The 72,089-nt window shown below is 44.0% G+C and overlaps 1 protein-coding gene and 2 long non-coding RNA genes across 3 annotated transcripts; all 3 read left to right on the top strand.

Moving 5' to 3' along the window:
• Nucleotides 1–24,000: 24,000 nt before the first annotated feature.
• On the top strand, nt 24,001–39,295 carry LOC120988977 (leukotriene B4 receptor 2-like). The gene is made up of 3 exons (XM_040416801.1): nt 24,001–24,201; nt 24,291–24,341; nt 37,326–39,295. Exon 3 carries the CDS (start codon nt 37,342–37,344, stop codon nt 38,422–38,424), a length of 1,083 nt encoding a protein of 360 aa, XP_040272735.1. The 5' UTR covers nt 24,001–24,201; nt 24,291–24,341; nt 37,326–37,341; the 3' UTR covers nt 38,425–39,295.
• Nucleotides 39,296–44,164: 4,869 nt separating this feature from the next.
• LOC120988978 lies at nt 44,165–44,826 on the top strand. The gene is made up of 4 exons (XR_005776209.1): nt 44,165–44,277; nt 44,359–44,474; nt 44,556–44,671; nt 44,753–44,826. It is a non-coding gene; the product is annotated as an uncharacterized LOC120988978 (long non-coding RNA).
• A 3,926-nt stretch (nt 44,827–48,752) lies between these two features.
• Nucleotides 48,753–54,414, top strand: LOC120988979. Its single transcript, XR_005776210.1, has 3 exons — nt 48,753–48,816; nt 53,853–53,960; nt 54,049–54,414. It is a non-coding gene; the product is annotated as an uncharacterized LOC120988979 (long non-coding RNA).
• Nucleotides 54,415–72,089: the final 17,675 nt, after the last annotated feature.

Genomic DNA, 72,089 nt, shown 5'->3' with positions numbered 1-72,089 from the left:
CAGTATAGAAGTTGGATGAGGGCTGTATCCCCTTCATGTCTCCTAATCTGTGATGTGACATTGATAACCAGATGTCTGATGGAGATTTAATTCGTGGAAATAATAATGTGGGGATGACTGAGATAGGGGCTAGTGGGGAAATCTTATCTTGAGTAGAAGTTGACCCCAAGAATTTATGGCAGATATGAAGCATTGCTTTGGTAAGCTCACTTACAATTTTGACTTCTTCTCCTGCTCTCTCGGGTGTCCACAGCCTATGAAATAGCTCCCTACCCAACAAGGCTAATTCAAGGTCTATATGCATACAGTGTGTTTCTTTTCTGGCAAGTTTAAGCCATCTTTCCAAGCTAATGGCCTGTATGTAAGTCAATAGGTCAGGGAGGGAAATACCCCCACATTTTTTCCTTCGGGAAAGGAGGCGAAAGGACATTCTGGGGCGCTTCTTGTCCCATAAGTACCTGCTCATGATAGATTGTAGTTTATTGATAAAACTAATAGGTATCGAGATGGGTAAGGCTCTCAAAGTGTAGAGTATCAACGGCAGGATGTAGGTGGTGAGCACATTTTTCCTGCCTAGCCAGGTCAGGAATGGAGAACTGCTTCTGGAAAGGATTGAGGTAACTTTGGAGAGCAGTGGGGGAAAATTAAGACTGAACAGCAGCTTGGGATTCGTCGGAATCATCACTCCCAGATATTTTATCGCTTGCGCTGGCCACTTGAAGGGTGTGAGGGCTTTGACTTTAGTGCGCAGGGCAGTAGAAAGGGAGATTCCAAGGGCCTCCGACTTATCAAAGTTTATCTTAAAATTTGAGATGACCCCAAAAGACTCAAAAACCTGCATAACCTCCGGCAACGCCTCTACAGGATTAGATAGTAGGAGCAGCAAATCATCCGCAAAAGCGGCCATCTTGTGGACGAAATTTCCTAGCTTCACCCCTTGGATCACAGAGGATTGGCGGAATTTAAGCAGAAGTGTCTCTAGGGTGAGGACAAATAAGGTGGGAGATAATGGACATCCCTGACGGGTACCATTTCTAATTTGGAAGGCGTTCGACAGGGTGCCGTTAACTAATATTCTCGCTGATGGTGCAGAATAAAGTGTAAAAATAGCTCTGATAAAGTCCTCTGGGAAACCAAAGGCTTGTAATACTTTACCCATATAGGCCCAGCTGACCCTGTCGAACGCCTTTTCCGCATCAGTACCTAAAAGCACAAGGGGAGAATTGGATTTAATGGAGTGGGTAATCGTATGTATAACTCTACTGATGTTATGCCTGCCCTCTCTTCCTGCAACGAATCCTACCTGTTCTTCTCCCACAAGCCCAGGAAGCAACACCGACATCCTACTGTTAAGCAATTTAGCCCACCATTTCAGGTCGGTATTCAACAGCGATATTGGCCTGTAACTTCCACAAGCCTCTTTATCCTTCCCTTCTTTATGGATAATCGTAATATGTGCTTCCTGAGCCTGTGGGGTCAGAGAGCCACCCCCAAGGAGGAGATTACAAGCTGAAGCAAAGTGTGGGATTAATATGTCTTTATACTTTTTATAATAAGAAATAGGAAACCCGTCAGGCCCCGGGCTCCTGCCTGAAGGGATGGACATAAGAACCTTTTCCACTTCTTCTATTGTGAATGGCTGAAGTAGCCGATGTATATTATCCGCAGTTAACCTTGGGATGTTGATGGAGCTGAGGAACTCAGATGAACGAGTCTCGATCTGCTGGCTAGTGAGGGGTACCGGGAGGTTATACAAGTTCGAATAAAAGGAGCAAAACTCCTGGGCTATCGCCGGGGTGTTGATGAGTCGGAGGCCCGAGGCGGATTTAATGGCTTGAATAAAGGATTTGTTCCTTTGGTTCTTAATAAGGTTGGAGACTAGTTTAGAACCTCTATTACCATGAAGATATTGTTTGAAGCGCAACCTCTTCAAGGCCCCAGCTGCCCTAATGTTCAAAAGGTCAATGACCTTATGCCTTAAACACTTAAGTGATACTAGGTCCTCCTCTGTTTTTGTTTTCTTGTGGAGAATTTCAAGTGTGGAGATTTGCTGAAGGAGGGAGTCTAATTGTTTCTGTCTCCGTTTCTTTGCATTAGAGCCTAGACTAATGAGTTCCCCTCTGATTACAACCTTATGAGCCTCCCATAGTAACGTCTCCTTAGTAAGGTCACTAGTGTTCTCTAGGAAGTAGTTTTTGAGGCACTGTTCAATGGCTTTTTTATGGGATTCCTCCTCTAGGAGCGTCTCATTCAACCTCCAGACCCAGGATCTCGGAGGCAGCTCATTGATTCTCACCTTCACACTCACCGGCGCATGGTCGGAAATGGTTATGTTACCGATCTTAGCCTCAGTGACTGAGGACAATAGGTGGTTTGCAAAGAAAATGTAGTCTAAGCGCTGATATGAATTGTGCGTCAGTGAGTGGAAAGTGTAATCCTTTCCCTCAGGATGGAGAATGCGCCAGACGTCCGAGACCCCTAAGTCCCTTAGAGTAATAAGTAATTTCCTCAGCTGTCTTCTTGAGGTAGGGCGACCTGTAGAGGTCGAGTCTATAGAAGGATCGAGTGTGAGGTTAAGATCCCCTCCCAGAATGAGGAATCCCTCTTTAAATGTTTTTAGGGCCTCCAGGGTGTGGAGCAACCAGGTGACCTGCCTGCTGTTTGGGGCATACAGGTTGGCTATAGTAAACATGGTGTTTGCAACTTTGCCTTTTAAGAAAAGAAAACGGCCATCAGGATCCGCTAGTTTGGCCCCTAGAGCAAAGGGAAAGCTCTGTCCTAGGGCTATAGAGGCGCCTCTGGCAGCCGAGGAATAAGAGGCATGATACCAAATAGGAAAATGTTTATTTTCTGTTTTGGGTATATGTAGGTGTCTAAAATGGGTCTCCTGCAACAGGACTAAGTCAGCTCCTTCTTTTCGGAGTGTATGGTATATTTGGCTCCTTTTCTGTGGTGTGTTCATGCCATTCACATTGAGGGATAGCACCTTTATGTCAGTCATGGTGAGAGTGAGCGGGCCTAAGCAGTAAAGCTAAGTGACCAAATGAGGGCGACACAGGGTAACAGTAGAACAATGAATATAAACATAACATTTAGAGAAGGGATTAAAGGTAAGTACTATACAGGTAACAATTACCTAGAGGGTCAGGGACCCCGGCGGGGGAAAACTAGTGTGTAAACACCCCAGAGCCAGAGCCCACACCCCAAATCCAACGTATTGAAATAAACAGTGGGTTTGCATAGACCCTAAGGAAAGCATAATCAGCAGATTCTATATCATAAAAAACAACCAGACGGTGGCTTATGGACAAGGTGAGGGTAAGGGAAGAAAGCAAAAGGAGGAAAGGGAAGAGGCAAGACAAATAAGTAATGTAAAGTATACTAATGGCCCTTATGCCAGGTTAAGCAAGTTGAAGAGACAGTTATTAGATGCATTGGCACAATAATATAATAATCAGGTAGAGGGCATAAAACCTGAGTCCTGTATAACTGGAACACAGCAACAGTGGAGACCCAAAACAAAGGGCTCCGGTGATCCGGAACAATGTGAAATCCCAGGAAATGTCTCACAGGAGCAGGTTAGGGGATTCTTTTCTTTGGAGACTTCTTCTTTTGCGCCAAGCGCCAGCCCTCTGACTGCGGCAGATTTGGAAGCTCTGAAGTTGGATCGCAGGGGAGCCATGATTGGATATCAAGAGCTTCTGTACCTAGGGCCTCCCAAATAGGTGGCAGATCTTCAGGGAGTCTGACGGTGAATTGTTTACCTCCTATGGCGGTGCTGAGGCCGAAAGGGAACAGCCATCTGACAGGTAGCTTCTTTTCTCTGAGCATTGTGGTCAGTGGGCGCAGGTTTCTGCGCTTAGCTAACGTGCTAGCCGCCAGGTCTTGAAATAAAAGCACTTTATGGCCGTCTAAGGAGGCATCCCCCTTCTCCCTTGCTGCTCTCAAGACAGCAGCGGTATCTAGAAAGTTCATGAGGGCGCAAACCACATCTCTAGGCGGCTCACCTGCGGGCGGTTTTGGCCTGAGCGCTCTATGCGCTCTTTCTATAACAATGGCGGCGGCCTGTTCTTCTCCTATGAGGGAGGCAAATATACCGCGAACGGTGTCTGTCAGGTCCTCTGCTTGAACCATCTCAGGTATGCCTCTCAGACGGACGTTTTTCCTCCGACCCCTATTTTCCTGGTCTTCCAGGTTCAGGAAGGCTGTGTTAATCATTTTGGATACCATCTTCAGATGGTCTTGAACACCTGCTTCCCGCTGGATCATTTGATCATGGCTATCCTCCAGGCTTTCCACTCGATGGCCAAGTTGTAGAAACTCGGCCTTAATGTCCGATAGTTCCCTCATGACCGGAGTGAGGGCCTGAGTCAGAGATTGCTGGAGAAAGCTACGGGTGAGAGGTAGGGAGTCCGACTCACTTTTGCTGTATGTTTCGGCATCAGAGCTGTCTGCGTCCGAATCGGCTCCTTCCCGCTCAGAGAGGTTACGCGCCTCACGCGCCATCTTGCCACCATCGGGGTGCGACGTAGATCTCCTGTTAAGGAACTTATTCAAGTCCCCCTGGGTTTTCTTCGTCTTCAAAGTGGCCCCGGAGGCATTGTCTTTGTCTCTGAGAGTTTTCCCCATTTTGGGATCAGTTTCCACTGAATAAAGCTAAAGTAGCTGGGCTAGTGGTGTGGAGCTCAGGTGAAGACGTCCTACACCATGGCTTGCTGGCTCCGCCCCCCTCTGCTTCATGTTTGGATCATTTTTTGAATGCCATTTTATTTTTTGTTGACGTTACAAGGCCTAGACGTTTAGAAGCAAATCTTGAAATTTTAGATAGAGATACAATTTCAAAATTTCACTTTTTTGGCAGATTTTCCATTTTAATATTTTTTTTCCAGTTACAAAGCAAGGGTTAACAGCCAAACAAAACTCAATATTTATGGCTCTAAATCTGTAGTTTACAGAAACACCCCATATGTTGTCGTAAACCGCTGTACGGGCACACGGCAGGGCGCAGAAGGAAAGGAATGCCATACGGTTTTTGGAAGGCAGATTTTGCTGAACTGTTTTTTTGACACCATGTCCATTTGAAGCCCCCCTGATGCAACCCTAGAGCAGAAACGCCCAAAAAGTGACCCCATTTTAGAAACGACACCCCTCAAGGAATACAAAACTGATTTTACAAACTTTGTTAACCCTTTAGGTGTTCCACAAGAATTAATGGAAAATAGAGATAAAATGTAAAAATTTCACTTTTTGGCAGATTTTCCATTTTAATAATTTTCTTCCAGTTACAAAGCAAGGGTTAACAGCCAAACAAAACTCAATATTTATGGCTCTGATTCTGTAGTTTACAGAAATACCCCATATGTGGTCATACACTGCTGTAAGGGCAAACGGCAGGGCGCAGAATGAAAGGAATGCCATAAGGTTTTTGGAAGGCAGATTTCGCTGGACTGTTTTTTTGACACCATGTCCCATTTGAAGCCCCCCTGATGCACCCCTAGAGTAGAAACTCCAAAAAAGTAACCCAATTTTAGAAACTACGGGATAGGGTGGAAGTTTTGTTGATACTATTTTAGGGTACATATGATTTTTGGTTGCTCTATATTATACTTTTTGTGAGGCAAGGTAACAAGAAATAGCTGTTTTGGCAGAGTTTTTATTTTTTGTTATTTACAACATTCATCTGACAGGTTAGATCATGTGGTATTTTTATAGAGCAGGTTGTCACAGACGCGACAATACCAAATATGACTACTTTTTTTGTTGTTTGTTTCAGTTTTACATAACAAAGCATTTAATTAAAATATATGATTCTTTAGTGTCTCCACATTCTGAAAGCCATAGTTTTTTCAGTTTTTGGGCGATTATGTTGGGTATGATATGATTTTTGTGGGATGATATGATGGTTTGATTGGCACTATTTTGGGGTGCGTATGACTTTTTGATCGCTTGCTATTACACTTTTTGTGATGCAAGGTGACAAAAAAATGGCTTTTTTTTTTACACCGTTTTTATTTTTATTTTTTTACGGTATTCACCTGAGGGGTTAGGTCATGTGTAGAGTTGAGCGAACACCTGGATGTTCGGGTTCGAGAAGTTCGGCCGAACTTCCCGGAAATGTTCTGGCTTCATGTCAGCACAGAATCAGTCTTCATGTCATAGCAGAGAATCAGGCTTCACGTCACCCACCACTGGAACAAGCCACTGTCACATATGAGAGGTTCATTCAACTTTGGGTTGCCCCGCAATATAATGGTAAAATGAAAATAAAAATAGGATTGAATGAGGAAGTGCCCTGGAGTACAATAATATATTGTTAAGGGGAGGTAGTTAATGTCTAATCTGCACAAGGGATGGACAGGTCCTGTGGGATCCATGCCTGGTTCATTTTTATGAACGTCAGCTTGTCCACATTGGCTGTAGACAGGCGGCTGCGTTTGTCTGTAATGACGCCCCCTGCCGTGCTGAATACACGTTCAGACAAAACGCTGGCCGCCGGGCAGGCCAGCACCTCCAAGGCATAAAAGGCTAGCTCTGGCCACGTGGACAATTTGGAGACCCAGAAGTTGAATGGGGCCGAACCATCAGTCAGTACGTGGAGGGGTGTGCACAGGTACTGTTCCACCATGTTAGTGAAATGTTGCCTCCTGCTAACACGTTCCGTATCAGGTGGTGGTGCAGTTAGCTGTGGCGTGGTGACAAAACTTTTCCACATCTCTGCCATGCTAACCCTGCCCTCAGAGGAGCTGGCCGTGACACAGCTGCGTTGGCGACCTCTTGCTCATCCTCTGCTTTCGCCTTGGGCTTCCACTGGTTCCCCTGTGACATTTGGGAATGCTCTCAGTAGCGCGTCTACTAACGTGCGCTTGTACTCGCGCATCTTCCTATCATGCTCCATCTTCCTATCATGCTTCCTATCATGCTCCATCTTCCTATCATGCTCCGGTACATTGTCTTTGTACCGGTGATCCAGCAGGGTGGCAACCCAGTAGTCCGCACACGTTAAAATGTGGGCAACTCTGCTGTCGTTGCGCAGGCACTGCAGCATGTAGTCGCTCATGTGTGCCAGGCTGCCCAGAGGTAAGGACAAGCTGTCCTCTGTGGGAGGCGTACCGTCATCGTCCTGTGTTTCCGCCCAGCCACGCACCAGTGATGGGCCCGAGCTGCGTTGGGTGCCAGCCCGCTGTGAACCTGCTTCATCCTCATCCTCCTCCACCTCCTCCTCATCCTCGTCCTCCTCGTCCTCCAGTAGTGGGCCCTGTCTGGCCACATTTGTACCTGGCCTCTGCTGTTGCAAAAAACCTCCCTCTGAGTCACTTCGAAGAGACTGGCCTGAAAGTGCTAAAAATGACCCCTCTTCCTCCTCTTCCTCCTGGGCCACCTCCTCTTCCATCATCGCCCTAAGTGTTTTCTCAAGGAGACATAGAAGTGGTATTGTAACGCTGATAACGGCGTCATCGCCACTGGCCATGTTGGTGGAGTACTCGAAACAGCGCAACAGGGCACACAGGTCTCGCATGGAGGCTCAGTCATTGGTGGTGAAGTGGGGCTGATCCGCAGTGCGACTGACCCGTGCGTGCTGCAGCTGAAACTCCACTATGGCCTGCTGCTGCTCGCACAGTCTGTCCAGCATGTGCAAGGTGGAGTTCCACCTGGTGGGCACGTCGCATATGAGGCAGTGAGCGGGAAGGCCGAAGTTACGCTGTAGCGCAGACAGGCGAGCAGCGGCAGGGTGTGAACGCCGGAAGCGCGAACAGATGGCCCGCACTTTATGCAGCAGCTCTGACATGTGCGTCAAACCGGCTAGTCCCAGAGCTGCAACGAGATTTCGCCCATTATCGCACACCACCAGGCCAGGGTTGAGGCTCACCGGCAGCAACCACTCGTCGGTCTGTTGTTCTATACCCCGCCACAACTCCTGTGCGGTGTGGGGCCTGTCCCCCAAACATATGAGTTTCAGAACGGCCTGCTGACGTTTACCCCGGGCTGTGCTGAAGTTGGTGGTGTAGGTGTGTGGCTGACTGGATGAGCAGGTGGAAGAAGAGGAGGAGGAAGCTGAGTAGGAGGAGGAGGAGACTGGAGGCAAAGAATGTTGCCCTGCGTTCCTTGGCGGCGGAAGGACGTGCGCCAAACAGCTCTCCGCCTGGGGCCCAGCCGCCACTACATTTACCCAGTGTGCAGTTAGGGAGATATAGCGTCCCTGGCCGTGCTTACTGGTCCACGTATCTGTGGTTAGATGGACCTTGCCACAGATGGCGTTGTGCAGTGCACACTTGATTTTATCGGATACTTGGTTGTGCAGGGAAGGCACGGCTCTCTTGGAGAAGTAGTGCCGACTGGGAACAACATACTGTGGGACAGCAAGCGACATGAGCTGTTTGAAGCTGTCTGTGTCCACCAGCCTAAATGACAGCATTTCATAGGCCAGTAGTTTAGAAATGCTGGCATTCAGGGCCAGGGATCGAGGGTGGCTAGGTGGGAATTTACGCTTTCTCTCAAATGTTTGTGAGATGGAGAGCTGAACGCTGCCGTGTGACATGGTTGAGATGCTTGGTGACGCAGGTGGTGGTGTTGGTGGTACATCCCATGTTTGCTGGGCGGCAAGTGCCAACGTCCCTCCAGAGGCGGAGGAAGAGGCCGAGGCGGCGGCAGCAGCAGAAGAGGCCGAGGCGGCAGCAGCAGAAGAGGTAGCAGGGGGAGCCTGAGTGACTTCCTTGTTTTTAAGGTGTTTACTCCACTGCAGTTCATGCTTTGCATGCAGGTGCCTGGTCATGCAGGTTGTGCTAAGGTTCAGAACGTTAATGCCTCGCTTCAGGCTCTGATGGCACAGCGTGCAAACCACTCGGGTCTTGTCCTCAGCACATTGTTTGAAGAAGTGCCATGCCAGGGAACTCCTTGAAGCTGCCTATGGGGTGCTCGGTCCCAGATGGCGGCGGTCAGTAGCAGGCGGAGTCTCTTGGCGGCGGGTGTTCTGATTTTGCCCACTGCTCCCTCTTTGTCTTTTGCTACGCTGTTGGCTCGGTCTCACCACTGCCTCTTCCTCCGAACTGTGAAAGTCAGTGGCACGACCTTCATTCCATGTGGGGTCTAGGACCTCATCGTCCCCTGCATCGTCTTCCACCCAGTCTTGATCCCTGACCTCCTGTTCAGTCTGCACACTGCAGAAAGACGCAGCAGTTGGCACCTGTGTTTCGTCATCATCAGAGACGTGCTGAGGTGGTATTCCCATGTCCTCATCATCAGGAAACATAAGTGGTTGTGCGTTAGTGCATTCTATCTCTTCCACCCCTGGGGAAGGGCTAGGTGGATGCCCTTGGGAAACCCTGCCAGCAGAGTCTTCAAACAGCATAAGAGACTGCTGCATAACTTGAGGCTCAGACAGTTTCCCTGATATGCATGGGGGTGATGTGACAGACTGATGGGCTTGGTTTTCATGCGCCATCTGTGCGCTTTCTGCAGAAGACTGGGTGGGAGATAATGTGAACGTGCTGGATGCACTCTCGGCCACCCAATTGACTAATGCCTGTACCTGCTCAGGCCTTACCATCCTTAGAACGGCATTGGGCCCCACCAAATATCCCTGTAAATTCTGGCAGCTACTGGGACCTGAGGTAGTTGGTACACTAGGACGTGTGGCTGTGGCAGAACGGCCACGTCCTCTTCCAGCACCAGAGGGTCCACTAACACCACCACGACCATGTCCACGTCCGCGTCCGCGTCCCTTACTAGATGTTTTCCTCATTGTTACCGTTCACCACAATAAGAAAAATATTATTCGGGCCAATGTATGGAATTAAAATTCAGGCCTTTTTTTACAGACACCTAACACTGTCTGGCTATCTATTTAGGTACCGTATTACACTAATACAGGCACACCAGTAATGACTGATTTAGCTGAATATAAATGTGAGGCCTATTTTTTAGGCGCTGTGTGACAGGTATAGGTTTAATCACAGAATTAGACTTGTATCTGCACTGTAGCGTGTGTTTTAAGTTTTTCAGAATGACCCTATCAGCACCTTGAATCTAATATACCCTTTTAGGGATAGATTTAAAGTAGGTCTGATACAGCAGAAACCACTAATATTGAGAATTGCAAATTTGGGAATTGTTTTTCAACCCAGAACAAAAACTGTGCTTTTACGGTCACTAAAAATAACTTGACCAGCTAAAACAGTACTGATTTGGAGGAATATAAATGTCAGGCCTATTTTTTAGGCGCTGTGTGACAGGTATAGGTTTAATCACAGAATTAGACTTGTATCTGCACTGTAGCGTGTGTTTTAAGTAGGGATCGACCGATATTGATTTTTTAGGGCCGATACCGATACCGATAATTTGTCAACTTTCAGGCCGATAGCCGATAATTTATACCGATATTCTGGGTATTTTTATTTTTGAGGAAAAAAAAAATTTCCTACACAAATCTGCTGGAAATTAATGTTTATTGTTAACGTGTATTATTATTTATTTTTTTTTGTAAATCTTTTTCATTTATACTTAATATTTTTGTGTTTTTTTTTTTTTACTAACTTTTAGCCCCCTTAGGGACTAGAACCCTTGTCCCATTCACCCTGATAGATCTCTATCAGAGTGAATAGGATCTCGCACTCTCCCTGCTGCCCTGTGCTCTGTGCACACAGCAGCATGGAGCTGACTATGGCAGCCAGGGCTTCAATAGCGTCCTGGCTGCCATGGTAACCGATCGGAGCCCCAGGCTTACACTGCTGGGGCTCCGATCGGAGGAGCAGGGGAGAGGGGATCCTGTGGCCACTGCCACCAATGATTAGAACTGGGGGGGGGGGGGCGCACTGCGCCACCAATGTTTTTACTATGGGGGTGGGGGGTGCACTGCGCCACCAATGACTAATACTAGGGGGCTTAAGGGGGGGGGCGCACTGCGCCACCAATGTTTTTACTATTGGGGTGGGGGGCGCACTGCTTGAGGGGGGGGGCGCACTGCGCCACCATTGAAGATACCTCTCTTTCACATACAGGAGGCGGGAGCTGGCTGCAGAATCACATAGCTGGCTCCCGACCTCTATGAGCGGTAGCTGCGATCCGCGGCACCTAAGAGGTTAACTACCGCGGACCGCAGCTGCCGTTCATAGAGGTCGGGAGCCGGCTATGTGATTCTGCAGCCAGCTCCCGCCTCCTGTATTTGAATTAATGAAAGACTCATCTTCATTGGTGGCGCAGCGGCCACAGCCCCTCCCCTCCTCTTGTCTTCCGTCCTGTCATTGGAGGCAGCGGCAGCAGCATCACAGGGGGAGGAGACACTGCTTCCTTCTCCCCTGTGCTGCGGAGGGAACACAGAACGCGCTGAGAGCAGCGCGTTCTGTGTTCCCAATACGTTATCGGTATATCGGCAAAATAGATGCCGATACCGATAACGTTCAAAATCCTCAATATCGGCCGATAATATCGGCCAAACCGATAATCGGTCGATCCCTAGTTTTAAGTTTTTCAGAATGACCCTATCAGCACCTTGAATCTAATATACCCTTTTAGGGATAGATTTAAAGTAGGCCTGATATAGCAGAAACTACTAATTTTGAGAATTGCAAATTTGGGAATTGTTTTTCAACCCAGAACAAACACTGTGCTTTTACGGTCACTAAAAATAACTTGACCAGCTAAAACAGTACTGATTTGGAGGAATATAAATGTCAGGCCTATTTTTTAGGCGCTGGGTGACAGGCTCAACTCGCCCCTGATGTAGTATATGGCCAAAAAATAACCACACTATTGATGGTTAAATGCACTTGGGTGACACAGGCTCAGCCTGCACCTGATGTAGTATATGGCCAAAAAATAACCACACTATTGATGGTTAAATGCACTTGATGAAAGCTTGACCCTGATGTAGGATATAGCAAAAAATAACCACACTATTGATGGTTAAATGCACTTGGGTGACACAGGCTCAGCCTGCACCTGATGTAGTATATGGCCAAAAAATAACCACACTATTAATGGTTAAATGCACTTGATGACAGCTTGACCCTGATGTAGGATATAGCAAAAAATAACCACACTATTGATGGTTAAATGCACTTGGTGGTAGCTTGTGCTGGCGCACCACAAGCCACAAAATGGCCGCCGATCACCCCAGAAAAAAGTGATATAAAAACGCTCTGGGCAGCCTAAAAAAAGTGAGCAATTGAATATCAGCACTTCAATGATCCACAGCTGGAGATCGATCACTGAATGAAGTCTTTTGGAAGAGTTAATCTGCCTAATCTCGCCCTAACGTCGCAGCTGCAACCTCTCCCTACGCTTGTATCAGCAGAGTGACGTGAAGCGCTACGTGACCCAAGCTTATATAGAGGCTGGGTCACATGCTGCACTGGCCAATCACAGCCATGCCAATAGTAGGCAAGGCTGTGATGGCCTCTTGGGGCAAGTAGTATGGCGCTTGTTGATTGGCTGCTTTGCAGCCTTTCAAAAAGCGCCAAGAAAGCGCCGAACACCCAACCCAAACCCAGACTTTTACGAAAATGTTCGGGTTCGGGTCCGTGTCACGGACACCCCAAAATTCGGTACGAACCCGAACTCATCCCTATTCACCACCGCATGGAACATGCTCACAAAAGCAGCAAAAAGACCAATCTGCTAAAGCAGAGCCTCTTGAAATTGGTGATTATGTGTGGCTCAAGAACAATCATCGCACCAGCAAGTTGGACAGTAAGTGGGAAAGAGTTCACTTCATCGTTTCAGCTATCCCTAATCCAGCAACTGACACCCATGAGATCACCAGAGAAAAAAATCACCTCAAATAGTTAATCGCAATCGCTTGAAACTGTGTCACAAGAAGTAAGATACTCCAGGAGGAATCCTTCCAGATGAGACTGTTACAGAGGAACATCAGCCTCCAATTCAAGTGTCTGAACTACCAGTTAAGTCTGTAGAGCCTATGCAGACTGTTGAAAAACTAATGATGGAAACAGATCCTCTAAAATGGTTCCTTACACCATGATTAAACATTGCTGTGCCTGCACCAGTCAGTACAGTGTCACATCAGCCAGAGGAACCACCTCAAGAAGAAGTTTCAGTAGTGCAAGAAACTCCAGATGTACCAAGTCCACTTGCGCCAAGGCCAGAAGAAGGACCGCCACTTCGCAGATCCAGTCGGATTACAAAGGGACAACCACCTGCTCGTTATAGGAAGTATCTACTGCAAACCCAGAGGAGAATGCTTCCAGCTATTCCAGTTTAATGTGGATTACAATTTCGTTCTTGGTGAGTCTACAGAGCCTGGGTAAGAGACTTCTTGACTCTGATTATTTGCCTTACTCCAAGGACTCTCTACAGTCTTCTTTGTTTTGTTGTCACAACATTCAAGCCTGTGCCCGGAGAAAGACTCAAAGGTACCTGAGCCTCTGTGTTGTTCATCATCTTTACTTACCCTATGCTCAGGGAATGGACTTATGCCCTGTGAGCCTCCTGACCTACATCCCTGTTCATTATTTCCCCATTCTAGACTATCCTGGTGTATAATTGTTCCACTGTGCCAGGTCAGTGCCCCTGTTCACCAGTCTAAAGAGGGAAGAAACTATGCCCCTTTTCACTTGTTTACCACCATTCTTGATGTTTGCCTGATATTTACAATTGTGCCTAACCAATTGTTTTTCAGATCTCAAGAAAAAGTATTGTTAGGAGTTATGGTACTGTTCTTCATGCCTGCAGGATTGTTCTCTTTTTGTATTTTTCAGGAGACCTTCATCTTCATGTCGAGGTCAAACAGGTTAAATAAGGGGAGTATGCAGTGTCCCACTACCCTCGTGGGTACTGCAAAGTTGTTGTGTATTGCTTTGCATTCCTTATATAGCCTGTTTTCATGCTGCAATGCATGTATAATCCCTGCTTACAGGTGTATTTAGATTGCATTTCACTGAGCCTACCACTAGGGGGAGATAACACCTCCCATCTATATAGCTCAGCTCAGGACTAGTCTAGGGAGTGTGTGCAGAGAGTGCAGTCTGGGTGTGTCAGCCTAGCCAGTTAGTTCCAGTTCAGTCTGAGTCTGGAGTTTGATCCCTGAGTTGAAGTGCTCCATACACTCAGCAGGATATTAATTCAGAGAATACTAAAGAAGGAGACCCCCAAAGGGTTACTGCCATCTCTACAAGTGCCTTAGGACTTTTGGATTTAAAAGTGAAGGATTTACCAGCCTCTGGCAGCCTCACTAACCTGCACTTGGATAACAGGGACCAGCATAAAAGTCCTCTACCAGTAAGCACATAAATCTGTGTCATTTAATAGCAAGAGAGACAGACATTACACCTGTCAGCAGTGGACCTGTTGCAGTTTTACCTCTGTTCATCTTAAAGGGCTTCTGTCACCCCACAAAACTCTTTTTTTTTTTTTGGGATAGTTACATTCCTTATAGCGCGATATAGGAGAATATAATCTTATCACTTACTTTCATGCGGCCGTTTCTTTAGAAAACGGAGTTTTATAATATGTAAATCCGGTCTCTACCAGCAAGTAGGGCGTCTACTTGCTGGTAGCCGCAGCAGAAAACCGCCCCCTCGCCGTGTTGATTGACAGGGCCAGCCGTGATCTCCTCCTCCGGCCGGCCCTGTCAGTATTTCAAAAATCGCGCGCCTCTGTTCATTCGGCGCTGGCACTCTGAGATGAGGAGGCTCGTCTCCTCAGAACTCCCTCAGTGCGCTTGCGCCGATGACGTCTTCTCTTTCGGTGATGTCATCGGCGCAGGCGCACTGAGGGAGTTCTGAGGAGACGAGCCTCCTCATCTCAGAGCGCCTGCGCCGAATGAACAGAGGCGCGCGATTTTTGAAATACTGACAGGGCCGGCTGGAGGAGGAGATCACGGCTGGCCCTGTCAATCAACACGGCGAGGGGGCGGTTTTCTGCTGCAGCTACCAGCAAGTAGACGCCCTACTTGCTGGTAGAGACCGGATTTACATATTATAAAACTTTGTTTTCTAAAGAAACGGCCGCATGAAAGTAAGTGACAAGATTATATTCTCCTATATCGCGCTATAAGGAATATAACTATCCAAAAAAAAAAAAAAAGACTTTTGTGGGGTGACAGAAGCCCTTTAACCACCTCAGCCCCCAGTGCTTAAACACCCTGAAAGACCAGGCCACTTTTTACACTTCTGACCTACACTACTTTCACCGTTTATTGCTCAGTCATGCAACTTACCACCCAAATGAATTTTACCTCCTTTTCTTCTCACTAATAGAGCTTTCATTTGGTGGTATTTCATTGCTGCTGACATTTTTACTTTTTTTGTTATTAATCGAAATTTAACGATTTTTTTGCAAAAAAATGACATTTTTCACTTTCAGTTGTCAAATTTTGCAGAATCGAGATCCATATATAAATTTTGCTCTAAATTTATTGTTCTACATGTCTTTGATAAAAAAAAAATGTTTGGGTAAAAAAAAAATGGTTTGGGTAAAAGTTATAGCGTTTACAAACTATGGTACAAAAATGTGAATTTCCGCTTTTTGAAGCAGCTCTGACTTTCTGAGCACCTGTCATGTTTGCTGAGGTTCTACAATGCCCAGACAGTACAAACACCCCACAAATGACCCCATTTCGGAAAGTACACACCCTAAGGTATTCGCTGATGGGCATAGTGAGTTCATAGAACTTTTTTTTTTGTCACACGTTAGTGGAAAATGAATCATATTCCACTAACTTGTGACAAAAAATAAAAAGTTCTACGACAAAAAATCACTATGCCCATCACGAAATACCTTGGGGTCTCTTCTTTCCAAAATGGGGTCACTTGTGGGGTAGTTATACTGCCCTGGCATTCTAGGGGCCCAAATGTGTGGTAAGGAGTTTGAAATCAAATTCTGTAAAAAATGACGAGTGAAATCCGAAAGGTGCTCTTTGGAATATGGGCCCCTTTGCCCACCTAGGCTGCAAAAAAGTGTCACACATCTGGTATCTCTGTATTCAGGAGAAGTTGAGGAATGTGTTTTGGGGTGTCTTTTTACATATACCCATGCTGGGTGAGATAAATATCTTGGTCAAATGCCAACTTTGTATAAAAAAATGGGAAAAGTTGTCTTTTGCCAAGATATTTCTCTCACCCAGCATGGGTATATGTAAAATGACACCCCAAAACACATTCCCCACCTTCTCCTGAGTACGGAGATACCAGATGTGTGACACTTTTTTGCAGCCTAGGTGGGCAAAGGGGCCCATATTCCAAAGAGCACCTTTCGGATTTCACAGGTCATTTTTTACAGAATTTGATTTCAAACTCCTTACCACACATTTGGGCCCCTAGAATGCCAGGGCAGTATAACTACCCCACAAGTGACCCCATTTTGGAAAGAAGACACCCCAAGGTATTCCGTGAGGGGCATGGCGAGTTTCTAGAATTTTTTATTTTTTGTCACAAGTTAGTGGAAAATTATGATTTTTTTTTTTTTCATACAAAGTCTCATATTCCACTAACTTGTGACAAAAAATAAAAACTTCCATGAACTCACTATGCCCATCAGCGAATACCTTGGGGTCTCTTCTTTCCAAAATGGGGTCACTTGTGGGGTAGTTATACTGCCCTGGCATTCTAGGGGCCCAAATGTGTGGTAAGGAGTTTGAAATCAAATTCTGTAAAAAATGACCTGTGAAATCCGAAAGGTGCTCTTTGGAATATGGGCCCCTTTGCCCACCTAGGCTGCAAAAAAGTGTCACACATCTGGTATCTCTGTATTCAGGAGAAGTTGAGGAATGTGTTTTGGGGTGTCTTTTCACATATACCCATGCTGGGTGAGATAAATATCTTGGTCAAATGCCAACTTTGTATAAAAAAATGGGAAAAGTTGTCTTTTGCCAAGATATTTCTCTCACCCAGCATGGGTATATGTAAAATGACACCCCAAAACACATTCCCCACCTTCTCCTGAGTACGGAGATACCAGATGTGTGACACTTTTTTGCAGCCTAGGTGGGCAAAGGGGCCCATATTCAAAAGAGCACCTTTCGGATTTCACAGGTCATTTTTTACAGAATTTGATTTCAAACTCCTTACCACACATTTGGGCCCCTAGAATGCCAGGGCAGTATAACTACCCCACAAGTGACCCCATTTTGGAAAGAAGAGACCCCAAGGTATTCGCTGATGGGCATAGTGAGTTCATGGAAGTTTTTATTTTTTGTCACAAGTTAGTGGAATATGAGACTTTGTATGAAAAAAAAAAAAAAAAACATCATTTTCCACTAACTTGTGACAAAAAATAAAAAATTCTAGGAACTCGCCATGCCCCTCACGGAATACCTTGGGGTGTCTTCTTTCCAAAATGGGGTCACTTGTGGGGTAGTTATACTGCCCTGGCATTTTCCAGGGGCCCTAATGTGTGGTAAGTAGGTTAATGACCTGTGAAATCCCAAAGGTGCTCTTTGGAATGTGGGCCCCTTTGCCCACCTAGGCTGCAGAAAAGTGTCACACATCTGGTATCTCCGTACTCAGGAGAAGGTGGGGAATGTGTTTTGAGGTGTCATTTTACATATACCCATGCTGGGTGAGAGAAATATCTTGGCAAAAGACAACTTTTCCCATTTTTTTATACAAAGTTGGCATTTGACCAAGATATTTATCTCACCCAGCATGGGTATATGTAAAATGACACCCCAAAACACATTCCTCAACTTCTCCTGAATACAGAGATACCAGATGTGTGACACTTTTTTGCAGCCTAGGTGGGCAAAGGTGCCCAAATTCCTTTTAGGAGGGCATTTTTAGACATTTGGATACCAGACTTCTTCTCACGCTTTGGGGCCCCTAAAATGCCAGGGCAGTATAAATACCCCACATGTGACCCCATTTTGGAAAGAAGACACCCCAAGGTATTCAATGAGGGGCATGGCGAGTTCATTGAAAAAAATATATTTTGGCACAAGTTAGCGGAAATTGATTTTTTTGATTTTGTTCTCACAAAGTCTCCCTTTCCTCTAACTTGGGACAAAAATTTCAATCTTTCATGGACTCAATATGCCCCTCAGCGAATACCTTGGGGTGTCTTCTTTAAAAAATGGTGTTATTTGTGGGGTGTTTGTACTGCCCTGGCATTTGAGGGTCTCCGCAATCATTACATGTATGCCCAGCATTAGGAGTTTCTGCTATTCTCCTTATATTGAGCATACGGGTAATGAGATTTTTTTTTTCCGTTCAGCCTCAGGGCTGAAAGAAAAAAATGAACGGCACAGATTTCTTCATTCGCATCGATCAATGTGGATGAAAAAATCTCTGCCAAAAAAAGAAAAAGGAGGGGAAAGGCGTCTGCCAGAACATAGGAGCTCCGCCCAACATCCATACCCACTTCAGCTCGTATGCCCTGGCAAACCAGATTTCTCCATTCACATCAATCGATGTGGATGAATAAATCATTGCCGGGATTTTTTTTTTTATATATACAAAGTGTTTGCCAAAGTATATGAACACCGCCACCTCCTCGGCTCATATGCCTCGGCAAACGTATCTTTTACTGCAGAGGAGAAATCTCGTCTTGCAGCGCCGCATACACCGACTTGCGGGTAATCTGACAGCAGCGCAATGCTTCTGTCCGAATGCACATCAGTGCTGCAGCTAGTCGATCGGTTGGTCCACCTGGAAGGTAAAAAAAACAAAACAAAAAAGAAAAGAAAAAACCAGGCCGCAAAGCAATCACTTTATTAACTTTAGAACAGAACATATTAACTTTTTTTTAACTTTTTTAAACTTTTTTACTTACCGGTAATTTTTTTTTTGTTTAGTTTTTTTTACCTTTATAGAACAAACCTCTCCTTCCCCATGGGACAATGTGCAAAGCGCAAATCGCCCAAAGATGTGGCGAAGTACGTTATGCACTTTATCCCAGGTGAAAGGAGAGGTTTGCAGCAGCTGTGAGAGAAAGGGCCCTAATAGCCCTGTGTGCCTGTCCTGCTGAGATGTGATCCCTATGCTAGGTGTACCTGTGTGTGGTACTTCCGGAAACACTCACCATAGCATAGGGCAGGGTGGTCCGGACAGTCAGGACAGAAATAGCGGGTGTCACGCCTTATTCCACTCCTGCTACAGACACAACATTTTTTTCGGGGTGGCGGTTGGGTTGAGGTACCAGCAACGACACTGGGGAAATGTCGCTCGTGTAGACGGCTAACTACACTGGTGGATGGGGCCACGGAACCTCCCGGATAAATGAGGTTCTCGATGATCTCTTCCTGGAATTTGAGGAAGGATCCTGTTCTCCCAGCCTTACTGTAGAGAACAAAACTATTATAGGCAGCCAATTGAATTAAATATACAGACACCTTCTTATACCAGCGTCTGGTTCTGCGGGAAACTAAATAGGGAGCCAACATCTGGTCATTGAAGTCCACCCCTCCCATGAGCGCATTATAGTCGTGGACTGAGAGGGGCTTTTCAATGACACGGGTTGCCCTTTCAATTTGGATTGTCGTGTCTGCGTGAATGGAGGAGAGCATGTAAACGTCACGCTTGTCTCTCCATTTCACCGCGAGCAGTTCTTCGTTACACAAGGCAGCCCTCTCCCCCCTTGCAAGACGGGTGGTTACAAGCCGTTGGGGGAAGCCCACGCGACTAGTTCGCGCGGTGCCACAGGCGCAAATCCGTTCTAGAAACAAATACCTAAAGAGGGCCACACTTGTGTAAAAATTGTCCACATAAAGATGGTACCCCTTGCCGAATAAGGGTGACACCAAGTCCCAGACTGTCTTCCCACTGCTCCCCAGGTAGTCAGGGCAACCGACCGGCTCCAGGGTCTGATCTTTTCCCTCATAGATCCGAAATTTGTGGGTATAGCCTGTGGCCCTTTCACAGAGCTTATACAATTTGACCCCATACCGGGCACGCTTGCTTGGGATGTATTGTTTGAAGCCAAGGCGCCCGGTAAAATGTATTAGGGACTCGTCTACGCAGATGTTTTGCTCAGGGGTATACAAATCTGCAAATTTCTGGTTGAAATGATCTATGAGGGGCCGAATTTTGTGGAGCCGGTCAAAAGCTGGGTGGCCTCTGGGACGGGAGGTGGTGTTGTCGCTAAAGTGCAGGAAACGCAGGATGGTCTCAAATCGTGTCCTGGACATAGCAGCAGAGAACATGGGCATGTGATGAATCGGGTTCGTGGACCAATATGACCGCAATTCATGCTTTTTAGTTAGACCCATGTTGAGGAGAAGGCCCAGAAAAATTTTAAGTTCGGAAACTTGGACTGGTTTCCACCGGAAAGACTGGGCATAAGAGCTTCCCGGGTTGGCGGATATAAATTGTGTGGCATACCGGTTTGTCTCTGCCACGACTAAGTCCTAGAGCTCCGCAGTCAAGAACAGCTCAAAAAATCCCAGGGCCGAACCGATTTGAGCCGTCTCAACCCGAACTCCAGACTGGGCGGTGAAAGGGGGAACTACAGGTGTGGCTGAAGTTGGTGACTGCCAATCAGGGTTTGCCAGCACCTCAGGGATTCTAGGGGCTCTACGGGCCTGTCTGTGCGGTGGCTGCGATGGGGTAACTAGTGCACGTGCCACCGTACCAGCTTCAACTGCCCTTCTGGTGCTCGCCACGTCACCATGTTGTACGGCAGTGCTGGTACTAGGTCCAGGAAGGGCTGCGCTGCTGGTGTATGCCTCACCACGTGATCCGGCAGCGACAGACCCACTCTGCTGCTCTTGAAGCGGATCCTGCATAACCTGTGGTCTAGCGACACGGGGCCAGGTACGCCTGGTGCTGCCAGGGACCTCCACCTCCTCGTCCGAACTTTGGGTCAGAGAGCCACTGCTTTCCACAGGTTCATATTCTGACCCGCTAGATTCGTCAGATGAGGGTTCCCACTCCTCATCCGACTGGGTCAGAATCCTGTAGGCCTCTTTAGAAGAATACCCCCTGTTTGACATTTTGGACTACTAAATTTAGGGGTATTCCCTGAGACTACCCAAGAAAAAAAGCAAGCCTGTCTTACAAAGGGGAGGCTAGCGAAGTACCGGAGGCCGCTGCGGTTGATAAAAAATATCAAAACTGATTTTTTTATCGCCGCAGTGCGTGTAAAGTGAATGTGCAGTGATCAAAAAACGAATTTTTTTTTGTCACTGCGGTGGGGTGGGCGTGGGTGAACGCACGTGTGGGCGACCGATCAGGCCTGATCGGGCAAACACTGCGTTTTGAGTGGAGGGCGAACTAAGGTGACACTAATACTATTATAGATCTGACTGTGATCAGTTTTGATCACTTACAGATACTATAAAAGTACAAATGCTGATTAGCGATACGCTAAACAGCGAATAAAAGTGACTGCGGTGCGGTGGGCTGGGCGCTAACTGACGCTAAACTACCTAACCAAGGGGCCTAAACTATCCTAAAACCTAACAGCCAATACTAGTGAAAAAAAAAAAGTGACAGTTTACACTGATCACTTTTTGTCTTTCACTAAGTGATTGACAGGGGGCGATCAAGGGGTTAATTAGGATGATGGGGGTGATGGAGGGTGATCTGGGGCTAAGGTGTAGTGTTGGTGGGTACTCACAGTGATCTCTGCTCCTCTGCTGGATCCAACCGACGAAAAGGACCAGCAGAGAAGCAGAGAAGCCATATAACAGATCATATTTACTAATATGATCTGTTATCTGGCTTCTGATTTGATTTTTTGAAAATCGCCAGCCTGACAGCCAATGATCGTGGCTGGCAGGCTGGTGACGAAATACTTCTTTAACTTTTGCCGGCCCGCGATGCGCATGCGCGGGCCGGCAATGCACGAAATCTCGCGTCTCGCGAGAGGACGCACCGGCGCGTCCACCCTGAACAACAGGACCGCCGCAAAGACGCAATCCTGCGTACGGCGGTCCTGAGGAGGTTAAAGAGACTGTACTATACTTGGATGTTACTGTTACCAGGAGCAACGTTCAGTAAAAGTTATCAGTTGAATTGCACCATCCCCGTCTCAGTCTTCAGTTCCTCAATTAACACTACAGTAAATGGTTGTACCACCACAAAAGGTACTGGCGTCATGAATACAAGAGTCCTTGCATAGGAACATTGATACTGACCATCAAGGGCACCTCGAATCACGATCTGGCCTGTGTCCCTTACACCAGAGTGTGCCCCAGAGAATTCCTGTGCCGTTCTCCTCTTCACTTGAGCAAGCCTGCCCAGGGACGACGTAACCGTGAGTAACCAGAACTGTATTTATCTCGGCCCACCTATTGCTCACACTGTGACCTCACATGTATTTCCCCTGTTAGGTCTGGTGTACCGCAAGCCCTCACTCGAATATGATAAAATCCGAGACTCTCAGCCAATATATTTTGATCAAAACTCATCCATGCCTGCCTACCAGCACCAATGTGGTCTCAGTCAGGCAGGTCCTACTTTAAACCTAGGTATGCTGTTGGGCATCTACATTCAGGAGAGCAGACCCTGAAAATATAGTGTGCTGCTCCTGGTTACCTCTGTGTGTATCAAGCAACCAATAAGAGGAGTAGCACACGCACCTATATGTACCGCCTAACCAAGATCGCCTATGGGATAGGCGGGGAAAAAGTGCACAAGCATGCTACTCCCCAGATAATAGGAGCGCATTCACACTTGAAGGTGCCACTCCTTCAAGTGTATACTACAAACTAAACAAAAATCGCAGAAAAAAAAGATGAAAAAAATCCTGCAGAATGTAATAAATGAATATGCAGATGTGGATGGCTACATTTATAAAAGAAAATCACAGAAATGAATGCACTCTAAATAATGCACAAAATGACACAATAGACGCAAACATTACATGTGGTGCAGACACCTCAGTCATTGTTCTGCTGCCCAGGAGCAATGATTCTGTAAGTCCCCATACTATGAAGGTGATCGCCTAATGTGAATGCAGTGCTTCACCTCCAATTAACTAGCAGCCGACTATATACTTCCTTCCCAACAATCTGCTGCTCATCTGATAGACTAAATATGCCTAACCTGTCCATAGCCCAGATCCACCACTAAACTTCTGGAACCAGAGCATTCTGTCAAGCAGCCCTCACTCTATGGAACACGCTACCCAGGTCATTATGAAAGATATCATCACTGGACTCTTAAAACATGACTCAAAACGCACCTATTCGGTTTGGCATTTGAGGGCAAATAATTTGCTTCAAGAACTTCCTCACATGGTATCATCATGAACTACTTGTCTGCTCCTGGACTGTACTTTGAGTCCCTGGTGAGAAAAGCGCATTACAAATGTTTGTTGTTGTTGACTAATGTTCTTATACATTACCCTGGAAGATACATCACCCCTATCACAGGATGTCTCCGTGGCTGACTATTCTTGGCAATAAAAGCATAAAAAACACAGTTTTATTATGAACCATTATCCTGCACCATCGTACAGTATTTATAATATACCTTGTATGTTAAATATCATACCTGGGCTTGACTCTATGAAATATATCTGAATGTATCATCTGGTCTTGCACAATAATGCATTCGATTTACTTGCTAGGTTTTGTAAAGCCACATGCTGTGCCATATGGCACTCTAAACTCGGCTACATCTGAATGTAAAATATTTGCTAACAAGAATGTGCACTTCTAATTCAATAGTAAACTAGCTTCTGATGCAATGTGTACTTTGTCAGACTACTAACATTTTCCATGAAATCACCCTGCATCCATAGCATGTTTTAGAATGTCCAGTTCCCGGGTAATAATAGACTACAACTTGTGAGCTCATTTCTGAGCGAAATAGGACTCGTAAGAAGGCTGACGGAAAAGAGGTTTTGTGGCCAGTATCCTCTGCAATGTTCTATTAAAAGTATTTTACTTTATCAACGTCATTCAGCCATCCGATCACTGGTCTGTGACATAGATAAGGGGTGGGCCAGGGACTAAGAAGAAAATGTCATAAACTGTAACACAAATAAATGCTGGAATTTTAACAAAAGCAAATTAGAAAAAACACATGTCATGGGAAAACACATTTTTTTCTGTTTCTGTAATATACCCCAGGCTGAATTTGAAAGATGTTTGCTGGGAAAAGTGAGTGGAAACATTCCTCTCCATGCTGTCTAAGCATGAGTTGGGCGTGACACTTAAGAAGCATGTCTCAACTGGAGAGTGGAAGGATGGTCCAAGACCAAGGGAGGAACTCATGGGAAACGTACCAAGAAGGAGATACTGGAACCCAGGGAAGCAATGAAATGTGACTCAGACAGCAAAATGAACAGCTTGCTCATGCACTAAAAGTAAGTTTCATCACTAGTATAAGTGACATGTTGTCTTGTATCTCATTTCCATGTCTAACCTTGTGTCCACATGATGTTCTGTGTTACAGTGACAGGGAAGAACGCAGGCTCTTGCTAGACTGAGTCTACTCTAACTCCAGGTAAGTTACTACACATGGCTAAAAAATGTATACCGTATGATCCACTGTATATAACCAGCACGGGGAAAGATTCAGCTTGCTAATCCTACTAAAGTTTTATCATATGTAATAATATAATTAAATCTTTAAATGACTCTCCAAGTTCTTCTGCTTCTTCTGCTCAGTAACAAATGGATACGTTATAACTTATTAGTTAAAGTTGTATTCCTATCTCACATATGGTAGGTCCACTAACCTCCTGCCTGGATGTGGTGGCCAGAGGTGGTCAGAAGTATGGAAACAACTGAATAGCACAACTCTTTCAGCTATTTGCATAGTCCACCACCTCTGGCTGCCTCACCTCGGAGGGAGGAAGGTGATACACCTTTAAGAGAGAGAAAAAAGTTAAAAAAATATATAAATCCTGTCCACATTTGTCAATTTGTGACAAGCTGGAGATGCGGTCCATCAGAGTCTAACACCACAGTAGTATGTGATAAGATAGATGCTCATGTTTAGCTGCAAAGTATCACTGGGGATGATTAATATAAAAATTCTGGCAAGTCTGATAAATCCTACATACTACATTAGGACCACTTAAAACAAATAACTATAATCCCATGTAAGAATAGGTCGTTGGGGGAGAGATCAGTTATATTATTACAAATTCTGTTTAGCTATTTTTCTGTTTTCTATGGGGGGGGGGTTCTAAAAAAGGACGGTAACACTATTGCCCACATTGATTTGTCATCTATAAATCTACCTAGATATTCAACTGCTATTCAGGATTCTGGGAGTCACATCCTTGGCAGTTGTACTGACTGGTGACAATCCAGATTTCCAAGATACAAATATGATGAAAATACTAAATACGATAGCTAGTAAGTAAGCCGAATAGCTGACGGATATATACTTAGAAAGCATGCCATGGTCTTTACTCACAGAACATGTAACACAAATAGCTTAGCGGCATTGCCCCCATAGACCTTCAGAAATCTGCTGACTCCTGAAGGGATAAGACATGCTGCAAATCTTGAAAACAGTAATGTTGTTAAAGGGAACAGTCAGTCGCTATTGTAAATCTTCTCATGTCTGCACTAGTCCATTGCCCATATGCATCGCTGATTCAACAGGACAGTCAAAAGATTGCTGGTCCTGTCCCAGAGGCACAGGATGTTTCATCCTGGCAGAATTAATATCCGTCAGGCTGCCGGAAGCTAAAGTGTCTCCGTCCGGTCCCATTAACTAGAATCCAGACCGGCAGTGATCCGACCGCAATCCGGCAAATATGCTGAGAATCGGCAGGACGAAAATCCTGCCAAAAAAGCCTGATGGATATTAAGCGCTAGTGTGAAACCATCTTAAGGCGTCGTGTATACAACCGTGTTCGTATTGCAGTGAATGTGTGAGATTGTGCTGAATGGCTGCTGACATCATGCTTGAGGTGGTTACATCAATAAAGGTGCATGGAGAAGATAATTGTTTGGGCGTTGTGTGCGTTATGGAGGCACTGTGGTTTTCATGCTATGGAGCACTGGTTAATGCTTTAAAATAAATGAAGCATAATAGATGCCCCTCTTATGGCATACTATAGCTGATATTGCTATGGAGGTAAAGTAGCATCTAAAATATTTGTTATGCCCTGTCATCTTCACCATGTCCCAGCTTTAGGGGTCATGTAGGTCATGTTCTCCCTTTGGAAATAACATAAACTGCCGATGTAGGTTTCACTAAATGCTTTATTAGAGTTTGCAGTATATCACAAGTATTAACTCTTCTTGTACTCGGGTAGCTGATGCACCTTCAGATACTATTTCATCGAGGAGAATGTGTGGGTATTGCAACTTTAATAAAACCTAATATATTTAGCGTCCCCATAACCATCGCAATGTGTAAAAGAAACGCATACAGTTTTTTAAAGTCAGCATAAAAAATAAGTAACTCATAAAAAAAATTTTTTTTAAAAGACGCATGCCCCAAAATGCCAAATGTAGACAATACATGTTGTTCTCGGAACAACCACAAGAGCTCATATTACTGCGCTGATGCAAAAATAGATAAAAAAAATAGCTATGGAATGCTGAGAGGAGAATTTTTAAAATGGTCTTGTACTTAAAAGGGATTGCTGAAACAAACCCTCCTAGGACTCCTGACTCAGCGCCCCTTACTTTTTTTTGCCATAAAGGGTATAGCCTCTTTACCCACCATTTTCTTTTCACAAATAGAATTAGTACAGTTCAATCACTTTACAAATACATTTGGGGTCATTTATCAAACTGGCGTAAAGTAGAAGTGGCTTAGTTTCGCATAGCAACCAATCAGATTCCGCCTTTCATTTTTGACAGCTCCTTTGGAAAATGAAACGTCGAATCTGATTGGTTGCCATGGGAAACGAAGCCACTTCTACTTTACGCCAGTTTGATAAATGACCCCATTTGTGTCACTGTACTATCTTGCTCTGGACCTGGGGATACAACCTTATTTTAGTCCAGAGCTGCATTTACAATTCTGCTACTCAAAGCAGACTTGTTGTCAATCACAGCCCAAGGGAATATTCACACAGAGTTGTTGAATTTCTGTTCGATAATGCATCTCATTTTTATTTTTATTTATTTATTTATTTATTGGGGGGGGAGAGACTGTTTCACATGAATTTACAGTACCCTAACAATTTAGCTGAGCTCTCATAATATAGCAGAATTTTTTTCTCGACATCATTATGTTACTTGGCCTTCTGCCTACCATAGGATTCCAGAAAAGAAGCTGTTTACTGAAAATTAAAAATGACAGTGTCACTGAGAAAAAAAAGCCCTACTTAACGATACCAGGTGAAGACACAAATACGCTGAAGGACAGATTGGCAGGAGTCCGAATCAAAGCATGCATGCCAATTAGCTGTTTGTGTTGTCTCGCTCGCGGCAGCGCAGTTTCATCGATTGAACTTGAATGGGACGAGCACTGGTAATTATGCTGTGACGCCGCTGTAAGCGAGACGACGACCGGGTACTCTTGAAGAGGAATCGGTTCTCGTACAAGCGCCGTATCCTCTTCAAGCAGCTAATTGGCGGGGGTGCCAGATGTCAGACACCCGCCAATGTGATATTGATGACCTATCCTTGGGATAGGTCATCAATATAAACGCACTGCACAACCCCTTCAACTTTTGTACCAGTAAGTATGCAGCATATACTATATATGCACCTTTACTCTGTGCAGCGAAAAGTCCTGGCATTGATACATGCGGTCCACTAAGAATCGGAAGTGTATGGAGACTTATTTTCAATCAAAGCTCCATGGAAAAATATTCAAATTAGTTTATAGCAGTTAAGCCTGAGAGACCCACCTGTAGACAGCCCTATTTTCCCTTACTTAGATGGTCTCAAGCATCTCATACAACCAGCCTGTACTGATAAGCTGCAAATGGTGGATATGGTGCTGCTTGTAGATGGGTCTCTGGATTGACTGATATTAGCTAGCAAGCTATTTTCTATGAAGCATCATCAGAAGATAAGTCTCCATACACCATTGTCTTTATTGTGAGCTGCATTTAAGGCATCTGGCCCTGCTCTGTACTGATCTACATCTACAGATGGGACTCATATGGGCTAATCTGCACACAAAATTGCAAGCAGAGGGTTAAAATTGTTTCTTTAATGTCTTGCAGAATCTGTGGCGTGAGAGCAAAATTCGGAATTTTGTTTATTTTCTGTACTTAGAGCTATTTCACAATTTCTTTATTCTGCACTTTTTTGTTCAAAAAACATTACATCTAAATGTAAAGTCTACAAGCATAGCTATTCGATTTTTTTCTCCTGTTTCAATATTTATTTATTTTTTGTGGTCAGCAAAGTAGCACTTATCAATATGCTGCATGCCCTCAGAATGGAAAAATGTCCTTGCAAAATGTCACAAAATAACAAACCTCTTGAAATGCATGGCATTTTTCACATTAGAAGTGGTGTGCTTCCCATTCAGAACAGAAAATATACAGTAATTGTGTACACACCCTTCAGATGGTTCAAAATGTGCATTATATTATTGTTGCGTTTACCATAACAAGGGTATAGCATCCAGGTGCACTACACAATTTATGGCAGTTTATAGAAATATGGCTATGTTTCTAGCAAAGCATGACAACTAATGCTCACAAGGGTGATAGTTATATCACCACCAGTATATTGCAACACTTTCCACAGCAGTATATATACTTATGTATGCATGGCAGGTAGATATGAGCAAATGTCTTGACATTCATTTTGGGTCCAATCTGGAGATTCGATTTGGATATGAATAAGTCTACTTTCACACTGGCGTTTTGGCTTTCCGTTTTTGGGATTCGTTCAGGGCTCTCACAAGCGGTCCAAAACGGATCAGTTTTGCCGTAATGCATTCTGAATGGATAAGGATTCGCTCAAAATGCATCAGTTTGCCTCCGATCAGTCTCCATTCCACTTTGGAGATGGACACCAAAACGCTGCTTGCAGCGTTTTGGTGTCCGTCTGATGAAACTGAGCCAAACGGATCCGTTCTGACACACAAAGTAAGTCAATGGGGACAGATCTGTTTTCACTGACACAATCTGGCACAATAGAAAACGGATCCGTCCTCCATTGACTTTCAATGGTGTTCAAGACGGATCCGTCTTGGCTATGTTAAAGATAATACAAACGGATCCATTCTGAATGGATGCAGACGGTTGTACTATCTGAACGGATCCGTCCATGACGGATCCGCACAAAACGCGAGTGTGAAAGTAGCCTAAATTTGACCTGAATTGAAAGTGCTGAAATTGCCCTGAAAACTCATATGGCACTCCGTGATCTCTAATGATTATATCCGACCCCTTTCAAGCCATTTAAAGAGGACCTGTAACCACAAAACACAATGCAATCAGGAAGCACCATGTTAGAGAGCAGAAGAAGCTGAGCAGATTGATATACTGTTTTTTGGGAAAAGATTCAGTAAAACTTGTAGTTTATACATTTATATATTTGTTTTTATGCAGCCCTGTGAAAAACTATTTGTACAGGGAGGAGGGGTTGTCAGTGATTGATAGCATTGTGTGTATAAGTGCACAGGAGATGTGTGGTTGTTTAGGTGTAGTAGCGGCAGCAAGGGCAGTAGTAGCTGCAGCACTACAGTATGGAATCTGACTGGCAAGGCAGGAGGTGTGCAGCTGTATAGGGGTAGTAGTACTACCAGCAGGGGCAGCAATAAGTAGCTGCACTGGTAGCAGTACAGTATGGAATCTGACTGGCAAGGCAGGAGGTGTGCAGCTGTATAGGGGTAGTAGTACTAGCAGCAGAGGCAGCAATAAGTAGCTGCACTGGTAGCAGTACAGTATGGAAGGTGATGGACAAGGCTGGAGATGTGCGGCTGTATAGGGGTAGTAGTACTAGCAGCAGGGGCAGCAATAAGTAGCTTCACTGGTAGCAGTATAGTATGGAAGGTGATGGACAAGGCAGGAGATGTGCGGCTGTATAGGGGTAGTAGTACTAGCAGCAGAGGCATCAATAAGTAGCTTGACTGGTAGCAGTACAGTATGGAAGGTGATGGACAAGGCTGGAGATGTGCGGCTGTATAGGGGTAGTAGTACTAGCAGCAGGGGCAGCAATAAGTAGCTTCACTGGTAGCAGTACAGTATGGAAGGTGATGGACAAGGCTGGAGATGTGCAGCTGTATAGGGGTAGTGGTACTAGCAGCAGGGGCAGCAATAAGTAGCTTCACTGGTAGCAGTATAGTATGGAAGGTGATGGACAAGGCAGGAGATGTGCGGCTGTATAGGGGTAGTAGTACTAGCAGCAGAGGCAGCAATAAGTAGCTGCACTGGTAGCAGTACAGTATGGAAGGTGATGGACAAGGCTGGAGATGTGCGGCTGTATAGGGGTAGTAGTACTAGCAGCAGGGACAGCAATAAGTAGCTGCACTGGTAGCAGTACAGTATGGAAGGTGATGGACAAGGCTGGAGATGTGCGGCTGTATAGGGGTAGTAGTACTAGCAGCAGAGGCAGCAATAAGTAGCTGCACTGGTAGCAGTACAGTATGGAAGGTGATGGACAAGGCTGGAAATGTGCAGCTGTATAGGGGTAGTAGTACTAGTAGCAGGGGCAGCAATAAGTAGATGCACTGGTAGCAGTACAGTATGGAAGGTGATGGACAAGGCTGGAGATGTGCGGCTGTATAGGGGTAGTAGTACTAGCACCAGAGGCAGCAATAAGTAGCTGCACTGGTAGCAGTACAGTATGGAAGGTGATGGACAAGGCTGGAGATGTGCAGCTGTATAGGGGTAGTAGTACTAGCAGCAGAGGCAGCAATAAGTAGATGCACTGGTAGCAGTACAGTATGGAAGGTGATGGACAAGGCTGGAGATGTGTAGCTGTATAGGGGTAGTAGTACTACCAGCAGGGGCAGCAATAAGTAGCTGCACTGGTAGCAGTACAGTATGGAAGGTGATGGACAAGGCTGGAGATGTGCGGCTGTATAGGGGTAGTAGTACTAGCAGCAGAGGCAGCAATAAGTAGCTGCACTGGTAGCAGTACAGTATGGAAGGTGATGGACAAGGCTGGAGATGTGCGGCTGTATAGGGGGAGTAGTACTAGCAGCAGAGGCAGCAATAAGTAGCTGCACTGGTAGCAGTACAGTATGGAAGGTGATGGACAAGGCTGGAGATGTGCGGCTGTATAGGGGTAGTAGTACTAGTAGCAGAGGCAGCAATAAGTAGCTGCACTGGTAGCAGTACAGTATGGAAGGTGATGGACAAGGCTGGAGATGTGCGGCTGTATAGGGGTAGTAGTACTAGCAGCAGGGGCAGCAATAAGTAGCTGCACTGGTAGCAGTACAGTATGGAAGGTGATGGACAAGGCTGGAGATGTGCAGCTGTATAGGGGTAGTAGTACTAGCACCAGAGGCAGCAATAAGTAGCTTCACTGGTAGCAGTACAGTATGGAAGGTGATGGACAAGGCTGGAGATGTGCAGCTGTATAGGGGTAGTAGTACTAGCAGCAGAGGCAGCAATAAGTAGATGCACTGGTAGCAGTACAGTATGGAAGGTGATGGACAAGGCTGGAGATGTGTAGCTGTATAGGGGTAGTAGTACTACCAGCAGGGGCAGCAATAAGTAGCTGCACTGGTAGCAGTACAGTATGGAAGGTGATGGACAAGGCTGGAGATGTGCGGCTGTATAGGGGTAGTAGTACTAGCAGCAGAGGCAGCAATAAGTAGCTGCACTGGTAGCAGTACAGTATGGAAGGTGATGGACAAGGCTGGAGATGTGCGGCTGTATAGGGGTAGTGGTACTAGCAGCAGGGGCAGCAATAAGTAGCTTCACTGGTAGCAGTACAGTATGGAAGGTGATGGACAAGGCTGGAGATGTGCGGCTGTATAGGGGGAGTAGTACTAGCAGCAGAGGCAGCAATAAGTAGCTGCACTGGTAGCAGTACAGTATGGAAGGTGATGGACAAGGCTGGAGATGTGCGGCTGTATAGGGGTAGTAGTACTAGTAGCAGAGGCAGCAATAAGTAGCTGCACTGGTAGCAGTACAGTATGGAAGGTGATGGACAAGGCTGGAGATGTGCGGCTGTATAGGGGTAGTAGTACTAGCAGCAGGGGCAGCAATAAGTAGCTGCACTGGTAGCAGTACAGTATGGAAGGTGATGGACAAGGCTGGAGATGTGCGGCTGTATAGGGGTAGTAGTACTAGTAGCAGAGGCAGCAATAAGTAGCTGCACTGGTAGCAGTACAGTATGGAAGGTGATGGACAAGGCTGGAGATGTGCGGCTGTATAGGGGTAGTAGTACTAGCAGCAGAGGCAGCAATAAGTAGCTGCACTGGTAGCAGTACAGTATGGAAGGTGATGGACAAGGCTGGAGATGTGCGGCTGTATAGGGGTAGTGGTACTAGCAGCAGGGGCAGCAATAAGTAGCTTCACTGGTAGCAGTACAGTATGGAAGGTGATGGACAAGGCTGGAGATGTGCGGCTGTGTAGGGGTTGTAGTAGCGGCAGCATGGGCTGTAGCAGTTGTGGCAGTGGTATCATTGGGTGATGATAGTCAGTCCTCAAAGATCATTGGCAGATCTATTCAGTGGCTTCAGCCAGAGGTGTGTGAAAATACTCACAGATCCAGGCTTTCATTTATTTTCACAAATGAAAAAAAAAAAACTGTAAAAAAAAAAAAGGCATTTTTGTTACATTACATCACAAAAATTGCAACAGCAAGTAATCAAAAAGGCGTATGCCCCCAAAATAGTACCAATCAGACCATGACCTCATCCCGCAAAAAATGAGAGCTTACCTAAGAGAATCGGTCAAAAAATTAACTATTGATACACTAAAATATCATTATTTTGGTTTAAAAAATGCTATTATTGTGTAAAACTTAAAGGGGTTGGACACTTTGTTAGCACTTATTACAACTGTAAAGAAAGTAGGGAGATATTACACTTACTAATATATCTTCTTAAGCAGATCTGCCTGGTTTTCCTGCTATTGGCAGCCATGCCCCCTCCTGTCCTGCTCTTACAGCTGCCTGTCTTGTCCATAGCTGCAGGTGCCATGGAAGAGCAAACCCGTCCATGCCTGAAGGAGTGTGCTGCTCCCTGGGTCCTAAAGCACCCTGCTTCTATCAGATGTGCTTTCCTTCTGTGACTGGCACTCCTGGCTGTGCAGGGCTGGAGGGGCTTAGCAGGAAGATTCAAGCAGAAATAAAGAAACTTTTTCAGGAGAAAGGGAGACTGAGGAGAAGCTGTGATGGCTGATGGAAGCTGATTGTCTGTAGACTCCATCCACTCTGTCTCCTGTACTGAGAGGCTACTGCTGTATGTGAGGATGTAGCAGAGCCAGGAAGGTGCTGTGGAACACAAACTGTGAGCAATCCCAGTGTCTGTCCTGTTTATGGCCCCTCTGCTCTGTGATCTTATCACAGACATGTTTATTACAGCCAGACCAAGAGTTTAACCCCTTCTGAGCTGTCAATATGGCTGAGGTCAGTGATAGCAGCAGTCACTGGTCTCATCTGTAAATGTGTGCCCTCTCCTTCCTGCACACTGTATATAGTGATATGTGACCCCCCCCCCCCCATACATTGATATGTGACCCCCACCACTGTATACTGTATATAGAGATGTGTGACCCTCTGTATACTGTATGCAGTGATATGTGACCCCCACCACCACCACCACTGTATACTGTATATAGAGATGTGTGACCCTCTGTATACAGTGATATGTGACCCCCACCACCACCATTGTACACTGTATGTAGAGATGTGTGACCCTCTGTATACTGTATACAGTGATATGTGACCCCCACCACCACCACTGTATACTGTATATAGAGATGTGTGACCCTCTGTATACTGTATGCAGTGATATGTGACCCTCTGTATACTGTATGCAGTGATATGTGACCCCCACAACCACCATTGTACACTGTATGTAGAGATATGTGACCCTCTGTATACTGTATGCAGTGATATGTGACCCCCACCACTGTATATTGTATATAGAGATGTCACCCTATGTATACTGTATGCAGTGATATATGACCCCTACCACCACTGTATACTGTATATAGATGTGTGAGTGACCCTCTGTATACTGCTTGCAGTGATATGTGACTCCCATCGCCACCACTGTATACTGTATATAGATGTGTGACCCTCTGTATACTGTATGCAGTGATATGTGACCCCCACCACCACCATCATTGTGCACTGTATATAGAGATGTGTGACCCCCTACTCCAGAGGATCTCATTATTATCATTGTTGTGGAAAAATTATTGTTCGCCGTATGGTCGCCATCTATCCTATGGAGATGCGCAGATTCGTTCGCATTCGCGTTCGCATCTGCGCAGAGACTTTCGCACGATGGTCTGGTCGTCCCGACCTGTAGCTGATTTGTGCCTGGCCTGGTATTACTGCAGGATACCAGTGTCATGGCGCCGGCTTAGGGGGGAGGGATGGGGACTGTCGAGCGAGGGTTTCTTCATCCACGAGGATAAGCGCGGCAATGGAAAGGGCGCAAATATGTGTGTGAACATGCGAACATAAGTTCGCGCGATCATTCACATCTTTGCCAGCCAATCACTGCATACCATAACCTGTCTCCTCATTGGTCATGATTGTAAGACCGCCTTCCAGCCAATCACTTCATACCATAACCTGTCTCCTCATTGGTCATGATTGTAAGACCACCTTCCAGCCAATCACTTCATACCATAACCTGTCTCCTCATTGGTCATGATTGTAAGACCGCCTTCCAGCCAATCACTTCATACCATAACCTGTCTCCTCATTGGTCATGATTGTAAGACCACCTCCCATCTTCTGGTATAAATAAACCACGCCTAGCTGCTGGGAGGCAGGCACATTATTGGAACCTACTTGAGAACGTCTCTGTGATGTTATTTTGGAGGAATTGCGCACACATCGACGCACATTACACTAGGGATTTCCCGATTGTACTTCTGGCGGTCGTTTTCGGTTGTGAGAACGAGACAAAGGAGCACACGGCGACATCATCATAATACACAGTGTACAGGGAAGGGGGTGTCTCTATATACAGTGTACAGGTAGGACACATACAACTATATACTGTTTATAAGGTACCAGTGTACACTGGTAATTTGTTACCCCCTTTATACTGTATATACAGATGTGTGACCCCCCTGTACACTGTATATACAGATGTGTGACCCCCCCGTACACTGTATACAGAGATGTCAGACTACACTCATTTCTCTTTTTCCCCAGGTGAAGGGCAGTCATATACTCATAGATGATTTCTAGGCTGTCAGCTGGGAGCAGGTCGTGTGATGATAGACAGGATGCTCCTCGCTGTGTGAGCAGATCAATTTGTACTTCTGGCTTCATTTGAGTAAGAAAACTGGCGAAAATGAACGAAAATTTGTTGAGGCGACTGGTCACGCCCCCTCCTGGCCATTGTCACGCCCCCCCCTTTTTATTTTAAAGGCACAGTTGAAAAGCACATAGTTTGCAACTTTTTAACGCCACATTTCAGAAACAAGGCAAATGATAAATCTCCCCTTCTATTCATTCTGTTCATGGCTTACATCCAGTGGCACAACTAGAAATGACTAGGCCCCACAGCAAGTTTATGAACAGGGTAACTCCCCCAACAACAAATGTGTGATACATGGTAGTGACTGTGTGGGACGGGTAGTGACCTCTCTTTATTGCTGGGACTGGGGTGTTCTTCCTATTCACTGATGACTGAGTTATTGATAATGTCGGAGGGGCTCTTGTCTCCATGGGTACACAGGTGGGTGGGGATGTCATGTGACTGCTCCTCTGAAGATATTTGCTGCAGTGCATGCTGGGATTTTTACTTTCACTTTACAGCTGCTCCTCCCACACAGGCTGTCTGAGGAGCTCCTCCAGGGAAGTGTGCCATGATGAACAGGTTCGAAAAATGACATATAGTCAGTACATTTCACATGATATAAATACTTCATGGTTTTGGCTATTGTCTGGGGCTTTTTGGATTTTTGATACTTAGGGTGGCCAACCCCTTTAAATAAATAAGAAAAAGTAGACATATTAGGTATTGCCACGTTCGTAACGATCTGCTCTATAAAAAAGTCACATGATCTAATCCCTCAGGCAAATGCTGTAAAAATAAAAACAGTGCCAAAACATCCATTTTTTGGTTACCTTGTCTCACAAAAAACGTAATATAGAGCAATTAAAAATTATATGTACCCAAAAATAGTACCAATAAAACTGGCACCTTATCCCGTAGTTTCCAAAATGTGGTAACTTTTTTGAGTTTCTACTGTAGGGGTTCATCAGGGGGGCTTCAAATGGGACATGGTGTAAATAAACCAGTCCAGCAAAATCTGCCTTCCATGGCCAAGAGACTAGGTAGGCTTCTGATAGATTGAAGATGTAAGGGAGGGAGGGTGTGCAAGAAGTGTACCTGAGGTGGGGGGAGGGGGGAAGGGGCATTGGGGAGGGAGGGAGTTTGGGGGTGTTTTACTGGGCGATAAGTGGGAAAAGTATACTCGATCAAAATCTGGATTTGTATAACTGGATTGTTGCTTGTTGTATCTATGTGACCATTTGATATTGTATACTGTCTCATGATTGTAACTACTTACAAAATCTCAATAAAAAGTATATTTAAAAAAAAAAAAAAAATCTGCCTTCCAAAAACCATATGGCGTTCCTTCCCTACTGCGCTCTGCCGTGTGTCCGTACAGCAGTTTACGATCACATGTGGGGTGTTTCTGTAAACCGCAGAATCAGGTAAATAAATATTGAGGTTTTTTTGGCTGTTAACCCTTGCTTTGCTACTGGAAAAAATGGATTAAAATGTAAAATCTGCAAAAATCTTCATTTTCCATTAATTCTTGTGGAACACCTATAGGGTTAACAAAGTTTGTAAAATCAGTTTTGTATACCTTGAGGGGTCATTTTTGGGTGGTTTCTATTATGTAAGCCTTACAAAGTGACTTCAGACCTGAACTGGTCCTTAAAAAGTGGGTTTTGGAAATTTTCCGAAAAATGTCAATATTTGCTTCAAAACTTCTAAGCCTTTTAACGTCCCCAAAAAATTAAATGTCATTTTCAAAATGATCTAAACATGAAGTAGACATATGGGGAATGTAAAGTAGTTACTATTTTTGGAGGTATTACTATCTATTATAAAAGTAGAGAAATTGAAATTTGGAAATTTGCTAATTTTTTCACGTTTTTGGTAAATTTGGTATATTTTTATGAATAAAAATGATTTTTTTTTACTCATTTTTAGCACTGTCATGAAGTACACTATGTGACGAGAAAACAGTCTCAGAATGGCCTGTATAAGTAAAAGGGTTTTAAAGTTATTACCACATAAAGTGACACATGTCAGATTTGCAAAAAATGGCCTGGGCAGAACGGGTTAAGACACATTGTAATAAAAATTGGAACTCATATCATAGTAACATTACTATGTCTGCACAATATGTTCTCTCATAATAATTTTTTCTTTATTCCAATATAGGTGGAGCCATTTCAAAATGAACATCTGTGTCAACAGTTATGGAAATGATACAATCCTGAGTTCCCAGGCTTCCCGCATCTCTGGTGCAATATTTCTGGGTCTAGCAGCATCCTTGGGTTTACCTGGGAATGCCTTCATTATCTGGAGCATCTTATGGAAAATGAAAGGCAGAGAAAAATCTGTAACCTGCATACTCATCCTTAACTTGGCGATAGCTGATGGGACAGTCCTTCTTCTTACTCCGTTTTTTATAGCATTTTTAGCTTTACAGACCTGGATATTTGGCAGAGGTGTCTGTAAGGTGGCCTATTATCTCTGCTGCCTTAATATGTTTGCAAGTATTTTCATTATCGCTTTAATGAGCTTGGACCGTTTCTTAGCTGTTTTCCGACCTTATGTGGCCCAGTCACTCCGTAAAAGGGAAGTGGTAACAAAGGTTCTCTTAGCCATATGGCTGCTAGCAGGGGCCTTGGCTCTTCCAGCCTTTGCTTTCAGAGAGGTCATGGACAATCAACAGATTAATGCAACTATCTGTGAGCCATGTCACGCCAGCCGCGGAGAGGCTATCTTCCACTACACCTTTGAGACAATGGTGGCTTTCTTGGTTCCCTTTCCCTTGGTATGTTTCAGCTATATGTTGGTATTAAGGAAGCTGAAAAAATCAAGCCGGTTTGGACAAAGATCACGAATTGAGAAACTGATAGCTGCAATTTTGGTGACTTTTGCAATACTCTGGCTTCCTTACCATGTTGTCAATGCAATTCAGGTGACGGCAAATCTGACATCAGGAAGCACATCTGATAAACTGGCAATACTTGCAAAAAAGAGCAGAGCTGGGGCTACTGCTTTAGCCTTTTTTAGTGCCTGCGTTAACCCTCTCTTGTATGCTTTTGCAGCATCAGACCTATTTAGAGTATTTGGTGTAGGCTTTGTAGCAAAGTTACTAGAAGGAACGGTGGCAGAAATCCAAAGAAGGGTGAGATCCCAACGAGACCTTGTAAAGGGTCTTGTAAGAGTTGGAAGTCGAGGAGAATCAGTAGACCTTGAAGTAAAAAATGGCGTAAAATTAGGGCCTCTAAATGGTGGCCTTCAGCCATAGACACATGCTATAGCACTTAGGCCTTCATGGAGATGCGCAGTGTCTGTTTGCTACCTTAGCATGCGCCGTAAGGCGCCATAGCTCCAGAACAGAGTGAAGTTCAAGCAAGCTGCATGCCTCCACATGACATCAGAGGCATAAGAAGGTACAGTAAGGCCCCATGTTCCTCTGTGGAAGCCCTATTACAGCTCCGTACAATAATAATGAAGCCATGATACAACCATGTGCCCAAGATCTTATTATGCCAACCCTGTAAATACACCTTATAAATTATTTTTCCACAATCTTTTCGGTATATGATGTTCTCATAATACATTGTTATGTAGTAACAACTACAAAAATATGCTGCAGTAAGGGTCCTTTTACAAGGACAGATACTCTGCTAGTCATGAGCTTTGATCATTGGTGAAGTCACTTGACACTCTTTACCCACATTCACATGTGCCAATTATCTTTGGTATGAGGACAAACTATCGGTAATATGATCATTTGTTGCCATACAGTTTCCATTGGCATCTCGTGTTTACATACAGCAATGTGCTGCCAAGCAAAAATTATTTTTACTGCCGTATAATAGATGTGACCACCCAACAAACCAGCAGATGCACCTCTATACAGAGCAATGATCAGGAATGAGTGTTGTTCATTCCCAATCCTTGGCCACTAAAAATTGCACTAGGTCCTTGGCAACACCATGGTGGCCTGTAGTCAACAAAAAAAATGAAGATTACAAGGATTTGTTGACATGAACCACTTTGTTGCTGTTCTCACTATATGGCTACAAACTCTTTGTTCTGTTGAGTCACTGTACTTTCACACAATTTCATTTCATTTAATAGAGAATGGTGTAATTAGAAAATTGCACTACTTTCTGTGGTCATTTAGTCTATTTATATTGTCTGCCATTATTGTATTAGACTTTGCAAAAATATGTAAAATATTTAAAATTGAATAAATAAAATTTATTGTCAACAATAACTAATGCTGTTTTACACAGGCAGATTTTTTTGCTTGAAACAATCGGCACTCATTTTCTCCATTTACATGGATGCTACCGCCAGCCCAAGAGGAGTGAAGTGGAGAATTAGAAGGGTAGTTGTTCTGGCTGCAACAGTTCAGGCCTCGTTCACATTTCCGTGTCCATTTCACGTCCATGCAAAATCGGTCCATGGTCAGTAATAAAATACTGATGTGTGAACAAGCACATTCAAATCAACAGGTATGTGTGCTGTCCGTGGAAAATGCAGATAGTACACGTCTGTGAAAAAGAGAAATCTGACCGAGGCCCCACAGTGGTAATACTCACACGCCCTTTCTTTCCTCAGATCCTGATGTTGGGGCTCCTCTCTGATGGTAGTTGGGGTGGCATTAGTGTTATGAGTGTTGTAGGGGTAAAAGGCAGGAGATTTAAGTGCAGTAACCAGTAACCATGCATGTTGTAGAAAATAAATTTCTCTTTACTAAAGTGCAGATTGGGAGTTGTAGTACATCCAACAATATCAAACACAGTTGGAAACAATTCACAGTGCATATCTTCCCTGATAGCAATCTATGGATATAAGCAAAGATGGGGGTTATAGTACTTCTTTCCTCTATCTCTCCAAATTCTCTCTCTGCAGAATCTAAAGCTGGCCATAAGGTTCCTGCAAACTTCCAGCCTGAGGGGTACAGGATTAAGATACAGCTAGCCAAACTGTGTCAAAATGTGGAAGGGTGTCTTCTCACTGCAGTAAAGTCTTTATCAGCCTTCAGTGAATACCTTACTGACTGACTCCAATGCTTTGCCATTCAGATTCTGGACCATATGGTTGTTTCTTTCATCTCTGGAGTACTGTAGAGTAGAGATGGCTTTCTTGATGCAAAGCTCCAATGAGTGAGCATATATAGCCTCTCACTTCCTCAGGTAACAATCACTCTACTCTGAAATAGGGGCAGACCTAAGTCCATTACCAAGCTACCTACAGGGGCAGAGTCAGGATTGCACATCTTGCCAGTGCACATCTTGCATGATGTATGCAATCCTGGAACAGCCGTTCAAGGGTGTATATCTTTGTTAAAGATGTGAGCAAAAAAAAAAAAATGGTATTAATTATATTAAGTTTGAATTTATTTTGTGTATATGGTTTGTATACTAATAAAGATGTTAAATTAAAAGAAAAAAGATGTGAGCAAATTACTCTCTGAGAGGCATTGACAATTTGCAAAAGAGTTTGCTTCTCACCGAGCAAGCACTCTTTGGAGTAGATGAGGGGGAGGGTAACAGAGAGGAGGCTGAGGAAAGTGAGGTAGCTAGCTGGGTAAGAGTTAGAAAGTGGGGTAGAGGGAAAAGTGCCAGGGAGCTAGCCCTGATCTGACACACCCCAACAAGTTTGCACGGTTGGCAGATGAGGGGGATGTCGGTTCAGGAACGGCACTGCTGCAGCCGGACACTTCCTCTGCCAGTCAGGGGAATATCAGCTCCAGTAAGCAGGGAACCAGGAGAGCAGGGCAGGCCAGACAGGTGCTGGTAGTGGGAGACTCCATTATTAGGGGAACAGAAAGGGTAATCTGTCACAAAGACCGTGATCGCTGAACAGTATGCTGTCTTCCTGGCGCTAGAGTTCGACACATCGCGGATCGGGTTGAGAGATTACTGGGAGGGGCTGGAGAAGATCCAGGGGTCATGGTCCATATCGGAACCAATGACAAAGTTAAAGGTAGGTAGAGCGTCCTTAAAAATGATTTCAGGGATTTAGGTCAAACGCTTAGGGCAAGGACCTCAAAGGTAGTATTTTCTGAAATACTACCTGTACCATGGGCCACACAAGAAAGGCAGCGGGAGATTAGGGAGATTAACAAGTGGCTCAAGAACTGGTGTAGGTAGGAGGGGTTTGGGTTCCTGGAGAACTGGGCCGACTTGTCTATCGGCTACAGGCTCTATCATAGGGACGGGCTGCACCTCAATGGGGAAGGGGCAGCTGTGTTGGGGACAAAGATGGCTCGAAGGTTGGAGGAGTGTTTAAACTAGGGACTGGGGGGAGGGAAATTACATTATAGGAGGGGAAGATAGTGCAGATAGAGGCCTGGGGCAAGGTAGTGGGACTGGGGGAGGAATGGAAGGAGGGACTAGAACAGTTCAGAAGGAAAGGTGTAGGGTAAAAAATATACATAAACCTCTCAAATGTATGTATACTAATGCCAGAAGCCTGACTAATAAAACTGGTGAACTGGAATTAGTGATGTGGGAGGAGGACTATGACATTGTGGGAATAACGGAAACATGGCTGGATGATAGCTATGACTGGGCAGTTAATGGGGGGGGGGGGGTGTATGCCTTTATGTAAAGTCCTGTCTAAAGCCCACACACCGGGAATATATAAGTGAGGGACATGAACATGTGGAGTCACTGTGGGTAGAGATACATGGAGCTAAAAACAATAATAAATCACTAATAGGAGTTTACTATAAACCACCTAATATACCAGAGTCCACAGAAAATCTACTACTAAACGAGATAGACAAGGGGGTGAATCATAATGAGGTGGTTTTTATGGGGGACTTCAACTACCCAGATATAGACTGGGAAACTAAAGCTTGTATATCTCATAAAGGAAACAGGTTCTTGGCAATAAACAAAAACAATTACCTCTCTCAACTGGTTCAGGACCCGACTAGAGGGATGGCCATACTGGACTTAGTATTAACCAATAGGCCTGACAGAACAACAGACGTGCAGGTTGAGGGACACCTGGGAAATAGTGACCATAAAGTAATAACCTTCCAACTATCATTCAAAAGAGCATTTCTACAGGGAGGAACAAAAATAACAAACCTTAAAAAAGCTAAATTTAGCCAACTAAGAGAGGCCATAGGCCTAACTAAATGGGACAAAGTCCTCAAAAATAAAAATACAGCCACAAAATGGGATATCTTTAAAAGCATCCTAAAATCTCATTGTGAGAGGTACATACCGTATGGGAATAAAAGGTTAAGGAACAAAAAGAAACCAATGTGGATAAATAGAACTGTAAAGAAAGCAATAAATGACAAAAAGAAAGCATATAAATCACTAAAACAGGAGTGTAGCACAGAAGCACTGAAAAACTATAAGGAAAGAAATAGAACATTTAAAAAAACAAATAAAAGCGGGCAAACTAGAGACCGAGAGATTAATTGCCAAAGAGAGTAAAACTAACCCTAAAATGTTCTTCAATTATATAAATGTTAAAGTATAAATCGGAAGGTGTCGTCCCTTTAAAGAGTAACGAGGGGGAAGTCGCGGAGAACGCAGAGGAGAAACCAAAGCTGTTAAAAAAAATTTTTTCCACTGTATTCACTGAGGAAAATAAACTGTCTGTCAGATGAAATGCTGAATGTAAAAATAAATTCCCCATTAAAAGTGTCCTTTCTGACCCAGGAAGAAGTACAACAGCGACTTAAAAAGATTAAAATAGACAAATCGCCAGGACCTGATGGCTTACACCCCCATATCCTAAGGGAATTAAGTAATGTCATAGCCAGACCCTTATTTCTGATATTTGCGGACTCTATACTGACAGGGAATGTCCCACAGGATTGGCGCATAGCAAATGTGGTGCCAATATTCAAAAAGGGTCCAAAAACAGAGCCTGGAAACTATAGGCTAGTAAGTTTAACATCTGTTGTGGGTAAACTGTTTGAAGGTTTTCTAAGAGATGCTATCTTAGAGCATCTCAACAGAAAGAAGCAAATAACACCATATCAGCATGGCTTCATGAGGGATCGGTCATGCCAAACTAATTTAATCAGTTTCTATGAGGAGGTAAGTTCTAGATTTGACAGCGGCGAATCAATGGATGTCGTATATCTGGACTTCTCCAAAGCATTTGACACTGTACCACATAAAAGGTTAGTATATAAAATGAGAATGCTCGGACTGGAAGAACATGTCTGTATGTGGGTAAGTAACTGGCTCAGTGATAGAAAACAGAGGGTGGTTATTAACGGTACACGCTCAGATTGGGTCACTGTCACTAGTGGGGTACCTCAGGGGTCAGTATTGGGCCCAATTCTTTTCAATATATTTATCAATGATCTTGTAGAAGGCTTGCATAGTAAAATATCAATTTTCGCAGATGACACTAAACTGTGTAAAGTAATTAACACTGAAGAGGACAGTATACTACTACAGGGATCTGGATAGAGTGGAGGCTTGGACTGATAAGTGGCAGATGAGGTTTAAAGAGGACATTTCACTAGAATAAAACATCTAAACTAACTATACAGACATGGAGAGCGGCGCCCAGGGACCCCCTGCACTTACTGTTATCCCCGGGCGCCGCTCCGTTCTCCCGTTATAGCCTCCGGTATCTTCATAGTTAGGCTCCACCCAGGGGAACCTGCCGGGGTCTCCTTCTCCCATGCTGTAGCGCTGGCCAATCGCAGCGCTAAGCTCATAGCCTGAGAGAAAAAAAAGCCTCTCAGGCTATGAGCTGAGCACTGCGACATCTGTTTTTCACTGTCATGTGAATAACCCCATAGACTACCATTGGTCTTAAAACGGACGTGTGATGGTCGTAAAAAAAAATGCAACTTTGTGAGAGGGCTCCTGGGTTCTGTGGAGGAAGGATGTCAAGTCTGTGTGCAGCTCTGCCTGTGACTGCCATGGGTCAGTCTACATGGGGTCCAGGCAGCTGCTTGTTTTTTAGGGATGGACATCCATGCTTGGTGGATAGTGAGTGTGGCTGAATTTGTAAGATGCTTTCCTGTGTCATTCCAGCTCTTGCCGTTTGGAGACCAACGCGGTCAACTATAAGGAGAAACTCCTTACCCAGCTTAAACTATACCTTACCAGGAGAAACAAGGACCTTCTCAACATCATCACAAAGACACAAGGTAAGTGAATGCATGGACACCCAAGCTTAGTGGATAGTGAGTGTGGCTGAATTTGTAAGATGCCTTCCGGTGTCATTCCAGCTCTTGCCGTTTGGAGACCAACACGGTCAACTATAAGGAGAAACTCCTTACCCAGCTTAAACTATACCTCACCAGGAGAAACAAGGACCTTCTCAACATCATCACAAAGACACAAGGTAAGTGAATGCATGGACACCCAAGCTTGGTGGATAGTGAGTGTGGCTGAATTTGTAAGATGCCTTCCGATGTCATTCCAGCTCTTGCCGTTTGGAGACCAACGCGGTCAACTATAAGGAGAAACTCCTTACCCAGCTTAAACTATACCTTACCAGGAGAAACAAGGACCTTCTCAACATCATCACAAAGACACAAGGTAAGTGAATGCATGGACACACATGCTTGGTGGATAGTGAGTGTGGCTGAATTTGTAAGATGCCTTCCTGTGTCATTCCAGCTCTTGCCGTTTGGAGACCAACGCGGTCAACTATAAGGAGAAACTCCTTACCCAGCTTAACCCCTTAAGGACATAGGACGTACCGGTACGCCCTATTTCCCGAGTCCTCAAGGACGTACCGGTACGTCCTAACTTTTAAATCGGGATTCCGGCGCCCAAGGGGTTAAACGGAACGGGATTTCGGCTGAAATCCTTCAGCCGGCATCCTGTGACAACGCCAGGGGGGGTGATGTGACCCCCCCGTGTCGGCGATCGCAGCAAACCGCAGGTCAATTCAGACCTGCGGTTTGCTGCGCTTTTTGCAGTTTCTGATGCCCGCGGTCCCTGACCGCGGGGATCAGAAACTTTAGAGTGGCTAAAATCTATATTTTTCACCCCCCCCTGCACCCCTGCATGATTTGATGCCGGCGGGTGGTGCGGGGGGGGTGTCGCAGGCGGTGGGGGCGTTGCGGGAGGCGGGCGGTGCGGCAGGCGGGATCGCGATCCCCCGCCCGCCTCCCCATGAATGATCGTTGGCTTCTAGTGGTTATACCAGGGTGCCAGCACATTGCTGGCACCCTGGTATAAACGGCTGACATCTGTGCAGATGTCAGCCGTTTAACCCTTTCCATACCACGGTCCGTATGGAAAAAGTTAACTGTCATCGGTCAGGGAGCTCCCTCCCTCTCCATCGGGGGGCTGCTGTGCCTTTGCAGCCCCCCGATGGAGAGAGAGAGAGCCCCCAGAGAGCCCCCCTCAGCCCCGTGCTTACCCTTCCCCGTCTGCGAAGTTCTGAGCAGACGGGGAGGGTTCCCATGGCAACAGGACGCCTGCTCAGGCGTCCTGCTGTCCATGGTGCTGAACAGATCTATGCTGAAAGCATAGATCTGTTCAGTGTAAGTAAAATACAGTACAGAACAATATATATTGTACTGTACTGTATTATACAGACATCAGACCCACTGGATCTTCAAGAACCAAGCGGGTCTGGGTCAAAAAAATGTAAAAAAAAAAGTGAAAAAAGTTAAGATAAAAAAAAAAAAAAAATTGATCACTGAATAAAAATTTAAAAAATAAAATAAACTACACATATTAGGTATCGCCGCGTCCGTAACGACCTGATCTAAAAAATGGTCATGTTACTTTCCCCGCACGGTGAACGCCATAAAAATAAAAAAATAAAAACTATGAGAAAATTGAAATTTTGCCCACCTTACTTCCCAAAAAAGGTAATAAAAGTGATCAAAAAAGTCGCATGTACGCCAAAATAGTACCAATCAAACCGTCATCTCATCCCGCAAAAAATGAGACCCTACTCAAGATAATCGCCCAAAAGCTGAAAAAACTATGGCTCTTAGACTATGGAAACACTAAAACATGATTTTTTTTTGTTTCAAAAATGAAATCATTGTGTAAAACTTACATAAATAAAAAAAAAGTATACATATTAGGTATCGCCGCGTCCATATCGACCGGCTCTATAAAAATATCACATTACCTAACCCCTCAGATGACCACCGTAAAAAAATAAAAATAAAAACAGTGTAAAAAAAGCCATTTTTTGCCATCTTACGTCACAAAAAGTGTAATAGCAAGCGATCAAAAAGTCATATGCACCCCAAAATAGTGCCAATCAAACCGTCATCTCATCCCTCAAAAAATGAGACCCTAAGATAATCGCCCAAAAACTGAAAAAACTATGGCTCTTAGACTATGGAGACACTAAAACATTTTTTTGGTTTTAAAAATGAAGTTATTGTATAAAACTTACATAAATAAAAAAAAATGTATACATATTAGGTATCGCCGCGTCCGTGACAACCTGCTCTATAAAATTACCCCATGATCTAACCTGTCAGATGAATGTTGTAAATAACAAAAAAAAAAAACGTGCCAAAAAAGCTATTTCTTGTTACCTTGCTGCACAAAAAGTGTAATATAGAGCAACCAAAAATCATATGTACCCTAAACTAGTACCAACAAAACTGCCACCCTATCCCGTAGTTTCTAAAATGGAGTCACTTTTTTGGAGTTTCCACTCTAGGGGTGCATCAGGGGGGCGTCAAATGGGACATGGTGTCAAAAAAAACAGTCCAGCAAAATCTGCCTTCCAAAAACCGTATGGCATTCCTTTCCTTCTGCGCCCTGCCGTGTGCCTGTACAGCTGTTTACGACCATATATGGGGTGTTTCTGTAAACTACAGAATCAGGGCCATAAATAATGATTTTTGTTTGGCTGTTAACCCTTGCTTTGTAACTGGAAAAAAAATATTAAAATGGAAAATCTGCCAAAAATTGGAAATTTTGAAATTGTGTCTCTATTTTCCATTAAATCTTGTGCAACACCTAAAGGGTTAACAACGTTTGTAACATCAGTTTTGAATACCTTGAAGGGTGTAGTTTCTTAGATGGGGTCACTTTTATGGAGTTTCTACTCTAGGGGTGCATCAGGGGGGCTTCAAATGGGACATGGTGTCAAAAAAACAGTCCAGCAAAATCAGCCTTCCAAAAACCAAACGGCGCACCTTTTACTCTACGCCCTACTGTGTGCCCGTACAGTAGTTTACGGCCACATATGGGGTGTTTCTGTAAACAGCAGAGTCAGGGCAATAAAGATACAGTCTTGTTTGGCTGTTAACCCTTGCTTTGTTAGTGGAAAAAATGGGTTAAAATTGAAAATTAGGCAAAAAAATTAAATTCTCAAATTTCATCCCCATTTGCCAATAACTCTTGTGCAACACCTAAAGGGTTAACGATGTATGTAAAATCCGTTTTGAATACCTTGAGGGGTGTAGTTTCTTAGATGGGGTCACTTTTAGGGAGTTTCTCCTCTAGGGGTGCATCAGGGGGCTTCAAATGGGACATGGTGTCAAAAAAACAGTCCATAAAAATCAGCCTTCCAAAAACCATACGGCGCACCTTTCCCTCTACGCCCCGCTGTGTGGCCGTACAGTAGTTTACGGCCACATATTGGGTGTTTCTGTAAACGGCAGAGTCAGGGCAATAAAGATACAATCTTGTTTGGCTGTTAACCCTTGCTTTGTTAGTGGAAAAAATGGGTTAAAATGAAAAATTAGACAAAAAAATTAAATTCTCAAATTTCCTCCCCATTTGCCAATAACTCTTGTGCAACACCTAAAGGGTTAATAATGTATGCAAAATCAGTTTTTAATACCTTGAGGGGTGTAGTTTCTTAGATGGGGTCATTTTTGGGTGGTTTCTATTATGTAAGCCTCGCAAATCGACTTCAGACCTGAACTGGTCCCTAAAAATTTAGTTTTTGTAAATTTCTGAATAATTTCAAGATTTGCTTCTAAACTTCTAAGCCTTATAACATCCCCAAAAAATAAAATATCATTCCCAAAACAATTCACACATGAAGTAGACATATGGGGAATGTAAAGTCATCACAATTTTTTGGGGTATTACTATGTATTACAGAAGTAGAGAAACTGAAACTTTGAAATTTGCAAATTTTTCCAAATTTTTGGTAAATTAGGTATTTTTTTTGTACAAAAAAAAATAATTTTTTTACTTCATTTTACCAGTGTCATGAAGTACAATATGTGACGAAAAAACAGTCTCAGAATGGCCTGGATAAGTCAAAGCGTTTTAAAGTTATTAGCACTTAAAGTGACACTGATCCAAGAGAAGATACAAGCGGCACTTCTGCTTTCAGCGGTGCGGTGCGCGCGTCCCGGGAGGAAGATCCACAGATAATGGTATAGTAAGGACCAGCACTCGCTTCAGTAATAATTTCAAATAGATTTAATGGTCACATACAAATGATAAGTGACGCGTGCGTTTCGGCTACTGTGAGCCTTTGTCAAAACAGTTTGTTTTGACAAAGGCTCACAGTAGCCGAAACGCACGCGTCACTTATCATTTGTATGTGACCATTAAATCTATTTGAAATTATTACTGAAGCGAGTGCTGGTCCTTACTATACCATTAAAGTGACACTGGTCAGATTTCCAAAAAATGGCCTGGTCCTTAAGGTGAAAATGAGCCCGGTCCTTAAGGGGTTAAACTATACCTTACCAGGAGAAACAAGGACCTTCTCAACATCATCACAAAGACACAAGGTAAGTGAATGCATGGACACACCATGATATTGTCATGTGTATGCTGGCCCAATGAGTGACCGTGAATAAATATTTTAGTTAGAATTTTTTTTGGGGGGGCAGAAGACTACTCCTTTGCTGTTAGCTATTATGCCAAACAAAAAAGGCGCACAAGGCAGAAAGAGAAGAAAGATAGAGCAGAAGCAGCAAGCTAAAATAGCTGGAAGCCTTGACAGGTTTCTTGTGAACACAGCTGTAAATACATTAGGATCACCAGTAGCATCACAAGAGCCTCACAAACTGGAACAAGTGCCTGTGGACATTCCTTTTGTTACTTTAGAAACAGAAGAGACAGCTTTGTGTGAAGAGGCTCCTACTTCTGCTCAGCCAAATATTATACTAGAAAGAATTGACCTCAAAGTCTTCACCGATATTAGCTATTGCCCAGAAACTGTGGATGAAACTTTGAAAACTGAACTTGTCAAGAGAGGAACAGTGGAACTACAGAATAAGGATGCATTGTTTCCAAAAGATAGTGATGGCAGGTCATTTTCTAAGGAATGGTTCTACATGAATTTGGAGAATGGCGAGACTATGTTAAGGACATGGTTAGTGTTTTCACCTTTGAAATGTGCTGCATATTGCTTTCCTTGTATGCTTTTCCAGAAGGCCAAAGGGAAAAGTTTTTTTGGAAAGTCTAATGGATTTAAAGCATGGAGAAAACTAAACCCGAGGTTGCTAGAACATGAGCGTAGTTTTTACCACCTTCGTGCATTTACAATGTGGAAAGAATTTGAAATGTGGCTACAAAAACAAGAAACTATTGATGCTGCTGCCCAGCTTGCACAACAGAGGTCATTTGAAAAGTGAAAGGCAATCCTAGCCAGAATACTTGACTGTGTGCTATATCTAGCAAGGCAATCCTTACCATTACGTGGTCACTCTGAAAATATAAGCACTGATGATAAGTGTGGAAACTTCCTAGAAACTTTCAAGCTACTAGCAAAATATGACCCAGTTGCCAATCAGCACCTTAACAAAGTTCAGCAGGCACATGGGTACTCTGTATCCTACCTCTCTCCACAGAGCCAGAATGAGTTCATCAGCTTGCTTGATGATCATGTTAGAACAGCCATCTTGCAAAGAATCACAAAGGCCAAGTATTTTGCTATCATGTTTGATAGCACTCCAGATATTTCTCACACTGACCAAATGTCACAAGTGATTCGATATGTTCACATTGAAGATACTGAAGTCAAGTTCTCGAATCATTCAATGATTTTATTCAGTTATCTGGGAAATCAGCAGATATTATTACAAAACACATTTGTGACAAGTTACAGACAGATGGCCCTAAGCTGGAGCACTGCTATGGCCAAGGATACGACAACGCAGCAACTATGGCTGGACACATTAGTGGAGTACAGAAGCGCATTTTGGATATCAATCCCAAAGCAGTGTTTGTGCCATGTAACAATCACTCGCTCAATCTTGCCGGTGTGCATGCAGTTGGTGTTGGAACAAAGTCTATAACTTTCTTTAGCACTGTAGAAAAATGATATACTTTCTTCTCAAGCTCCACCCATAGATGGGATGTTCTTAAGGAACATGTACCAATTAACTTAAAGCGATCATGTGACACAAGATGGAGTTCAAAGCCTGAAGCTGTATGTGTACTTGCTAAACACACTGATAAAATAATAGATGCTTTGGAAATGCTGCGAGACAGGCCAGGCGAAAACTTTGAAAAAAAAAGGGGATGCAGGAAGTCTATTAGTTTGCATTATGACTTATCCTTTTTTTTCATTCTTGCATTTTTGGAGTCCAGTATTAAACGAAGTGAATGATGCTCAGATCTACCTGCAGCAAAATGGACTTGCCCTTGATCAATGTGTGCAAAAGCTGAAAGCACTGGTTTTATTTTGCCAGGAAAAACGAGACAGTGTAGTGTTAGAGGCAACTGAGAAAGCTCTGCAGATATGCCAAATATACAACATTTCTACAGAGAGAAGCGTTGGAAGACGTAAAAAGATGCCTGGTGAGCTAAATTGTGATGCTGGCTTGACCTTAAGAAACAAGAAGAGAACAACTAGAAGCAGTTGATCATCTTGAGGCAGAAATCACAAAACGTACACAGATGAATATGATTCACCAACGATTTGCATTCCTGCAAATCCAGACTTTGCTGGATATTGAAAAAGATGATTTTATCAATGAAGAAATTCAGCACACATGTGCTAAGTACACAGAGTTGAATGCTGCAGCTATGTTCAATGAAAAAAATCGCCTTCGGAAGCACATTGTCTTGTATAAGGAAGTCAACACCGATGAGCAGCCTGCTAACTGGACCGCTTTAGATTTGCTTCGGTGGGTGTACAAGTGGAAGCTGCAGGAGAGTTTGACTAAGGGCTCTTTCACACTTGCGTTCTTGTCTTCCGGCATAGAGTTCCGTCGTCGGGGCTCTATGCCGGAAGAATCCTGATCAGGATTATCCTAATGCATTCTGAATGGAGAGAAATCCGTTCAGGATGCATCAGGATGTCTTCAGTTCCGGAACGGAACGTTTTTTGGCCGGAGAAAATACCGCAGCATGCTGCGCTTTTTGCTCCGGCCAAAAATCCGGAACACTTGCCGCAAGGCCGGATCCGGAATTAATGCCCATTGAAAGGCATTGATCCGGATCCGGCCTTAAGCTAAACGTCGTTTCGGCGCATTGCCGGAGCCGACATTTAGCTTTTTCAGAGTGGTTACCATGGCTGCCGGGACGCTAAAGTCCTGGCAGCCATGGTAAAGTGTAGCGGGGAGCGGGGGAGCAGCATACTTACCGTCCGTGCGGCTCCCCGGGCGCTCCAGAGTGACGTCAGGGCGCCCCAAGCGCATGGATCATGTGATCACATGGATCACGTCATCCATGCGCATGGGGCGCTCTGACGTCATTCTGGAGCGCCCGGGGAGCTGCACGGACGGTAAGTATGCTGCTCCCCCGCTCCCCACTACTACTATGGCAACCAGGACTTTAATAGCGTCCTGGGTGCCATAGTAACACTGAACGCATTTGGAAGACGGTTCCGTCTTCAAATGCTTTCAGTACACTTGCGTTTTTCCGGATCCGGCGTGTAATTCCGGCAAGTGGAGTACACGCCGGATCCGGACAACGCAAGTGTGAAAGAGGCCTAACTTTGTTGTGGCATTAAGAATCTTTTTAACAGTCACTGTTTCAACTGCCAGTTGTGAAAGAAGTTTCTCCAAACTGAAATTAATCAAAACATATCTAAGATCTACAATGAGCCAGGAAAGACTGACTAACCTAGCAATGCTTTCAATTGAGCGAGATTTCAAAATAGAGTTCGAAACCGTGATTGAAAAATTTGCAAAAATCAAAAGCAGGCGATTTTAAATTGAGGTAGGTAGATTTACTTGGATTTAGAATTGACTGAACATATTAGCTATACAGGGAGTGCAGAATTATTAGGCAAGTTGTATTTTTGAGGATTAATTTTATTATTGAACAACAACCATGTTCTCAATGAACCCAAAAAACTCATTAATATCAAAGCTGAATATTTTTGGAAGTAGTTTTTAGTTTGTTTTTAGTTTTAGCTATTTTAGGGGGATATCTGTGTGTGCAGGTGACTATTACTGTGCATAATTATTAGGCAACTTAACAAAAAACAAATATATACCCATTTCAATTATTTATTTTTACCAGTGAAACCAATATAACATCTCAACATTCACAAATATACATTTCTGACATTCAAAAACAAAACAAAATCAAATCAGTGACCAATATAGCCACCTTTCTTTGCAAGGACACTCAAAAGCCTGCCATCCATGGATTCTGTCAGTGTTTTGATCTGTTCACCATCAACATTGCGTGCAGCAGCAACCACAGCCTTCCAGACACTGTTCAAAGAGGTGTACTGTTTCCCTCCTTGTAAATCTCACATTTGATGATGGACCACAGGTTCTCAATGGGGTTCAGATCAGGTGAACAAGGAGGCCATGTCATTAGATTTTCTTCTTTTATACCCTTTCTTGCCAGACACGCTGTGGAGTACTTGGACGCGTGTGATGGAGCATTGTCCTGCATGAAAATAATGTTTTTCTTGAAGGATGCAGACTTCTTCCTGTACCACTGCTTGAAGAAGGTGTCTTCCAGAAACTGGCAGTAGGACTTGGAGTTGAGCTTGACTCCATCCTCAACCCGAAAAGGCCCCACAAGCTCATCTTTGATGATACCAGCCCAAACCAGTACTCCACCTCCACCATGCTGGCGTCTGAGTCGGACTGGAGCTCTCTGCCCTTTACCAATCCAGCCACGGGCCCATCCATCTGGCCCATCAAGACTCACTCTCATTTCATCAGTCCATAAAACCTTAGAAAAATCAGTCTTGAGATATTTCTTGGCCCAGTCTTGACGTTTCAGCTTGTGTGTCTTGTTCAGTGGTGGTCGTCTTTCAGCCTTTCTTACCTTGGCCATGTCTCTGAGTATTGCACACCTTGTGCTTTTGGGCACTCCAGTGATGTTGCAGCTCTGAAATATGGCCAAACTGGTGGCAAGTGGCATCTTGGCAGCTGCACGCTTGACTTTTCTCAGTTCATGGGCAGTTATTTTGCGCCTTGGTTTTTACACACGCTTCTTGCGACCCTGTTGACTATTTTGAATGAAACGCTTGATTGTTCGATGATCACGCTTCAGAAGCTTTGCAATTTTAAGAGTGCTGCATCCCTCTGCAAGATATCTCACTATTTTTGACTTTTCTGAGCCTGTCAAGTCCTTCTTTTGACCCATTTTGCCAAAGGAAAGGAAGTTGCCTAATAATTATGCACACCTAATATAGGGTGTTGATGTCATTAGACCACACCCCTTCTCATTACAGAGATGCACATCACCTAATATGCTTAATTGGTAGTAGGCTTTCGAGCCTATACAGCTTGGAGTAAGACAACATGCATAAAGAGGATGATGTGGTCAAAATACTCATTTGCCTAATAATTCTGCACGCAGTGTAATGTTTTCTACTAGATTTCAAGTATGCTTTTGTTTTTTGCAGGTTCTGGCCTGCTTCTTGTTTTACTTCTTGTTTTACTACAAACCAATTCCGCGGCAGATCAGAGTTTATCTGTTATCAGGATGTTGCACAGTAGAGCAGTGCCATGAGGTAAGTGGATTTACTTGGATTTAGAATTGACTGAACATTAGCTATAATGTTGTCTACTAGATTTCAAGTATGCTTTTGTTTTTTGTAGGTTCTGGCCTGCTTCTTCTTTTACTTCTTGTTTTACTACAAACCAATTCCGCGGCAGATCAGAGTTCATCTGTTATCAGGATGTTGCACAGTAGAGCAGTGCCATGGCAGTAACTGGCAGTAGGAATCTAAGCACAGAAGCTTTCTATGGATCAGGGATTGTGCAGTGCTGTGTTCTGGACTCATGGGAACAGATCAAGATGAAACTGGATATCAGTGTCCATTATGTATGGTATGTAAATCCATATGGAACCCTGTATTTTATGAGATCCTGCAATAAATTGCAGTATATGTCTCTTTTATAGTATTAGTGGTAATATTGGTCTTGGTATGCCTGTGGGGCGTCATTCTATAAAAAGGCGCATGCACAAAAGTTAGGGGGCGACATACTTGGTTTGCCCCGGGTGCTGGCAACACACGCTACGCCACTGGTGAGACTATGGAACTCTCTGCCTGAGGAGGTGGTGATGGTGAGTACAATAAAGGAATTCAAGAGGGGCCTGGATGTATTTCTGGAGCGTAATAATATTACAGGCTATAGCTACTAGAGAGGGGTCGTTGATCCAGGGAGTTATTTTGATTGCCTGATTGGAGTCGGGAAGGAATTTTTTATTCCCCTAAAGTGGGGAAATTGGCTTCTACCTCACAGTTGTTTTTTTGTCTTCCTCTGGATCAACTTGCAGGATAACATGCCGAACTGGATGGACAAATGTCTTTTTTCGGCCTTATGTACTATGTTACTATGTTACTATGTTACTAACCCTGACTGATGCATACAGAACTATACAGTTTTCTTTTTTTTTTTAGCCAGAAGCAAAAGTGAAACGTAGAAGCATTCCTAGATTTGACTAGAGAAAACTACATGTGAAATACAAAATGGAAATAAGTGTGAACTGACCCTTGACCCCTTCTTACTCTGTAACACACGGATTCTCAATACAATGTACATAAAGTATATAACAGGGTAACTGTGCCCTGTGCATGTTGCCTATGGGATGGAAAGGACACCTTATGTCACATCCGTCATGAATTTTACCTGTTTATGATCATAGTTCAGAAAAAATATTGAAAAGTTGAAATGCAGGCAAAAATTATTTACTAACTTGCATAGATTATTGTCAAAAACACACTGGTGGAATTTTAGTGCTAAAGATTGAGGTGTTGCAAGACCCTGGGTGTCACAGACAGCAATCACTGAACAAAATTGTTTTAGGTCAGGACAGAGACCTGAGTCTGCCCACAGAGGGAAAGCATAGGCTGATCGTGGGTGACTTGATGACTGGCATTAGGCATTGAGCCTGTCATAGGTGGCACTGTGACTGTCATTGTGATTAGTGTTTTCTAAGCAGTGGAGGTTCTATAAACCATTATAACTGTCTGAGCATTGTGACACTCATGTGGGCATTCTGGCTGTCATAAGGGACATATATAGCTTTATGCTATAAAAGAAAGGAGTCAAAGATGCTTGGGCAGCAAACTGTGCAGAGCCTCCCACCGATCTAATAGTTATCCCATATCCTGTGGACAGGGCTGGTTTTAGACAAAATGTGGCCCTGGGCAAAATCAAAAGTGGGGCCCCAAATCTTGTAATAATGTGCTAAAAACACAGTCCGGCGTCCAACACCTGACACCCCCGCCAATCAGCTGTTTGAGCAGATGGCGCATGCTGTCCACTGCTGCTGTCTCATAGCAATACAGCAGTGAGCAGGAAGAGAGAAAGGAGATGGCACGTGCGCACAGCACACGCCGTCTCCTCAAACAGCTGATCGGCAGGGGTGCCGGTTGCCCCTACAGTACCCTAGTAGTAATAATAAAACCATAATGCTCCCAGTGGCTCTAATATCCCCCTGTAGTGCTCCCCACTAATTCCAATATATAATGCTCCCCCCCATAGTGCCAATATATATATATAAAATGTACCCCGTAGTGCCAGTATATAATGCTCCTCCATTCCTCCCCAGTAGTGCAAGGTATATATAATGATCTCCTTCCCCCCTTCCCTGGTGCCCGCAGCAGTGCAGACATTTAGTATAAAAAAATATATATGCCTCCCGTCATCCCACCGCTGTCTTATATGCAGAATACAGTTTTATCTGTGGCTTGTGTTGCTGTGTCCAGATGCATGCGGTCCCAATGACATCACCACTCCTGCTCCGGGTCTCACATGATGATGTCATCATGCGAGACCCAGAGCAGGAGGTTGCAGTGATGTCATTTCGGCTTCTTGCGCTATTTTAATGCCTCACAGGCTTGAGGCCTAGCGGCCTTAGGCTTGTGAAGTTGGACCGCCATGAGTGTGCCCCCTTTATGGGTAGCAAAGTGGCACCCTATGCGGATGACTACCCTGCCCTATCCATCGTCCAGGCCCTAATTCAGAGCACATTACTGCAGGAGGTATAACAGGAGAGGACCATAACTCAAAGCATGTCTAAGCCATTATTATTTAATATCAGAGCACATTACAGGGGGACATATAAGAGGATGGGACCACAACTCCCAGCATGTCCAAGCCATTATTATGTAATATCAGAGTACATTATAAAAGGAAGTGTAAGAGGAGAGGACTACAACTCCCAGCATATCCAGGGTATTGTAATGTACCCTGATATTACATAATAATGGCCTGGACATGCTGAGAGTTGTAGTCATCTCCTGTTTTATCTCCTCTTGTAATGTACTGTGATATTACATAACAAGCTGAACATGCTGGGAGTTTTAGTCCTCTCCTCATACCTCATCTTGTAATGTACTCTGATATTACATAACAGAAGGTATAAGATGAGAGAACTACAACTAGCAGCATTTCCCTGGCACTTACATTAAATCCTTCACTTCTTCCCATGCATCACTGGTCTTCTTCACTACTTTACTGCACTGCTTAGCTCCGCCTCCTGTTCTGGTCACATCATGGTGAGGTCATCCCAGGTCCTTCATCCCCCTCTTCTCTGCTGAGCTCTGCCTCCTCCAGGTGACATCATAGCTGGTCCTACAGCTCCAGTAGAAGAGTGCTGCTGGTTTATGGAGCTGTCAGTTTGCAGAGCAGCATTGTGGCAATGACTTAGAAACATAGAAACATAGAATGTGTCGGCAGATAAGAACCATTTGGCCCATCTAGTCTGCCCAATATACTGAATACTATGGATAGCCCCCGGCCCTATCTTATATGAAGGATGGCCTTATGCCTATCCCATGCATGCTTAAACCCCTTCACTGTATTTGCAGCTACCACTTCTGCAGGAAGGCTATTCCATGCATCCACTACTCTCTCAGTAAAGTAATACTTCCTTATATTACTTTTAAACCTTTGCCCCTCTAATTTAAAACTGTGTCCTCTTGTGGTAGTTTTTCTTCTTTTAAATATGCTCTCTTCCTTTACCGAGTTGATTCCCTTTATGTATTTAAAAGTTTCTATCATATCCCCTCTGTCTCTTCTTTCTTCCAAGCTATACATATTAAGGTCCTTTAACCTTTCCTGGTAAGTTTTATCCTGCAATCCATGTACTAGTTTAGTAGCTCTTCTCTGAACTCTCTCTAGAGTATCTATATCCTTCTGGAGATATGGCCTCCAGTACTGCGCACAATACTCCAAATGAGGTCTCACCAGTGTTCTGTACAGCGGCATAAGCACTTCACTCTTTCTACTGCTTATACCTCTCCCTATACATCCAAGCATTCTGCTGGCATTTCGTGCTGCTCTATTACATTGTCTTCCCACCTTTAAGTCTTCTGAAATAATTACTCCTAAATCCCTTTCCTCAGATACTGAGGTCAGGACTGTGTCAAATATTCTATATTCTGCCCTTGGGTTTTTACGCCCCAGGTGCATTATCTTGCACTTATCCACATTAAATTTCAGTTTCCATGACCATTCTGCTAGTTTTCCTAAATCCTTTTCCATTTGGCGTTTCCCTCCAGGAACATCAACCCTGTTACATATCTTTGTGTCATCAGCAAAAAGACAAACCTTACCAGCGAGGCCTTTTGCAATATCACTTATGAAGATATTAAACAAAATCGGTCCCAGTACAGATCCCTGTGGAACCCCACTGGTAACATTACCTTGTTTTGAATGTTCTCCATTGACTACAACCCTCTGTTGTCTGTCACTCAGCCACTGCCTAATCCACTCAACAATATGGGAGTCCATGCTCAATGACTGCAGTTTATTGATAAGTCTTCTATGTGGGACAGTGTCAAAAGCCTTACTAAAATCTAGATATGCGATGTCTACTGCACCTCCACCGTCTATTATTTTATTCACCCAGTCAAAAAAATCTATAAGATTTGTTTGACATGATCTCCCTGAAGTAAACCCATGTTGTTTTTCATCTTGCAATCCATGGGATTTTAGATGTTCCACAATCCTATCCTTTAATAGGGTTTCCATTAATTTGCCTACTATTGATGTCAGACTCACTGGTCTATAGTTGCTCGATTCCTCCCTACTACCTTTCTTGTGAATGGGCACGACATTTGCCAATTTCCAATCTTCCGGGACGACTCCTGTTACTAATGATTGGTTAAATAAATCTGTTAACGGTTTTGCCAGCTCACCACTAAGCTCTTTTAATAATTTTGGGTGTATCTCATCAGGCCCCTGTGACTTATCTGTCTTCACCTTAGACAGCAAACTTAGAACATCTTCCTCTGTAAAGATACATGCATCAAACGATTTAATAGTCATTCTTTCTAGTGGAGGTCCTTCTCCTTTTTCTTTTGTAAAAACTGAACAGAAGTATTCATTAAGGCAGTCGGCTAGCCCTTTATTCTCTTCTACATACCTTCCGTCCTTTGTTTTTAATTTAGTTATTCCTTGTTTTAATTTCCTTTTTTCATTTATATATCTGAAGAATGTCTTATCCCCTTTTTTCATAGACTGAGCTAGTTTTTCTTCTGCCTGCGCTTTAGAAGTTCTTATAACTTGCTTGGCCTCTCTCTGCCTAATCTTGTAGATTTCCTTATCTTCATTGCTCTGGGTTTTTTTATAATTACAAAATGCTAGCTTTTTATTTTTAATGATTTGGGCCACTTCTGCTGAGTACCACATTGGTCTCCTCCTTTTTTTGCTTTTACTGACGAGTCTAATGCAATTTTCTGTTGCCTTCAATAATGCACCTTTTAAGTAGTCCCATTTCTCCTGGACTCCATGTAATCCGTTCCAGTCTGATAAGGACTCATTTATGACTAATTTCATTTTTGAAAAGTCTGTTTTTCTAAAATCTAAAACTTTTGTTTTTGTGTGGTGGGACTCTTTCACAGTTCTTATATTAAACCACACTGACTGGTGATCACTAGATCCCAAGGTTTCGCCTACAATGACATCATATACCGAATCCCCGTTTGTGAATACCAAATCCAAAATGGCCTCCCTCCGGGTTGGCTCCTCAACCACTTGTTGTAGAGATAACCCCAGTAGGGAATTTAGAATATCTGTACTCCTGGTAGAACTTGCTATTTTGGTTTTCCAGTTTATATCTGGAAGATTGAAATCTCCCATAATGATAACTTCTCCTTTCATTGTCATTTTAGCTATTTCTTCAACTAGTAGATCATCTAGTTCTTTAACTTGACCAGGTGGTCTATATATCACACCTACACGAGTTACTGCATGGTTAGCAAACTGCAACGTAACCCAAACTGACTCTATGTTGGCCTCACCAACTTGTATTAGGTTAGATTTAATGCTATCTTTCACATACAGGGCCACTCCTCCTCCTTTCTTGCCTTCTCTGTCTCTTCTGTATAAAGAGTACCCTGGTATGGTTATGTCCCAGTCATTTCTTTCATTAAACCATGTCTCCGTAACAGCCACTAAATCTACATTCTCAGATGCCATTATTGACCCAAGTTCATTGATTTTTTTACCTAAACTGCGAGCATTTGTAGACAGGACTCTGAGCTTATCATTTCTTAACCTCTGTGCTTCTGACCTGTTCTGGCATTGTTTCGGGGGGCAAATGGACTCTTTTATTTTCACTCTTTTGCCCCCCCTTCCTAGATACAGTGATTGACTCAATTATCTCCAAACAGAGGGGAGGAATATGCTGGGTGGGTTTCTATTGTCCCATTGTGTAGTAACTTTTCAGTTTAGGAGATAGTTGGGGAGATACAGTGATTGATTCAATTATCTCCTAGACAGAGGGGAGGAATATGTGTGGGTTGTAACTACAATGTTATTGCTTAATGTATGATAATGTGTGTGTCCCTCTCCTTCATGGGAGCATGTAATAAAAAGGGCTGCAAGCTAGCAGCCAGGGAGTTCACCTCCAAGCTATGTGTCGTCTAGTTCTTGGAGGGATGGGATATATACACGCTACCTGCATTTCATTCTGATTGTTCCTGTCTACCAGCGGAGATACTGCACTTCACCCTGCCTCTCCGCTACAACCCCCATATCATATCTTCACATCAGACCACCACAGCAGACCCCCATATCAGATGTCAGATCAGACCCTCAGATCAGACCCACATATCATATCTTCACATCAGACCCCCATCAGACCTCCACATTAGACCCCCATATCAGATGTCAGTTCAGACCCTCATATCAGACCTCAGATTAGATCCCCATATCATATCTTCACATCACACCCCCATCAGACCTCCACATTAGACTCCCATATCAGATGTCATATCAGACCCTCATATCAGACCTCAGATTAGACCCACATATCATATCTTCACATCTGACCCCCTATATCAGATGTCAGATCAGACCCACATCAGATCAGATCCCCATAAGAGCTAAAATAAATAAATGAACTGCTGCCGCAACTGTGAGAGTAGCCTGACAAGCATGCACAATTACCGCCATACATGCTTAGTAAGCTCCACTGAAGCTTCATGGAACACACACTGACTTACTGACACTTTACTGACACATGCTATTACTGACATATATACACTTACTAATGCACATACACAATTACTGACACTCATACTCAGGTCTCATGTTCACAACTGTATGTATTTTGCAGTCTGCAAAATACAGATACTGGCCATGTACATGGTGTTTTTGTTGTGGGCCCAGTAGTAGAAAGGCCTATTCTTCTTGTCCACAAAATAGGACCTGTTCTATCATTTGTGGGACGGACACACAGATGTGGACAAGCATCCGTGTGCTGTCCACAGTTTTGTGGTCCCATTGGAATTAAAGTGTTCGTGTCCAAACCACAAAAAATGTAGATCAAATGCAGAGCTGATACAAAAAATGTAGATTAGATGTAATTCAGATGAAGATGGGCTCCTGGTGACCAAACAGCTCCCCCACAACGAGCCTGTGGGAGCTGTTCAGTTGCTATGGCAACCTTTGGGCTTCTAAAGGTGTGGCATAGTGGGGCAGGGCTTGATAGGATATTAGTGGTTCTCCTATAGGCTGCAATGGTAAATTATTGCTGTCCATAGGAGAAGAGATTAGAGGATTGTATGACATGAGTGTAAAAAAGTTTTTAAGAATATAATTCCCCTTAAAAAAAGAAAATTCAACCATCCCCCTTTCCTCATTTAAAAACTACATGATAAAATAAATAAAAATAAAGATCACAACTATCACCTCATGTCAAAATTATTCATATCTAAAAATATTTATCCCATATGGTTAACGGCCTAACAGGAAAAAAATAAAAAATGGCCTATTCAGACTTTTTTCCCTGTCACTTCACTTGCCAAAATAAATTGAATAAAAGTGATCCAAAAGTGATACACACCTTAAAATGGTATTAATAAACATGTAAAGACTGTGGATTTGCCACCACAGATTTGCATGTGGCAAATCTGCAGGATTTATGTGCCATGTGTACGTACCCTAATATTTCCATGAAGCTATAGGGTAGCCCCCAAGAACCTATCCCACTGGTAGGCCCTAGACACCAACACTGTATGCTTCACTCACCAGATAGTTTAGATCAGGGGTGCACAACCTGCGGCCCGCGGGCCGCATGCGGCCCCCAGAGCCGTGGTTTGCGGCCCCCGCCCTGCTGGGCAGAAACACCGCTGATCCTGCAATCAGCTGTGTTTCTGCACAGAGCTCCGCACAGCAGATGGATCACAGTTTTTGCACTGTAGCAGGAGCGAAAAGGGTCCCCGGATATTAGTGAGAGCGGGGAAGCCGAGGATAAGACAGAAGCGCTTTATTAGCGCTTCTGCCTTCACCTCTATGAGCGCTCTCAGCGTGGACCCAGCGATCACGTGATCGCTGGGTGTCTCGGGAACAGAGGAGCGCTGCCCTGGTACAAAGCCTCCGCAGCAGGCTGGTTTCCCTGTAACTGGGGCTCCTTTGGATGCTCCAGTTACAGTGGAAATAGTACAAAAAAAAGTCACTTACTGTCTCCCAAAGGTCTTTCAGTGACCTCTTGGGGACAAATTGTGGTAAAAATATATTTAAAAACAGCTACAATGATTTTAAAAAATTTGAAAACTAAATAAAAAATATAATAAAATATAAATAATAGAAAAGAGAAATAAAATATGTGGCACAAAAAAATAGAAAATTATTTAAAAAATAAATAAATAAAATACAATAGAAAGGAAAAAGTGCTTAATAAAAGAGTGTTTACTGTCCCACAACAGTCTTTTCATGACCTCTTGGGGGACATATTATGTGGCAAAAATATATTGAAAAAAAATTATAGAAAATTAAAAAATAAAAAATATTCGAAAAAATAATACAATAAAATATTAATACATTTCAAATAGAAGTAAAAAATTTAAAGGAAAAAGTGCAAAATTTAAAAAAGTGACAGTGTCCCCCAAGGTCTTTTTATGACCTCTTGGGGGACATATTATGTAGCAGAAATATATTAAGTAAAAAAAAAAAAATAATACATAAAAGAAAAAACACCCACACCAATCAAAACTGTCACCATTACCACCCCATTCACGTGAAACTTTTCATATTATATAGCAAAACGGCCTACACGAAATAGGGAACTAATTATAATAATTTATTTTGGTGTCAGTTTGCATATTTAAAGAATAAGGAGCTATAGTTAGAAAAAATATATACTTTTTAAAAACGTTTTGTACAGTTTCCCCCAAATAAAAATTGTTGCAAAAATTATTTTGGTAGTCCAACAAATAAGATAGTTACAACCATTTGAACCACCACGCGCGCTAAATCACAAAAAAGTGTTTGGTCACTAAGGCCTTTTCGGGCCTGGTCATTCAAGTGTTACCAATAGGCGCCTTTCCCACCAGCAAGGTAATGTTTGGGATTGGCAGGAAATGGTAATAACCAGTGAGCTCCGTCCTCTGCAGTGAAGGAAAACGATTTATAAATAGGAGGCAGGATGGAAGGAAATGTTGCCACTTTTCTGATAAAAATGATTTTTAACAGCAACTGCAGCATGGCCTCTGAAATAGAAGATTCATAATTACCTGCTCCACTCCGCTCTGGTCCTCTGCGCTGCCCCCGCTGCCTCCCTCTTCCGGTTCCTACTCTGTTTACACCTGACAGTGCATGGCCATGGTCACTTGCACGGCTCCAGTCAATGACTGGCTTCAACAGTGACACGTTGCTTGTGGCCACATCACCGCGTAAGCCAGTCATTGTCTGGAGTGGTGTATGACTATGTCAATGCACTGCCAGGTGTAAACAGCGGAGGCAGTTCGAAGGACCGGAGTGGCGAGGAGCAGGTAAGTATAACTCTTCGGTTTAAGGGGCTATGCTGCAGCACGATATTTGGGCCAATTACTGGGAACAAGTGTTCATAGGAGCGCTTATATCTGGCCGGTATAATCCTTCAGCTGATCAGTCGATAAACAAGGAATTGCTCATTTGTCGGCTGATTTGCATATTTTATCAGGATGAAAGATGTAGGATTATCTGCAGCACATCTCCCTGTGTAATCTAAATGAAGATGGAACGACTGTGGCAGCGATCACTCCTCCCCAGTCACTTTGCACTGGCTTGTGTAATAGGCAGATGAGTGCCAATCAACATTTTTTATTTGCGGCCCCTTGAAATAGAGCGATGTGACAATGCGGCCCCCAGACCAAAAAAGGTTGTGCACCCCTGGTTTAGATGCTTCAAAGATTTTTGCAGGCAATCCAAAACAATAACTTGGACATTTCAATCCTAGACTGATGGATCTTTCTCTGGTAACAAGATAAAATTGTCACAATAGAACCACACAGTGGCGTCGCCAGGGGGAAGCCAGAGGGGGCCACGCCCCCCCCTACATAACGCTGTGCCCCCCCATGTGCCCCCCCAACTAAAATGCCCCCCCAAGTGAGCTGCCGCAGTCGGGCACAGGGAGATGAGCGCTTCCATTGCGCTCATCTCCATAGTCATCTGCCTGTGCTGCGGCGGGGCAGGGGAAGGAGAGGCGTGTCCCTTCTCCTTCCTCTGATAGGCTGCCGGCCTAGTGCCTGCAGCCTATCAGAGGCCGGCGCAGGCGTCGAGATGATGTCATCGCGCCGCCTGAGCCATACAGTGCAAGACACAGTCTGGAAGAGGCCTGCATCGCATCGCTGACATGGAGGTAAGTATAAGTGTTTTTTTTGCTTTTTTTTACAATAGTTTTACAGGCACATTAGGGGGGCTCTTGTTACTGGCACATTGGGGGGGCTTATTACTAGCACATTGGGGGGCTTATTACTGGCACATGATGGGGGAGCTTATTACTAGCACATTGGGGGGGCTTATTACTGGCACATGAAGGGGGGCTTATTACTGGCATATGATGAGGGGCTTATTACTGGCACATTGGGGGGGCTTATTACTGGCACATGAAGGGGGGCTTATTACTGGCACAAGATGGGGGGCTTATTACTGGCACAAGATGGGGGGGCTTATTACTGGCATGTGATGAGGGGCTTATTACTGGCACATTGGGGGGGCTTATTACTGGCACATGAAGGGGGGCTTATTACTGGCACAAGATGGGGGGCTTATTACTGGCACAAGATGGGGGGCTTATTACTGGCACATAATGGGGGGGCTTATTACTGGCATGTGATGGGGGGCTTATTACTGGCACGTGATGGGGGGCTTATTACTGGCACGTGATGGGGGCTTATTACTGGCACGTGATGGGGGGCTTATTACTGGCACGTGATGGGGGGCTTATTACTGGCACGTGATGGGGGATTATTACTGGCACGTGATGGGGGGATTATTACTGGCACGTGATGGGGGCTTATCACTGGCACGTAATGGGGGCTTATTACTGGCACATGATGGGGCTTATTACTGGCATGTGATGGGGGATGGGCTCTTATTACTGGCACATAAGGGGGCTCTTGTTACTGGCACGTGATGGGGGGCTCTTGTTACTGGCATGTTATTGGGGGCACTTATTACTGGCATGTTATTGAGGGCACTTATTACTGGCACATGATTGGGGGCACTATAGGGGCATCTACCGAGGCCACAAAGAAGGGGTATTTTATATGGGGGGCTCTGTACAGTAGCATTTTATACTGGGACACATTATGGTGGGTACTATGGGGAAGGGGGGAGAGGAGTACTATAGAGTCATCTACGGGGGGCACTAAGAAGGGGTATTTTATACTTGCAAATTATGGGGGACACTGAGGGCATCTACTGGGGCACGATATATGGGGCATTTTATACTGGTACATTATGGGGGGCACTAGGAGGAAGGGGGAGAGGAGCTCTATGGGAGCATTTACTGGGGGCACTATATAGGGGTATTTTATACTGGCACATTATGGGGGACATTAGCTCAACTGGGGGCATTACAAGGAGGTATTTTTTGCATTGTCACATTATAAGGAGAATTATTTCTACTGGGGGGCATTATGGTGGGCTTTATTACTCACCCATGGTATGACCCCCTAGTAGCAGCACCATCCTCTCCCTGCTCTGCTATTCCTCTGCCCTTTCTCCAAATCCTTATTATGAAATCTTTCTCATTAGGATAAAGCACAACACCAGCTTCACCGAGCCCCCAGCCAAAGTGTTGAAGTGGTGTCCGAGATCCCCAAGGGCCAAGACAAGTAATTGTAAGTTTTCATGTGAAATATGTTTATGTTATACACATATAGCATACACTGTGCCACACAATATACAGTATACCGCTACACTGTGCCACACAATGTACAGTATACGTCTACACTGTGCCACACAATGTACAGTATACCTCTACACTGTGCCACACAATGTACAGTATATATCTACACTGTGCCGTACAGTATACCTCTACACTGTGCCACACAATGTACAGTATACCTCTACACTGTGCCACACAATGTACAGTATACCTCTACACTGTGTAGTCTGTTCGATAAGCACCCTTGTTCTGTGGCGGCGGACAGAAAATAATCTGGAAGTGCCGCTCCCGAGACCAGGCTCTGGATCCGCCACTGGTCTGGACCACTCAGCAGTGTACATTTCTTCTAAACTGTAATCTGTATCCTCTGACCTGCAGAAATCAGCGCTCGCTCGGTAACAACTAACAGGCAGTGCCTGTAGGCTGTAGCCTGGCCCTGTTACCGAAGCTAGCTGAGTGGTGTAAGGTTAAGGTACTAGTAGAGATGAGCGGCCGCTTAATCCTGATTTAAAGTTAAAGTTACTGCAGGATATGGATTACAGTTTAGAAATCTCAAATGTACACTCCTGTGAGTAGCGGGGAGGGGGATCTGTGGATGACACTGTTATAGGGAGGGGGATCTGTGGATGACACTGTTATAGGGAGGGGGATCTGTGGATGACACTGTTATAGGGAGGGGGATCTGTGGATGACACTGTTATAGGGAGGGGGATCTGTGGATGACACTGTTATAGGGAGGGGGATTTGTGGATGACACTGTTATAGGGAGGGGGATCTGTGGATGCCACTGTTATAGGGAGGAGGATCTGTGGATGACACTGTTATGGAGGTGGAAATGGGGATGACACATATAGCATAAGATGCTATATACGGTATGTGTCATCCACAGATCCACCCCATAGCAGTGTCATCCACAGATCCCCCTCCCTATAAAAGTTTCATCCACAGGCAACTAGGACATGTTGAAATCTGAGTGATTGTTTTTTTTTTTTTTTTAAAACCACAGACAGCAGGACTTTTCTTCCCTGTTGCGGTTTTAGGTATTGGGTAAAGTATCGCAGCATTTCTAAGCATACTTGTGTAAATGTATCGTTGTTATAGCTGCCCCCCCTACGTTTGTCCTGGCCCCCAGTGTGCCCCCCCAAAATTTGAAAGCTAGAGACGCCACTGGAACCACAGGAGATCATATGGCCATATATAACCTAGTAACAAGATAATCCATTTGTCAATCGTTTTGTGTAGCATAAGGTTAGTAATACATAAAATTAATGGAAGTGACAAAATAGGCACATCAATTCATGTAGTACAGCAATATCACCAGTAGGTGTCACTAAATATCAATATCAGTCTCCATGTAACACTTTACGGTATGTATTACTAACCATACACAAGACTGGTTAAATTATTGATTATTATTCATTATCTCATATGCTTCTCTTATGTACACAGTTGCTATATCTAATTTATTTATCTGTAAACTTTGTAGCTGTAAATTTTATACATGTACAGTATATATACACAGTACTGTGTAAAATTTTAGGCAGGTGTGAAAAAAATGCTGAAAAGTAAGAATGTTTTAAAAATATAAGTGTTAATATTTTAATATGGTGTTACTGAACTTCTTCGGATCCCTGCCTTACACTCCACAAAAACAAGGGCACCCAAAATGCCGCCAGGCAGTAGACTCTAAAACCAGGGTGTACCGCATGAGGGGAGAGAAGGGTGCGCCCTCCCTTCACTGCACACGTGGTCCTATTGACTACCACTCTCATATTCTCCTCCATATCCTTCCCACCCAGGGCCTGGTGTTGCAAGAAGGAAGTTTGTTGAAGGGCTGGAAAGCGGTACAATGAGCGTCTGCAAGCAACAGTGAAGCATTGTGGTATTTCCTTGCAAATTTGGGACTGAATTTCAGCAAATGGATTTGGGGATTTTATTAGGATTAATGGTATTCTCAGTGCTAAGAAATGCGTAGTTAGCACTGGTGCCTTGTATCACTGGGGTCTTAGGTTCGAATCTGACCAAGGTCACCATCTGCATGGAGTTTTATGTTCTCCCCATGTTTGTGTGGGTTTCCTCCAGGTACTCTGGTTTCCTCGCACACACTCAAAAGACATACTGATAGGAAACTTAGATTGTCAACTCCATTGGGTAAAGCAAGTGATGATAATATCTGTAAATTGATGTGGAATATGTCAGTGCTATATAAGTGAGTAGATAAATAAAAATAAATACTTATCATGTAATATTATGAGGGAAGTGTTTGATTGGCTCCAAACTTATTCTGTAACAGGACAACAACCCCAAACATACAGCCAACGTCTTTAAGAAATATCTTCAGCTTGAAGAACAAGGAGTTCTGGAAGGATGATATGGCCTCCACAGAGCCCTGATCTCAATATATCTCAGAGGATTTGAGCAAGCCTACATCCACAGATCTGTGATTAGTTCTCCAAGATGTTTGGAACAACCTCCCTGCCGAGTACTTTCAAGAACTGTCCAAGTTTGCATAGAAAAATTAATGCCATTTTGAAGGCAAATGGTGACAAAATAATTAATTGATTTAGATTTCTCTTTTATTCATTCACTTTGCATTTTGTTATAGAGTTGGTTCCCTTTCTACCACCCCCAAGGGGCGTAACGATCACGGACGCAGAGGGTGTGACCCTGGCCGGGCCTGGAGGGGGCCCACTGTGCTCACATATAACAGGGCCCAGCATTTTCACTGTACTTAAAGCCAGGCCCTGTCAGAGCGCTCAGCTTCTATTATGAAAGTATATTGTTATATAACACCCCGCTTCAATCTGTCATTTTGGGGGGCCACTGGTATATCACACCAGTTATAATACTTTTTTTCCAGTACCGTTTGTCACTGTGTGTAGCAGAGGGAACACAGCAAAACAGCCCAAAAATTCTGCGGTAACCAAATACACTATTATGAAAGTATATTGGTATATAACACCCCGCTTCAATCTTGTAGTTTTGTGGGGCGACTGGTATATCACACCAGTTATAATACTTTTTTTCCAGTACCGTTTGTCACTGTGTGTAGCAGAGGGAACGCAGCAAAACAGGCAAAAATTCTGCAGTACCCAAATGCACTATTATGAAAGTATATTGTATATAACACCCCACTTCAATCTGTCGTTTTGTGGGGCAACTGGTATATCACACCAGTTATAATACTTTTTTTCCAGTACCGTTTGTCACTGTGTGTAGCAGAGGGAACGCATCAAAACAGAAAAAAAAATTCTGCAGTACCCAAATACACTATTATGAAAGTATATTGTTATATAACACCCCGCTTCAATCTGTCGTTTTGGGGGGCCACTGGTATATCACACCAGTTATAATACTTTTTTTCCAGTACCGTTAGTCACTGTGTGTAGCAGAGGGAATGCAGCAAAACAGAAAAAAAAAATCTGCAGTACCCAAATAAACTATTATGAAAGTATATTGGTATATAACAAGAACGTAGATGAAAGTAATCGCGGCACTCACCACTGCATCAAAGAACTTCAAAGCTTTATTGTTTGCTGATAGTTCGCAGGCTGGGGAGCGGGATATAACACCCAGCTTCAATCTGTCGTTTTGGGGGGCCACTGGTATATCATACCAGTTATAATACTTTTTTCTAATTGCCTTGTCACTCTTTGTAGTTGTAGTATCGCTGCAGAACCACTCACCAGTCACAATGCTGCACAATACAAATCCACTATAATATGCTTTCTATGTTAGAAAGTATATTATAAATGTATTACACCCCTCTGTACTGCACACCAATTAATAGCACACCTATACCAGTCCTTAAAAGGACTTTTGTGGACCTATTAGCTAGCGATTTGTCACTAACAGTCTGTCCCTGCTCCACACAGCAACCTCTCCCTACACTGACAAAAGACAGAATGTAAAATGGCAGCCAGATCAGGTCTATTTATAAGGTAGGGGGTATGTCCATGTGATATAATGTCTCAATTGGCTGTCCTGTACCACCTGATGGATGTGTCATGAGTCAAAGTTCTTCACAATGTAAAAGAATATGGCGGGCGCGAATATCACCATATGTTTGCATGTTCGGCGAATCGCGAATGAGCAAAGTTAGCCGCGAACCGAGCGCCGGGCGAATCACAAGGCCATCTCTCCCCTTAATCAGTAGTTAGTGGAAGCAGGTATATCAATCCCCTTAATCAACATTTTGTGGAAGCAGGCATATAGAACCCCTTAATCAATATTTGGTGAAAGCAAGTATATCGCACCCCTCAATCTGTATTTTGTGGAAGCAGGTATATCAAACCCCTTAATAAGTATTTTGTGGAAGCAGGTATTTCGCACCCCTTAATCAGTATTTTGTGGAAACAGGTATATAAAACCCCATAATCAATATTTTGTGGAAGCAGGTATATCGCAACCCTCATTGAGTATTTTGTGGAAGCATGTATATCAAACCCCTTAATCAGTATTTTGTGGCAGCAGGTATATAAATACCCTTAATCAGTATTTTGTGGAAGCAGGCATATAGAACCCCTTAATCAATATTTGGTGGAAGCAGGTATATTGCACCCCTCAATCTGTATTTTGTGGAAGCAGGTTTATCAAACCCCTTAATCAGTATTTTGTGAAAGAAGGTATATCGCACCCCTCAATTAGTATTTTGTGGAAACAGGTATATAGAAAGCCTTAATCAGTATTTTGTGGAAGCAGGTATATTGCACTCCTCAATCAGTATTTTGTGGAAGCAGGTATATAGAACCCCTTAATCAATATTTGGTTGAAGCAGGTATATCAAGCCCCTTAATCATTATTTTGGGGAAGCAGTTGTATCGCCAGCCTCAATCAATATTTGGTGGAAGCAGGTATATCAATCCCGTTAATCAGTATTTTGTGGAAGCAGGTATTTCGCACCCCTCAATCAGTTTTTTTTGTGGAAACAGGTATATAGAACCCCTTAATCAATATTTTGTGGAAGCAGGCATATCAATCCCCTTAATCAGTATTTTTTGGAAGCAGGTATATCAAACCCCTTAATCAGTATTTTGTGGAAGCAGGCATATCGCACCACTCAATCTGTATTTTGTGGAAACAGGTATGTAGAACCCCTTAATCAATATTTGGTGCAAGCAAGTACACTGCCTGTCCAAAAAAAAAGTCGCCACCTGAATTTAACTAAGCAACTAGTTATGAGCCTCCTATTGGATAATTACTGCATGGGTGATTATCTTTCAGCTGGCAATAAGTTATTTAACTCCTTTCCGACCGCCTAACGCACGGATGCGTCCTGGCGGCGGTCGATTCATTCCTCCTGGACGCATCCGTGCGTCATCTCGCGAGACACGAGATTTCCTGTGAACGCGCGCACACAGGCGCACGCGTTCACAGGAACTGCAGGTAAGCGAGTGGATCTACAGCCTGCCAGCGGCGATCGTTCGCTGGCAGGCTGTAGATTAAATTTTTTTAACCCCTAACAGGTATATTAGACGCTGTTTTGATAACAGTGTCTAATATACCTGCTACCTGGTCCTCTGGTGGTCCCTTTTGCTTGGATCGACCACCAGAGGACACAGGCAGCTCTGTAATAAGTAGCACCAAGCACCACACTACACTACACCCCCCCCCCGTCACTTATTAACCCCTTATTAACCCCTGATCACCCCATATAGACTCCCTGATCACCCCCCTGTCATTGATCACCCCCCTGTCATTGATCACCCCCCTGTCAGGCTCCATTCAGACGTCCATATGTTTTTTACAGATCCACGGATACATGGATCGGATCCGCAAAACACATACGGACGTCTGAATGGAGCCTTACAATGGGGTGATCAATGACAGGGGGTGATCACCCCATATAGACTCCCTGATCAACCCCCTGTCATTGATCAACCCCCTGTCATTGATCACCGCCAAGTAAGGCTCCATTCAGACGTCCGTATGTTTTTTATGGATCCACGGATACATGGATCGGATCCGCAAAACACATACGGACGTTTGAATGGAGCCTTACAGGGGGGTGATCAATGACAGGGGGTGA

This window comes from Bufo bufo, chromosome 2, assembly GCF_905171765.1.
Source record: "Bufo bufo chromosome 2, aBufBuf1.1, whole genome shotgun sequence".
Lineage (NCBI taxonomy): Eukaryota > Metazoa > Chordata > Amphibia > Anura > Bufonidae > Bufo > Bufo bufo.
The sequence above is the reverse complement of the archived record's forward strand: the minus strand, read 5'-3'. Positions and strand labels throughout refer to the sequence as shown.

Excerpts from the sequence above, each read along its gene's own strand:
- LOC120988977 (XM_040416801.1), top strand. The coding sequence starts at position 37,342 with ATGAACATCTGTGTCAACAGTTATGGAAATGATACAATCCTGAGTTCC.